The sequence below is a fragment of the Juglans regia genome, chromosome 2 (assembly GCF_001411555.2).
Source record: "Juglans regia cultivar Chandler chromosome 2, Walnut 2.0, whole genome shotgun sequence".
Lineage (NCBI taxonomy): Eukaryota > Viridiplantae > Streptophyta > Magnoliopsida > Fagales > Juglandaceae > Juglans > Juglans regia.
In genome coordinates this window covers 23,836,921-23,909,009 of record NC_049902.1, presented here as the reverse complement: position 1 = coordinate 23,909,009, position 72,089 = coordinate 23,836,921, and the positions used below count along the sequence as shown (strand labels likewise).

The window sequence follows — 72,089 nt, the reverse complement described above, 5'->3', positions numbered from 1 at the left end:
TGGCTACCAATCTGACTATGTGTCTATCAATACTACCACCAGCCTTGAGCTTTAATTTGTATACCCACTTGCAATTGATCACACTTTTATTCAATGGTCATGGACATAGCTCTCATGTTTGATTGGCCTTTAGATTTGCAAACTCGGTAGCCATTGCATGAGTCCAAGCTGTGGACTTGTTGGCCTAAGCAAAGGTTTTAGGTTCAGGTTGAAGGGTGATAGTGTTGAAGGAAACAAAGGGGTGTCGGATATTGTACAAGGCTTGGTGGTCAAAAAGATGTTTTGATTGGGAAATACCTGCTTTTGACATAGCGACCGTAGGATAGGTAAAAGTAAAGGGATGCTGGAAGAGGTAGAGGCAACAAGAAGAGGATTTGAGGCGCTAGCAGGTGGTGAGGATGTAGAAAATGTAAGAGGAATAGCACTAGTCTGAGAGTGCATGTGGAAAGGAAATTAAAGGTGAGGCAGCACTAGATTAGGATCACTGATTGAGTGATGAGCTATATTAATTAGCCATAACCAGATTCCAATAACTTGCCTGCATTTAGCTTCTTGTGTTGGCTTGAGTTAAAGATGATATATATTGGTGATGTGCTATGATCACCACTCCTAGCTTCTTCCTTAACACTTTCTCTATATCTTTATGTTATTTTGGAGTGACAAAAAGGTTTTTGTCGCCCCAAACTAATCTTGTGATCGAATCAAATAATATTGAAATAAATTTGATTTTTAACCGATTCAAATTGAATCAACTAAGGAGTTATTTGCATTCAAAACTCACCTCAACTCATCTCATTTCATCATTATAATTTTTTCAATTTCTACACAAAATATAATAAACAATTTAACTTTTTCAAATTTCAAAACAACTTTTCTAAATTTCCACACAAAATATAATAAATAATTCAATTTTTATTATATTATTCACAAACTATCTCAACCCATTTCAGTTCATCTCTGAATCTAAACCACTATATAATGATATTACTTTTTCGAGATGCAAATGTTTTTTTTAGCATAAATACATGAACCTCTAATTAAACAAAAATTATACTTTCATGTCGATATGTAGATCAGTACGTACATCCAGTAAAATTATATAACATAAATTTGTTTGAATATTAATTTTAAAATTTAAATCTTACGTATTAATTTTATTATTTAAATAATGTAAATAATGAATTCTACATCCCCACTTGATAATAAAAAAATTTATTATTAAATATAAAAAAATAAAAAATAAAAACATTACTTTTCAAATACTTTACATAATAATATTTTAAAATAAAAAATATTTTTATAAAATACTTTATAAAAATAACATGATTTTATTAAGTCTTCTCTTTTATAAGATATATTATAAAATTTGTTATCGGAGAAAGGTGCCGGCTTTCCACGAGATTTCACTCGAGCGTGTTTGGTGGGGAATGACTGTGTTTTGCCAATATTTCTACAACTATCTCCAAAGATTCCAATTAAAGTTGGTCGTGGACCTTGACTCTGTCCCGGACATGTTTTTTTTTTGAGTTTTATTACTTTTTTTAATCGATTTATATATTCATACCCAGTTTTTTTTTTTTTTCGATTTAGCTTAAGGTGAATTTGGAAGGCATTGTACCTGAAATAGTCAATAAATGGAGTCTAATCATTCTAATCTCATATTTCTTGATAAAAATAATAAAAATATTTAAATAATAAATTGAGATAATTTATGAATAATAATAAGATATTTAAATTAAGATGAAATGAATTAAAAATAATTTTGAGTTAAAATATTTTACGAAAGTTTAAAAAATAAGAAATAAATAAATAAATTATAAAATTTAAATAAAGATAAAGAATTTAAATAAAGAATTTATGTTGTCTTTATTTTTAATTTTTTTATGTAATAATTAAAGAAGTGATTATTTAAATAAATTTTTTTTTTTAAATATTTACAAATCTATAAAAAATAATTAAAAATAAAAAAATATATTTACACTTATCAGGTCACCATTCTCAGTCCCCTACATTGTCATTGTCACATTGACGAAAATGCGAGTGGCATGTTCGTAAATAATTGGCCCTTATCAAGTCGATGGAAAGACTTTTTGACCCGGAAACTTCCTGCTCACTTGGAAGAAGTGAGAGGTAATCATCGTAGAAAAACCGGGCCTATAAATCTAGGACTCTCTAAGATAAGAGTGTTCATGAGGCTGAGAAACCTTCAGACTACAGAGATGTCTATTGTTTCCTCAAAAATGGCAATCTCCTTCTTCTTCTTGGTTGTGGTATCCGTGGCTGGCCTTGCAGAAGGCCCATTCAATCATGAGTGTCATGTGGAACACTGTGGAAGCTCTGACCTTCCCATCAAGTTTCCTTTCCGATTGAATACCCAGTCAGAGCACTGTGGTTATCCCGGCTTTAATCTTTCCTGCACGAGCAGAAACGAAATCCAGCTCCAGCTGCCAAACCTAGAGTTTCTTGTGGAAAAAATTGACTACCAGTCTCAGACGATTCTAGTATCTGACCCAGATAAATGCTTTCCAAAGCAACTTCAGCAAGTCAAATCTTACTACCCTTTCAATTTCACAAACGAAAGCCCTGATGACTTTGCCTTGTACAGTTGTTATCCCCCAGAAAGAGATTCGGCTTATGGAACGTTGATCCCTTGCCTGACAAAACCTGGCCAGAATGTTTATGCCTTTAGATCCTCCCAGGACATCACCAATTTGCCATTAGCATCTTGTACAAAGATGTATAATCTTCGGTCATTTCCTGTAACTCCCGGAGATCATGATAATATGCTTGAATTGAAGTGGGTCACTCCCGATTGCAGACGCTGTGCAAAGAACCAGAACTGTAGATTGAAGAGCAATGGTGGAATAGAGACTGAGTGTTATCCCAAAACCAACAAAGGTATCTTCTTCTGTCAAATTTCCATCTTTGTGCTCAAGTTATTCACAATTTTCCAGCAAACATTTATTGATTTGGTCAAGTTTGGCTTGTAACTGCTCTCTGCGACCGCAAGTTTCCTGTATTCATGATGTCCCTGCTGATTCGGTTCATCAGATGTAACTTTGCTTATAAAGATTAGGATACATATGGTAACTAAAGAAAAATTCATTTGCATAGCTCGTTCAGAGCTCTTACAGGCCTTAGAATTTGGACTGAAAGTCTGAATAAAATAATTAACTATTACAAAGAAAAATTCAATGCAAACAAGGTGTTTTTTTGGTTTTCTATTCAGCTTAATGAGATGCTAATTATATTGTTAAATCTTTTACAGATATAAAATCAAAGTTAGTGACTGCCGGTAAGTTATCCGTTGGCCATTTGAAATTTTTCTCATTGGGGAGATGGGAGTTTCTTAATAATCACAAGTGTTTAACATGCAGGTTCCATCGTAGGTTCTTTTTTTTTAGCACTAGCGGTTGGTGCACTCTACCGTCTCTACAGGTATGATAAACTTGAAAAAGAAAATCAAATCAGGATCCAAAGATTTTTGGAGGATTACAGGAATTTGAAGCCCACGAGATACTCATATGCCGACATAAAAAGGATTACGAATCAATTTGCTGAGAAGTTAGGTCAAGGAGCCTATGGAACAGTGTTCAAGGGAAAGCTTTCCAATGAAATCTTTGTTGCTGTGAAGATCCTGAATAGCTCGAAGGGAAATGGGGAAGAATTCATAAACGAAGTGGGGACAATGGGTAGAATCCACCATGTTAATGTGGTTCGTATGGTTGGCTTTTGTGCTGATGGATTCAGACGAGCTCTAGTTTACGAGTACTTACCAAATGATTCTCTAGAAAAGTTTATATCTTCAGCAGATGCCAAGAACAGTTTCCTTGGTTGGGAGAAACTACAAGATATTGCTCTGGGCATTGCGAGAGGAATTGAGTATCTTCACCAAGGGTGTGATCAACGGATCCTCCATTTTGACATCAAACCTCATAATGTTTTGCTAGACCAGAACTTCAATCCAAAAATTTCTGATTTTGGTCTTGCAAAGTTGTGTTCTAAGGATCAAAGTGCAGTATCTATGACCACGGCTAGGGGAACAGTGGGTTACATAGCACCCGAAGTGTTCTCTAGGAATTTCGGGAACGTTTCCTATAAAGCAGATGTTTATAGTTTTGGAATGCTGTTGCTTGAAGCAGTTGGAGGGAGAAAAAATGTTGATGTCACGCCGGAAAACGTCGGCCAAATCTACTTTCCGGAATGGATCTATAATCTTTTGGAGGAAAAAGAAGATCTACGACTCTTCATTGAAAGTGATGAAGATGCTAAAATTGCAAAGAAACTCGGAATTGTGGGATTATGGTGTATTCAATGGCATCCAGCGGATCGCCCTTCTATGAAAACCGTTGTTCAAATGCTGGTGGAAGGGGAAGGAAGTAACTTCACCATGCCTCCTAATCCCTTTGCCTCTGCAGGTTCTACAAGAATGATGAATCCAACTATCCCTCCAAGACGTCTAAACCAAGAGTTAGAAGCCATCCCAGAGTCGGAGGAGTAAAAAAATATGTTTACTGCCATCATGATAAAAGTTTTTTTTTTTTTTTTTTTTTTTAGGAGAGCGGTTTCCAACTTCATAGCTCCATTTTGAAAGTTAGGATTCTGTGAATCAGGTCACATAACACTGTCATAGAAGTCATGTCATTATGGAAATTATTAGAACCATTACTCTAGCAATCAATGTAAAGACTTGCATGTGTGGACTTTTTCTTTGTGAATTTTATAAAAACATTTAGTATTTTGTTTTCCGAAGGAGAATGATATGATTGGTGAACATGAATGGTCTACGTAATAAATGGTTTCACATAGAAACCGTGTGGACCCTGTGTTACTGTGGAATAGATTAATACACTTGTCTTCTTGTAGTCCGATCCTCAAGTTTTTTGAATGCTCCAAATTTTACTTGACCATCTAAATCTGGGTCAATACGGATAAAAACATCTTTTTTTTTTGAAACCAAAGAAACCTCATGTATTCATTCTGTAAACTGTAAACCTGAACAATCTATATCCTTACATACTTGTAAAAAAATAAAATCAGGACATTCATCTATCCATCTCTTATCAAAATCTATATTTAAAGCATACTTTGCAAGTAAGTGAGCTACTTCATTTCCTTTTCTTCCTATAAATTGCACTGTCCAATCTCTCCGACCTAGCATGATTGCTTTTATATCCTCTATAATGTGGCCTCTGCATGACAAATCTTCTTCCATGCTATTCACATCTTTAACCACTGCTTGAGCGTCTCCTTCAAAAGTGACTCTGTTAAAACCCAGCTCACAACATAACTCCACTGCAAACCATAGAGCAACAGATTCTGCAACATCCGAATTTGGAGCAGGCAATCTCCTACTGCAAGCACAAGCCACTACCTCCCCATTCTCGTTTCTTATAACCACTCCAAGCCCCATAAATTTGCTATTGAGAGCAGCATCCCAATTTGCTTTAAAGCCTCCTTGCTCAGGTTTTTTCCATAGCACCTGTCTTCCTCTATTGCTCCCACTGGTTTCAAGCTGTCTCGGTTCCTCTATTGGATTTATTATCTGTAGTTGAGCTTCTTTGAAATCTTCCAGCACTGTCTTTGCCTTTCTCAATAAAGATTCAGGTCCATTGAAGATGTTCTCAAAAATGAACAAATTTCTTCTTTGCCACAATGATCTCATTACCACAGCTACTATCTCTAAATCTTCAGCCTCAAGCTTTTGCATTGCTTTATCCCAGAAAGCTAAGAAACAGTCTTCCTCAGCTGTCCATTTTTGAATTGCTCGAACAGATCCAGCCCATACATCTCTGGCTGCAGGGCACTACCACAAGATATGCATGGCTGTCTCCCCTTCCCTCTTGCATATTGGGCAGGATGCACTCTCTATTACTTTCCTCCTCCATAAATTCTTCCTTGTTGCTAGCACATCATTCCCCACCTTCCATAAGAAAGTCTTGACCACCCCTGGAACTCTTAAGCTCCAAATGTTTTTCCATATCGAATCAGCTTTCTTTTCTGTGGAGCATTCCCCCTTCAGCCTACTTTTCCTCTCTTGTTCCAAATAATATGCACTCTTAACAGTGAATAGACCTCTTTTAGAAGGCCCCCATATCAACTTATCTTCTGATCCTAGCTTACTCACTGGCAAGCTACATATTTGTTCAGCTTCTTCTTTGAGGAAAATCTCTCTGACTAGATTCTCATTCCAGCTTGAACCACTCTGATCTAAAAGTTCACATACCCGAGCCTCTTGCTCCAAAACTCTAACAGGAGATTGGACTTTGAAAGTGGAAGGGGAATTGAGCCACTTATGACCCCATATTTCAATGCTTTTTCCATTCCCTACTCTCCATCTCAAACCTTCCTTAAGCAATTTTAAAGAACCCCATATGCTCCTCCAAATTAGTGAAGGGTTAGAACCCAGCTTTGCTGCCAACAAGTGCTTAGTATTAAAATATTTTTCTCTAAATATTGTAGCTGCCAAAGAAAAAGGGTTCTGTAAAAGCCTCCATGCTTGCTTGGCTAGAAGGGCTGAATTAAAACTATCCAAATCCCGAAATCCCATACCACCTTTTGACTTTTGTTTCCCCATCCTTTCCCAACTCTGCCACTGGATTCTCTTCTCACCATCTGCACTGCCCCACCAGTATCTTGCAAACATCCTATTAATCTCAATGCACAAAGACTTGAGAATCTTAAAAACACTCATGGTATAGGTGGGAACAGCTTGTAGGACTGCTTTCAACAGAACCTCTTTCCCAGCTGTGGAAAGGAATCTGTTTTTCCAACAACTTATCTTCTGCCATATCCTGTCCTTAATGCTCTTGAAGGTATTATGCTTAGATCGTCCCACCACAGATGGGAGTCCAAGGTATTTCTCATAGCTGCCACAAACAATAGAACCCCCATCTCTCAAGATCAAATCCTTGCAGACTGACTTAGTGTTTGAGCTAAAGAAAATCGAGGTTTTTTCTTTATTCAAAAACTGACCCGATGCTCTTTCATACACCTTCAACACCTCCATAAGATTCTCCCATTCCTCACCATGTTAAATATGTCCGAATTCATGCTCTGAACGGGTCACACATACACCCTAGTACATGTTCTTTGTCGCTAAGGGCATACCCAAGGGTGGGGGATTTTGTGACATTTTTTATTGGCTATCGTGTCTTTTTAATAAGTAGTTTAATAGTTAGCATGTTGATTTATTTTTTTTATTTATACGAATAAAATATTTCGATTATTAAAAACTTAAAAATCTTAACAAGAGCTACCCCTCTTTATTTGTTTGATTCGAGGGGCATCCCGTTGAGTTCTTACGCTTTTATGTCTACAAGTCAATTCATCCAATTACTACAAGGATGAACCCAATTTGGAATATGAACTATAAAAGAAAATACCAATTAAACCAATCACAAGAATACTAGTTACAGTACCTAATACCCAAAAAGGAATCATTCCAGTAATATCGGTCATTTGGCATGCTGAAAGAAATAACTGATTAGTCATTCTACTCTAGGCATTATTTTTTTTAAAAAAAATAATAATAATAATTAAGAAATACTCATAGTAACCAATCGAGTAGATAAAATTAGTAATATTATTCGTGAATATATTGAACAATATAATAGAAAAGTAAAGTTTGTAAATAATGGTACATTTTTACTATATTTCCGTACCATGTCTTCGTATATAAGACAAAGAAATAAACATATCCATAATATACGTACCAAGTCAGACGAAAATTATCTACTCATACCATTATACGAAGGGAAAAAAGGTTCAAGTAATAAAATATGAAATTTTTATTTTAAGTGCTTTCAATTTCGACCCAATCAATCATTTCCATAAACTTTGTTAAATTTGCTAAAAGATCTGAAAATATTACAAATAGTTTAAAAATAATTAAAAATCATTTAAGAAACCAAATAAAAGTTAATATACAAAAATATAAAACTTGAATAGATACTTAAGTATGAACCTAAGAATTAAAAAAATAATGGGGACTATTTTATCAATTAGTTTCAAATTTGATCAAATCAATTAGTTGGTTAACCTTACTTTAATTGTGCTAATGTCATGAGCCACTCTTATTTGTCTTTTGAATATATTGATCTTAATGACAAAGTTTTAATTTTGATATAATCATTATAAATGGTTACCTATAAACTAAGCGAAAATGAGAAGCTGAGAAGGTTAAAAATAAATATTTTAATAAAAAATAATTCTATAAAAGTAAATTTATAAATTGACGTGACTTAACGTAACATGTTAAATTTTAAAATTATTTTTATTATAAAATAAATTTAACATATTTTATAAAATTATATTAATTTATAAATTTAATTTTTATCAGATGTCTTTATAACTATTGTACTTTTCGTCCATAAAATCTCTCAAAGTGGATTAGGAAAAGTTTGTGCATTAGTGTTTGATGCATAGTTGTGAATTTCTATTTCGTACCAGCTAAAATACCGGTCGTACCGGTTGGTACCGGACGTATCGGCCTTAATTTCGGCCTGTACCGACCAATATTTCTGCCAGTGTTTTTTTTTTCGTTTTTTCAAACTACAAACTTATTTTTTAACCCCCAACTCAGACTAGACTATTTATAATTTATATATATATATTTATATATAATTTATTTATATATAGACTATTATTTTGGAATATAATTTTTATATATAATTTATTTATATATCGACTATTTCAAAATATTATCTCGAAATGCTATTTTGAAATGATACCGGTATCGAAATATTTCATTCCAGTATCTTGACCGATACAGTATCCGGTACGATATTCAAAACATTGGTTTGATGCGCACCTTGATAAAGTTGCTCAATGAGTATCCACTTGTCTTGGAATTTTTCTTTCGTCAGGTGAAACTCTAATTTGATGGCTTTTCAATCGTTAGAAAACGAAAAGGATAACTTAACGAGAAAAAAAAAAAAAAAGGGATAGACCCTATGAGGATATTCGAATACCTGATAAGGATCCGCAAATCCCGGCCCACACCTCCCTTTCTTTGTCGTAAAATCAACCATGATTTCTTCTCAAAGACTATTGTTGCATACAAGAAAAATTAGGCTCCAATCTATTGTCAAAATAAAAAGATTGTATAAGATAAGGAATAGGTAAAATTAAAAAAAGTTAATTGACATATAAAAATGTAAAAATGACATCAACCAAACAAGACTCAGCTGCCGCAAAAAAGGAATGAAACCTCTATAAAAGAAGGAAGTCTCTACAGATATGCAAGGATCTAACAACTCTACAAAAAAATACTCTCTACTTCTCTACAACTCGTGGGACTCTCTTTCTAAAAGGAGAACATATTCTTCAATCTCTATTTAATCTTATTTTCTCTATTGTATTGACAGCTATTAGAGGTATGAGAGACTGTTTAATCATTAAACATAATGGATTTTTTCTCCAAATAATCAATGAACGTAAGCTTTTATGTCGAACTATATTGTTAGGCTCAATTCCTACCCCAAAGAAAGGGCCTAGCCCCATTGGGACGACTAACTCGCACAAGGCTCGATTAGATTAGATACCATATAAGCAAAAAGGGAGAGCGGGGGGTAGGACCCAAAGGGCCCTTTCATCATGGGTGAAAATCAGCACATCAAGGAAGAAATAGCATACAGAGAAGGTCATTCAATCATGCCCTGGTTTGGCACCACAGGAGGAGGGGACACCTTCAAAACTAGTTAACATATTCTGGCTGGCTGGTTCAATGATAGTCATGTCAAAATGGCCCACCATACCTCAGACTCAGAGGGATTATTGCATTAAATGTGGTAAATTGCCCTCTCAGGGAAAGTGCTTGTGTCAGGCCATGCTAATCCAGAAATCCAAAAGGGTTATCACATTGAATGTTGCGACATGCCTCCTCAAAGGTGGGAGCTGTCAGACCACCTAGAGGAAAAGAAACTACATCAACCTTTGAACGAGATACATATAGAAAAAATGAGTACGGAAGGTACACACACTCTCTCTAGTTCTCTTTTACAATTTACAACACAAAAAAAAGCTAACTTAGGCATCAGAGTGGCGATCCCTACCACCACCTAGGGCCATTACTCTTTTGAACAGCTTGTAGGTGGAATTTCCAAGGTGACCGTGCAAAACACGTCATCCACAGTTGGCGTTGTTTGTGATATCTTTTTCTGATCGACTTGTTGCAACGTGCCTCTTGCATGCCTGCAACAATGTGCTCTTAGGCGACTTGAGACCAGGAGACCCTTACAATAGGATAACGAACAAACTAAATGATGGAGACAAGGTTCGCAGAAATGAACTAAAAGCTTAAAAAGGTGACATAAAATATGGAAACCCTACAAAGGGAAAACGAGGCCCTGAGATGCAGAGACACAGAACTCGGCAAAGGTGTAGTGTTGACTGCCCCTAGGAAATCCGAGGTAGAACAAGTGAACAGAATGTCCGAAAATAGGAAAATGACAAGGGTCGCAAAAAGAAGGAAAATGCAAGAATGAGGGGAAGGAACGCCCCATCGGGAGGCCAAATGTCGAGGGCGACACATTCAAGTTTAAGCGTGGAGGTAGAGAGTGAGAGACGACCACAAGGTACATTGACCAAGACACAAACGAGCGAGGCGCCCACCACTATTGTGCCTACCATCGAAGAGAAGGACACAGAACGGAGGACTACCACAACTTCAAGAAGAGAATAGAAGACATGTAGGGATTGGGGAGCTAGAGAGGTTGGTCACGGAACACGAGGCCCCGCTAAGGCAGTTGACAGATAGGTGGTGAGAGTGCATCAAGGAACATCAGAGAAGCAAGAGCCCAAGGTAGAGGAGGATCGTGCAAGATGATGCTAGGGAGAGCGCTTGCCGTAGCCTGGCCAGGAGAAACACACCCCTAGGTGATAGGAAAGTCACCCAAGCGGTGGATGAGAACTCAAGAGGCCGCCATTATCTCTTTTGGCGATGAAGATTGTGAAGGCTTGCAATACCCGCATGATGATGCTTTGGTAGTAGCACTGTTGATCACCAACTACATCACCCAAAGGATTTTGATAGACAATGGGAGCTCGGTTGACGTCCTGTTTTGGGATGCTTTCATAAGGATGGGAATCAGCCATAGCAAGCTACACCCATCGCTGACGCCCTTAAAGGGTTTTTCTGATGAGACAACACAACCTATCGATGCTATCGCAATGCCTATATATGTCTGGGTGATGTCTTGCATTGCTACGACCATGATAGATTTCCTAGTATTTAAAGCCCATTTGTCTTACAACACGATCGTCATGCACCCGACCTTGAACAGCTTGCAAGCTATCACCTCTACCTATCATCTGAAGATGAAATTCCCAACGAAAATGGGCAACGAGGAGGTCCATGGTGAGCATGTGCTGTAAGGGAACGCTAAGTGCAAGAGCTCAAGAATGGGGAAAGGATGTACGCGCAATGGAGAAACTCCGACTGGATGGATTTCTTTCTCCCCAACCGCTCCAACTCAATGAGCAAGAGGTCCAAGCACTGGACGAGCAACATCTAAAGCGGGGGGAAGCTAAAGAGCCTTTAAAGTTGATAGTCTTGGACCAAGATTGCCCGAGAACGATGGTACGAATTGGACTCAAAGGACGCCTAGATCAGACAGCAATTGGAACAACTCTTGATCAAGCATAAGGATGTATTCGCCTGAAGCCACAAGAATATGCCTGGAACCGACTTTGAAGTAATGGAACATCCTTTGCATAGATGCCAAGGCCAAGCATATATGGGAAAAATGGAGGAGTTTTAACATGGACAAGTACACTGTGATCGCGGAGGAACTTGAACGCCTCTTGGCCACGGTTTTCGTCCAAGAAGCCTATTATCTGGAGTGGCTCTCTAATGTCATGCTAGTGAAGAAGCCCAACAACAAATAGAGGATGTGTGTGGACTTCACTGACCTAAACAAGACATGCCTGAAAGACAACTTCCCCCTACTCCACATCGATTTGATAGTCGATTACAAGGGGGACCACAGGATCCCAAGCTTCATGGATGTGTACTCTAGTTATAATCATATTCCAATGGATCAGAACGATCAAGAGAAAACTATTTTCATCATTGATCGTGGTTGATACTGTTACCAAGTGATTCCTTTTAGGCTAAAGAACTATAGGGCAAGGTACCATAGGCTAGTCAACCGTATGTTCAGGGAACAAATTGGGCGGAGTATGGAGGTTTATATAAATAATTTGATAGTCAAAAGAAAGAAGCCTGATAGCCATATGGAAGGTCTTCGAGAGACCTTTGTCGTCGCCTGACAATACAAGATAAAACTAAATCCGAGCAAATGTCTTTGGCATAGAAATGGACAAGTTCTTAGGCTTTATGGTCTCAGAAAGAGGGATTGACGCTAATCCTAAGTAGACTGGGGTAATAATGTACATGAAGCCCCCCCAAGAATCTAAACAAAGTGTAGAAGTTAACGGGCAAGATAGCAGCACTTAACAAGTTCACATCTAAGTCTATAGATAAGTGTCTCTCATTCTTTCGAGTATTGAGAAAGATCCACACCTGGAATGAAAAATGCGATAAGGCGTTCAGGCAACTCAATGTGTACTTGTCCAACCCCCTCTCCCAAGCCAAACAACACTGGGGGAAATCTTATACCTATACTTGTTGGTCACACCGAATGTGGTACCCACCGCCTTGATAAGAGAATGTAAGGGTGCAAAAGCCTATTTGTTATACAAGTCATGCCTTGAGAGGACTCGAAACCCGCTACCCATGTATGGAGTTACTGGCCTTCACCCTGGTAATAGCGGTCTGTTGCCTACAACTTTACTTCCAGGTGCACCTAATAATAGTCTTGACTGAAGCACCCTTAAGAAATATCTAGTACCTCCGTCTAAGCACCATGAAAGGGCAAGTGCTGGTGGATTTCATCGTCGAATCCACTAACTTCCCAGATGAAATCCTAGCGGGACCCACAGGGAACCCTTGGTGAGTGTCGACGGCTTCTCGTGCATGTTGGAGGTGGGGTAAGAGTACACCTAATAACCGAGACTAACGACAAACTTTACAACATGATAAAGCTCACATTCAAGACCACGAACAATGAAGTCAAATAGAAAGCACTAATAAGGGGACTTGTAGTAGCCAAGGGATTGGGAGCGAAAGAAGTCAATGTGTAAGCTGATTCCCAAGTAGTGGTGAAACAGGTAAGGGGAGAATATCTTGCAAATGGAGAAAAGCTTAAAAAATACTTGCAACAAGTATGGAAGCAAAGTGACCATTTGTGGGGCCCCCAATCACCGTTTGGGATGAAACGGAGACTTAAAGCGTCGGGACATGCAACACAAGATTATATACCCTCGTTCATGACAGTTAATATGCAATGCATCCTAGTATGCAACTAGCAGTATGCAGTAATCGCAGCAGAAATAAAAGGTTATGGTAAAAAATATGCCAGAATAACTAAAACATCACAACTTCATTAAATAATCATCATGTTTAAAATATTAAAGTAGCATAGACTTATATAAATCAATTATGAAAAATGATAAATATGCAATGCATGAGATGCAAAAAATCAGTATGCATGTTTCTCATCTAGATTCTTGAACATCTTTTAAAAATATGGGGACACAGATTTTATTCAGTAAATAATTTCGTCAACATTTTTGAAAAGACATAACTTCTTCATAAAAATTTCATCATAAACTTTCATCATTATAGACTTACATCATTATCTTAATTAATAACATAACGTGTGGTAATGTCATAGTTCCTCATATGCACTGTGAGTATCTGCCGGTGACCGTAGTATAACTTACGTTGAAACTACGTTATCTATAGATTCATTCTCAATGCATTGGTAAATAACATAACATCATAAAAATCATAGTGTGTATACCCACCAACATTAGGTGTTATAACATGTAGACTTCGCCCCGACGTTCTTTAAAAAAAAATCATTTGAAGCTTGTTGACTGTTTTTCATCAACTCGGGGGTTACCACTCCATTATTAAACACTCTAGAGTGACCAGAGAAGTTCCACTAGGATAATTCCCCATCCTAGCCTTTGGGGTCGTGATAAAATGATTTTCCTGCAATGTTTTGGAAAATATTTTTCATAACATGTGCATATGTAGCAAGTTTCATAAAAAATAACATTTATATGCAATATACTAAAAATTGTGAAAATATCACATGTTATGTAGATATGCACTCAATGTATCATATAACATGATATTTTATGCCTAAAATGATAATTGAAATATGAATGAACATTTATCAATAATTCATAAATAATTTATCAAAGTGTAAGTTAGTAGCCAACTTACAAACTTTCGAAAAATTCGAAATTAGCATCGTAGCTGCTTAAATCATGTGTATACTAAGTTAGGGTTAATACTCTTATGGATAGATTCAAAATCAAAGGTTTCAAAAATTGATTATTTACAAAAATACGCTTATACTTTCAAAAATTGTCATTTAGGCCCTAAATTTGTACTAATAGCAAAAAAACTCTAAATTTAACCAAATTTTATGGACTTCATATTTTTGGCATTCTAAAACCATCTATGCCCTTGGATTTTCAAAATTCAAAGTAGAACTTGTGCAATTAGTCTCAACCCGTGGCATGCATCCTAGTTGATGCTTATGTGTATTTTCAACTATTGATCCCTAGGAATGCATTCATATGAGATTTTCTTTAATAACTAATGATCACTAACATGTTTAGGGACATTATTAAGTCTAATACTTGAGTAATTAAGTTCATCCCAACACTTAATCAAAACTAAGAAATCCTTAATCACTAATATGCTTAAAACCGATTCATGCTTGATAATCAAAACAAGATAGATTTAAAACCTATCATGACATGCTTCTAACCACAAATTTAACCTTCCATAATCATGTTAGGATAATGATAGATCATATCAAATCATGTTTAGGACATGCCATAGCTAAATTTCCAATTAAAAAACATTCAATCATTCAAGCTTTCCTTTAATTGACCCGGTTTTACATTAAGCATTATAACCTTCTCAAAACTCAATCAAATTTCGTACCAACACTTGGAAACAAAGCTTGACATGATAGCTAAGATTAAAACGAAGAAAACTTACAAATTTCATGGCCTTCCAAGCACTCTAGACTGCCTTACACAAGAACACTCAAGAACTTACCAAAACTCACTCAGTTTGCACTATTTTGACCTCTAAGAGGGGGGAAATGCTCTCAAGATTCAAGAGGATGCTTGGAGCTGTGGTGTGGGTGAAATGAGAATGGGAGGGATTTATTTATAGGTGGCCAAGGGGTGAGGGACGTTGGCCTTGGTGCTTGGTGATTGGGTGAAATGGGAGGTACTCAAATATGGAAATTTTCCAAATTTGCTTGCATGAACTTAGGTCACTTGTGCAGAATGAATTAGTCCCCTAAATTGCCATCATTTCCTCCCCACAGTAGCTGCATGGGTCATGTAGATGAGTCTAGGTCGTGGGGCATCATTTGGGTGGCAGAAGATCCCTCAAACCACTCTTGAAAACCTGTGGATGGAGGTAGTTTTGTGGTGGCAGAAAATCAGTTCGGTTTTGGATTTTTTTTTTGCAGCAAAAATGAGTCAAAATCATTCATGATGGTCATGGGACTTCTTGGTGATTGGGTGGAGAAGGAGGTGGAGTGGGGTGGTGGTAGAAACCATGGCAGGAGGCTAGTTCAAATTCAATCCAAATTGTTCCTACACAAACTAGACCAAGGTGCACCCAGTTTGGTTCTTTGAGTTGGTTGATGCAATCAATTTCATCCAAGGCTCAAACTAAGTTTGGGAGGGTCTCATGAAATGTTTAAGGATCATATTACCCTTGAGGAAAAACTACAAAAATGTTGGATCCAAGGGCAAAACAATCCAAGCATTACAAAGGGCAATGCACAAAACCGATTGAAGCATGGTTTGGGCTTGTTATGTCATTTTTCTTAATGACATGTGGGATGGTTTAGTTAGGGTGTTAACATGGTCTAATCATGGTTTAAAAGAGTATTAATTCAAGAAATTTTAAATTAAAAAGTTTAAGAAAATGCTAAGCATGATTAAGCTTCAAAACATGGCTTAAAGTGCACTAACCTCAAATGTGATGGTTAATAGCCTTAGCCAATTTTTAAAACTTAATTTGGCTACTTTGAGTGTGATTTGGGCCGAAGGAAACCAATGGTATGGTGTATTGGGCATTTGGTATTTGAATGGTGAAATAAGTCCAAACATGGCTTTGGGCCATATGGGCTTGTTAAGGGCCAAGGGTCCAATCTACACCAAAGGCCTTATGCCTTCCTATACTTGGGCCAAAACTAGTTTTTATTTTTTAATAGCTTGGTTTAAGGTTTTATTGGGCTAGGCCCATGAATGCACTAGGGTACTAAAAAGTTTCACCAAAAATTACTAATGGGCTTGTCTCTCTAGTCCTTAACTCATTAACACTAAGTACCAACATTAATGTTAATTCCACTATTAACCTTAATGTAAGTAATTAATCCATAATTAAGAGCCTAATTTAGAGTACTTAAGGATTAATCAAGGGTTAATTAGACGGGGTGTTACACCATTTATAAAACTTTTCCATTAGGCAAATATTGCAAGAAGAAAAATGGAAGGTACATAGGTTAGCGCAGGCCATGTCGGGAATGGATGACGCGCTTCCACCGAGGGATGTAACGACAAAAGTGCTAGGAACTTCCTCGGTCGGGCACGAGGTATTGTAGATAAAGTAAAATAGAAATAATGACATATCATATTTTTAAATTCTTAAGAAGTTATAATTTATTTTCTTATGAAAATTTATAATTATACTAACCGACCTATTATTATTACTCTTAACAGCTATAGTCGAATGCTGCTTATTTCCAAAATAAACATATAATGTGTCAATTTTAAAATTCAAAACTACAGAAGTAAATGTTAAATAATTTGACCATATAATTTAAATATAAAGTTACATCCTTTACAGTAAAAAAAAAATTAACAAACTATAGTATATTTGAAACTGTAAATCTACTTCAAATAGAATTATTAATTTGAGGTTAATAAATAAACTATTCAATTTATGCAGAAATGAAAAAAATATTTAACTATCAAAATTATGTATCTTAATAAATCAATAAGTAGAAACTGTAGTATATTTGAAACTGTAAATCTACTTCAAATAGCATTATTAATTTGAGGTTAATAAATAAACTATTCAATTTATCCAGAAATGAAAAAAAATATTTAACTATCAAAATTATATATCTTAATAAATCATTAAGTAGAAATCATTAAGAAATGGGGAAAAATTATATAAGCAACAACAGATTCGTACTAAAATGTAACAATTCAATTCAATATTGACAGAATTCAAATTCAAAGGAAATAAAATGCTGCCCAACGTTTAATTTTTCAAGACTTTGTTTTTTTTTATTATTCATTTTATGAAGAGTTGGTATCAATTTGAAAGAAAAAAAAAAAAAAAAGACTACAGGCCAATTGTGATAATTTCTTTTAGATGGGTTGATTTCTAACGTTGTCTATTGTTAACATGTAAAGCCCAAAAAGTCAAAAGGCAGGCCCAACCATCCGCCCCAATTTCACATGACACCATTTCATCCAACCCACAAAAACCTAAAGGCTTTTTCCTTCTTCTTATTCCTCTCTCTCTCTCCCTTCTATGCTGACAACCTCACCATTTTTTTAAAAGGGTGGCTCTACAACTACCACTTTCAGCTCTCGCTGGGAGCTACTGTTAGTATTGTATTTTTTTTATATGTATTTTTTTAACAATTTTAAATATTTTTTAAAATATAAAAAAAAATTACAACATTAGTAAAAAATACTTACTTAATCACTAAGTAAAAAAAATATTAAGAAAAATAATAAAAAAAATGCAGCGTGAGTGGGAGCTTGGAGTGGTAAGAGTAGCTTTACTCTTCTAAAAAATGTCTCTCTCTCCTAACACCATCTCTTCCATGTCTCTCTCTTTCTGTCTATTACTGGGTTACGCTTTCTCTTCTCCCCTCACCCACGTTCCACCAACAACAGCCGCCAACCTCTTCCTCTCTCTACCTATCTCCATCTCTAAGTAAGTCTTCTATTCCGTCTCCCTCTCACTCTTTCTATCTCCTTCACTCAGTCCCAATCTCTCCTTCCTTCTCTCTAGGGGTGTAATTTTAAACCAGAAATCGGACCGGATCGGATTAGACCGGTTTTACCGGTTTTGAACCGGTTCGGTCCGGGACCGGTTCCAAAAATCCTAAAATCGGCCGGTTCCTGTCTGGTTCCGGTTTTAGGATTTTTGGGATCGGACCGGACCGGTTCATAAAAAAATATACAAAAAAAAATATTTTTATATATAAGTTATTAAGTTTTATACAATATATTTTTTATATATATTAATATATAAAATTATAAATTTATATGTGAAATTTTTATATATAATATATATAATTATATATATTCATATATGAAATAATTTCATATTATAATTTATAAATTATTACATTAAATGTTAATACTAATATATAAGTTTATAAATAATACTAATAGTCTAATATAGATTATAGACTATAGTTATACTTATAATTAATACTAAAATATTTTACTCAAAGTTTATAACTAATACTAATATATAACTTATAACTATACTAATAGTCTTATATTAATACTATTATATAGTCTGATATATTATTTAGCTATACTAATATTAATATTATAATATATAAGTCTATAACTATTTAACTAATACTAATAGTCTAATATAGACTATAGACTATAGTTATAATTAATACTAAAAGTTTATAACTAATACTAATATTAAATATATAGTTTATAACTAATACTAATATATAACTTATAACTATACTAATAGTCTAATATTAATACTATTATATAGTCTAATATATTATTTAGCTTTTCTAATATATAAGTCTATAACTATTTAACTAACAGTCTAATACTAATAGTTTAATATAGACTATAGTTATACTTATACTAATATAGTTATACTAAATCACTATAGACTATAGTTATACTTATACTAATATAGCTATACTAAATCACTAAAAGTTTATAACTAATACTAATATATAGTTTATAACTAATACTAATATATAACTATACTAATAGGCTAATATTAATATTATTATATAGTCTAATATATTATATAACTATACTAATATACAAGTCTATAACTATTTAACTAATAGTCTAATACTAATAGTTTAATATAGACTATAATTATAGTTATACTAATATAGTTATACTAAATCACTATAACTAATACTAATATATATAATATAACTATATTAATAGACTAATATTAATACTATTAATCTATTATATAGTCTAATATATTATATAGCTATACTAATATATAAGTCTATAACTATTTAACTAATATTAATAGTTTAATATAGACTATAATTATAGTTATACTAATATAGTTGTACTAAATCACTATAACTAATACTAATATATAACTATACAAGTAGGCTAAATGTATATTTCAAATATTTATATATAGTTACAAATATTTATATATATATAACTATACTAATATTAAATTTATTACAAATATTTATATATAGTTATATTAAATTACTATAGTCTATTAAATGTATTACATTGAAAATATATTAAATGTATCAGTATTACAAATATTTATATATAGTTATATTAAATTACTATAGTCTATTAAATATATTACATTGAAAATATATTAAATGTATCAGTATTACAAATATTTATATATAGTTATATTAAATTCATAATATCATTTAAGAATAAAACACATAGTTATTACACAGGTCCCGCAAGCTTCAGCCTTAATCATTAGTCATTGACTCATTACACTGCAAGTCTTCAACCCTAAAAAGTTAAAAACTAAAAGTAAAATCGCCTGCTCCAGCCTCCAGCCTCTTTCTCTCACGCAGCGCCGTTTCAGCTCAAATCTCATTCTCTCCCGCTCTCAGTCTCAGACTCTCAAGTACTCTCTCGTCTCTCCCGAGTCCAATGTCTCACTCTCTCTAGTCTCTAGTCTTCTCTCAACTCTCTTGAAGTCTTGCCGTCTCACTGCCAAATCTGCCCCTGGGTAAGTTTTTTTTTTTTTTTTGAAATTACATATTAAGATTTATGTGATTGGATTTTGTGATATTAAGATTTTTGTGATTAGGTTTTATGATATTGAGATTTTTGTGAATATGTTATTGGGTTTTCAGTTTTGTGATATTAGGGTTTTTGTGATTGAATTTTGTGATATTAGGATTCAGTTGAGGACAATTTATTTTAATCGTATCTCACAGAATGGATGTAAAAGTTGAGGATAATTTATTTTAAGATGCTAAAGTTTTGTAGATAAGGCAGTTTATTGCAGATTTTTTTTTTCAGTTTTTGTAGTAGTTATACTTATAAGTTTGTAAAACAGGTTTTTCCAGTTTTTTTCAGATTTTTTTCCAATTTTTTAGTAAAGCAATTTTTTGGAGTGAATCAGATTTTTTGTAGTAAAACAGATTTTTTGTAGTAAAACAGATTTTTTATTGAAGTAATTTTTAGTAAAGCAGATTTTTTTATTTAAAGTTAAAATAGATTTTTTGTAATAACAGTTTGTAAAATAGATTTTTTTTAAATCAGTTTTTTTATTTTATAAACAAATTTTTAATGACAAATTATGAAATTTACATTTAAAAAAAAACCGAAAAATCGGACCGGACCGGATCGAAAATTGGTAAAACCGGAAGTACCGGTTTAGGAGGGTAACTGGTGCGTAATCGGTTTTGAAAAATACAAAACCGGTACATACCGATTCGGTCTTAGATTTTGTCCAAAACCGGTACATACCGATTCGGTCTTAGATTTTGTCCAAAACCGGACCGGACCGGTTACACCCCTACTTCTCTTTATTTTGTCCAGCTTCCACCAACAACAATCGCTGCCCTCCACAAAATCACACAAAGTAATTTGTGGTCTGTAGAGAAATAACAAAATGGCAGTCTTGGCCCGTGGGGTCTAGGTCTAAAGATCTCTCAGATCTCCCCATATAACAACCCGTCCCAATAATTTTAAGGTTGAAATATTGATAATTTTTATTGGGTCTAAATTATATTTAATAGGTCATATGAGATAAGCCAAAGAGCGATAAATTATTGAGTTTGATTAGAATTTTTAATTAGGCCCAATAACTAGGTTAAATCTCATTTATTACTTATTAAATGAATTAGACTACTTTTAGAATTTAAAGATTGGTCATTAAAAATTTATTTCAATTTTAATCAATATTGATTGAAGTCCTATACGCAGTCTCAGTCACTGCTAATCCTATATTGAATGAACTACTAGATCATATTTTTAAATTCAAACTCTAATTCTTGAATGATTATGATCAATTCGAACTCGAACTCGAACTCGTTGGCACCCTCTCCCAAATCTTTTTATAAATATATTTCCTTCCGTGTATTATTTGAAAAAACCATGAACCTCCGTAAATGCAGTGGCTGAATCCAAGATACCCAATCCAGCACCGTGCGTATCCCACGATCACCACGCCAATAGCCGACTGTCTCATTCCTCTCACAACATCCCTCGCATTTTCTCTCTCCTTCTAATTCATGTGATTGATTTCATGTCAGAAATATTGGATTAACACTACAAAGTAAGTAGCTTGATCATAAATTAGGATTAGCATACGTTAGCTAGTTATAAATATATATATATATATCATTAAAGTTAGTTCTTTGAAAGCTAGTGTTTACATACCACACATGTCATAATATTTGCAAGCACGTCATTAATCATGTTTCATTCTGCATATTATAGTTATGTTTGTATTATACTTCTCATGAATCTCACAGTGTATAAGACACGTAAGTTTTCATAAGATCAAGTGTAAAATAAATTTAAAACAGTTAATCAGATGGTCATTCAAATGCATGGTACTAATGCGATTTATGGGTGGATGTGCAAGCCACAAAACTAAGTGTGATCCACCATAGTATGCTAGAATACTACTAGCGGCTCCCCTTGTGGTGGTGGGATGTTGGGCTAGTACACAATCTTACATACATGGTTAAGTGTGTGGGGTCAGTATGATAAGTAAGATAAGTCAGATAAGTCAATGTAAATCATGCATGTCATAGCATACGTATGAACAATCATGATTTTAAATTCTCAATATGAAATATTCTATAAAAAACCTTATGTTAAGTATGTTTACGTTATGATGAATTTCTTACTAAGTCATTAACTCATTTTAGTTTATTTTTATGTTTTTAAATCACCCCAGGTTAAAATATTTATGAAGATAGAGCTACATGACATAACTTAGTCCAGGGAGATGTGAGAGTGACCTAGATCATATACAGAGATTTTAAGTTATGATTTTTATGGCACATACTTTGAAAAATTTTAATAAATGCTTTCGCACACTCTCATTTATGATTTAAATATTTTAATACAAAATGACTCTATTTATTATAAAGAATCTTTATACTTGGCACTTCTTTTAGGAAAGAAAATATATATTTAAGTCAAAATCAGTATTAGCACTCCGGCTCCTAAGAATTTTTAAAAGTAACTTTATTTCTTAATCATGGGGGGCAGGGTATTACACCCCACCCTATGCTTCCGGAATCCTCTGAGCATTTTTTTCTTTTTAGATCTAGACATATATTACAAAATGTTTTTTAGTTTGGTTTGATTTCATTTGTATGTTTATGACTTATTTACTCAACTTGTAGAAATTCAAACATCTTATAGATTGTTTCTGGGTTTGGTTTGATTTCATGCATATGCATATGATTTATTTAGTCAATCTATAAAGACTCAAACATCTTCCTTCGAGTGACAAGAGAAACCAAGATGAATCATACCCACATGATGTCGAGAGTCACAAGGAAGAAGAATTCCAATGCCACCGAGAAGTATCTGTGAGAAAGTGGGGAATATAAGACATGAAAAAATGACAAATAGGAAAGAAAATGTTTGTAGGAAGCTGAGATGAAATAAATAAATAAATAACTTGTGAAAGAGATAAGTTCAAACAAAAGTAATGTAAAATTAAAGATACCAAACACAATCTGCAGAAGTAAGAAAGAAGACATTAAACCTATGAAAGAGATCATAAGATCAAGCAAAAATAATGTAAAAAAACATTAAACACAGTCGGCAGAAGAAAGAAGACAAAACATAAGGGAAATTCGTGATAAAACTAGGGTCAAAATTGGAAAAAATTAGTTGACGAAAAAACACTCTTCATCCTCAATTTGCACTTATTTAACCAACAATATGATAAGTATCTTGGGCTGCCTAACTTGGTTGGGAGGTCTAAATCTTTTGCTTTTGCTGACATAAAAAGGAGAGTATGAAATAAACTACAAATCTAGAATGAGAAATTGTTATCACAGGGAGGAAGAGAAGTCCTTGTTAAGGCAGTAGCTTTATCGATCCCTACATATGCTATGTCATGCTTCAAGCTACCTTTGGGTTTATGTAGGGAATTGGAAGGAATGATGTCTAGGTTCTAGTGGAGACACAAGGGAAATGAACAAAAAATGCATTGGTTAAGCGAGAGGCATTTATGTGCTTCAAAATTCAAAGGGGGGATGGGGTTTAAATGTTTACACTCTTTTAATATGGCTCTCCTGGCTAAGCAAGGATGAGAAATTTTACAAAATGAGGGGTCTTTGCTGCAAAGAATTTATAAAGCTAAATATTTCCCCAATAGTGCATTCTTTCAAGCAAAGTTGGGGGTGCATCCTTCTTACGCATGGAGGGAGATCTTTGTAGCAAAGAAATGGTTACTAGAGGGATGTCGATGGCGGGTAGGGTCTAGAGTCTCTATTTCTATTTGGAAGGATTATTGGGTTCTAGGTCATAAAAGCTTAAGAAGGAGTGCTGAGAATGGGTTTCTTGCTTCTCAAGAGGATGCAATTGTGGATAGCCTTATCTGTAGGACACAAGAAATTGGAGGTTTGATATTATTAGAGCTCTCTTTGATCCAATGGTAGCTAAGGAAATCTTGAAGATTAGATTGCCTTTTATGTCTTGTAGTGATAAATGGATTTGGACAGAGGAAGTGGATGTTTTACTATGAAAAGTGCTTATAGGCTATTTCAAGCTTTGAGTTTGAGGGAGATAGTTGAACCATCCAGCTGGGTGCAAGATAGGCATATGTGGAAGAAGCTATGGAAGATGAATGTGCCAAGGAAGATTAAAACTTTTGCATGGCAAGCCAATAGGAATATTTTTCCTACACTCAAGAATCTGAGGCACCGAAAAATTGAAGTGGAAGGAGGCTGCTGTTTCTGTGGAGAAATGGATGAAGATGTTACTCATGCATTATTGTTCTATCCTCAGTTAAGTGAGATGTGGCAATGGTTTGGTCCAATAGGTTTAAGGCTCTAACATGATAAAAGCTTTATGGATAATGTGAAAGGTGTGTTAACTACTGGCAGTGAAGCAGATTTTACCCTCCTGTTTATATTGTGTTAGGGCATGTGGCATTGAAGGAATAAGTTGAAGATGGAAAGTGAAAACATCACACCCTATGCAGCAGCAAATATGGCTATTTCTTTGTACAAATCGTTCTCAGTTGTAAAGGTTTCTAATGCTATAGATGGGAAGAACCTGTGCAGGTGGATATCACCTCCTTCTGATTTTCTGAAGCTCAATGTTGATGGGGCGGTCTTCACAGAGTATAAAAAGGTTGGAATTGGAATGGTTTTACGTGATATCAATGGCAAGGTGGTGATGGCAGCAACTGTCTTTGAACCTGCAGTGAATGAACCATCTACCATTGAGTTACTTATTGTATTTCGGGGATTGCAAATGTGCCTTCCATTGGGCATCCCTAAATTAATTGTTGAGTCTGATTGTTTGCTGATTGTTCAAGAATTGAAAGCTGCCCAGGAGTCTTCATCTTTTAACAGTAATTTAATTATGGAGGTAAAGAGTCTAATGTGTCTTTTTCCAGGAAGTGATCATCGAGCATGTACATCGAGAAGGTAATGGTGTGGCTCATTGTTTAGCTAGGTACGCATGGAATGTATTGGATGTTCAGATGTGGTGGGGTGCTATCCCTGAGTTTGTTGGTCATGCCATGTGGCTTTATCATGCTGTCATGTAAGGATGTTTTATGAAATTGGAATGAAATTGTTCTGTTTATCAAGAAAAAAGATATAGACGATACTATGGCGGAACTTCCAGAAAGTCACTGTAGCGGTGAAGGAGAGCTGAGGGACAAAGCTGTAAAATGAGAAACATAGAAGGATAAAATTGGAAAGCAAAATGTTAGAACAAAAAACACTATTACTTTTGGAAAATACTTTAGCCACACAAGAATTACACAAAAATAAATATACAAACTGAAGTGGCTTGATATGGTACATTAGATTGTAAAATTATTTTTACTGTAAAGTAGATCTAACGGATCTCGTAAAGCCATGTCAGTTTATGAGTTTAATTTTGTATAATCTCTTTGTATCTTTAGCAATTCTCTTATTTTTAGGATTAAGGCATACACACATATATATACCTCCATAAGAATTTAAACATGCATGTGTCATGCATGTGTGATAAATTAAAATATGGTCAAATAATTTTTAGCGGCTGGTTTAATATTTTGTTATTTAGTTATTTACAATACGAAGTAAACAAATCTAAAACTAAATTATATGACGTTCATGAATCAAGGTATAGCAATTCCAGATGTGCGTGCGTGCGTGCATGCATGCATGTTGTGTTAGCTACAGACACATCACAACCCCAACCAAAGGACAAGTGTGTGTTGTTCACTTCAACATGGCTTCGCACTATGAACAAGTAAATTAAAGATCAATCAAAAAAATGTGGTGCAATTTATTATTGCAACAGCCAGCCATCGCTTTAAGTTTGTGCATGCATTATTGTAATATATATTAGTTTCAAAAATAATTTTAGAGCACAAACACAAGAATATATACATGCAGATCGAGTAGTAGATCGAGGGAATTAATGAAATTAAGGGAGATAAGAAAGAGATCAAGCAAGCCATGCCGATGGAAGCTGTCGTGGATCCACACGAGAAGATGAGAGCCAGAGACGTGAACAAGGTGGCATGGGGAGAAGTAGTAGAATATGTTAACCAGAAGATTAAATCCACTTCTGTAAAGATCTATGAACTTGATTCTTCATCACCAAATTCAAATTCTGCAATAATCATCTCAACTGGCTCTTGATCTTATCTATTATATTCTGTTTCATTCTTCTTATCTTCCTTCCGCACTTCTTGTATTTTTGTATTTCAAAACTCATGTAATCTTATCAATTCAAGATGTATATATAAATATAGCAGTAGAGGAATAGTTTTGGCATTGAGGCCAGAACATTTTTATTATTTCTTTCAGAATAAGCTCCTACGCCTGCCTATGAATATGGCAGTATGGTCTCTAGAGCCCATTCCCACCCCGCCAGCAACAACAGAGGAAACTAAGATAGCAAAGACGATGAGTACGAGGTTGCTTCTTTACTCATCATGTGGTACACTCTTAGGATTAATTAAGAGTATAATCTTCCGACTTTTAACACATTTTATAATTCGAAAAAATATATATAACAATATGCGAACCTCATCCTATTTAATATTAGAGTTTATATTATCCACACACGCACAATTTAATATTGCATAATTTACTTTCTATGCCACTCTTTTTGAATTGTAGAAATTGTTTGGATAAAAATTTATAAGAAATTTCAATCATGTTATGGTTTTATATTCTTTTCCATTTAACCTTGAAATTATTTCAAAGGTTACATGTGTAATGTTATATACAGTCATAAAATGTGCAAGCGTCGTACAGTCGTTTTGAAAAAGAGTGAGGTCCACTAGTGAAAAATTAATTTTCTTTTTATGTGGGTCCCACGTTTATTCATTTTTTTTAAATGATTGCACACTCACGACTGCAACTATCATTTCTCATTAAGTATATAGATCCTAGACATAATATCATGACATGTGAGCAGCAAAACAAATATGAACCTCAAAATACTCGAATATTGTTGTGTTTATGGAGATAATCATGTGAATAAGGTGGTGGAGTTGAAGACAGCACCAAATGACAAGAGGTTTCCCTTCACGAACCAAACACGCCACAGCTACGTACGCTACCTTGAGTATCACAAGTTAGTATATACCTCTTTCTGATCCCAACATTCTCTATGAATGTAGTTATACTAATAAATCTGTGCAATCAATCCATGGACAATTTGAACATTAATATATAAGACTGCTTATTTAGGTACATTCAAGTGAAGGGTGACAACATACCCGAGTGTGAGAAGTTCGCAGAGTATTATCAGTTGTTGTGTCTTGTTAAATGGGTAAGAAATCTTCAAAACTACTTATGACGTCATATATAATATACTTTTTTGTTCTTATATGGAATTAATGATGTATGTTGAAAATGGTTTGTTTGAGTACCTTATCGAGGGTATGCATGGTTCAATGAATTTTTCATGCATGCGTGCAGATTGAGAGGTGGAATGAACAGAGGACAAATGGAACATTTCCCGGTCCATTCTAGGAAGACACAAAATGGCTTTTGGACTCTCGGTACTCCATACGTTATGTGCAATTATGAAGGAAATAAATGCCCCTTATAATATGACAAGTATTATTAATAGAGAAATACTTTAACCACAAAAGTAAATCCACAAACTAGAATAAGTTTGTTACAAGTAATTAAAATATGGATGTGGATCGAGGTTGTTGAAGATTTGATTTTTTTTTTATGGCAAAGCATTATCTTCAGGTATTTGTTATGATGACTTAGAGATCTTCAATTGATCATGTAATACCTTAACATCCCCTCAAGTTAATGGGGAGTTCACAAATCACTAACCGAACACACGAAGGAATATATTGCAGCATCTCAGTAGAGTCTTTCAGTGGCATGTTTTGGTCATCTTTTCCATTACTTAGAAAAAGAGGGTCACGGTTAAGGTACAAGATACTATCATTATCACCTGGACAATCAGACATCCAACTCATAATCACAAGGACTCAATTGCAAGAGCGGAGCTCTACCAACTGAACTATATCCCCCGAGCCTAGCAGTAGTGGAGATATGTTGAAGATAAATGTCCTTACTTTTTTCCCAACAAAGTGATAGTCCACCTCTATGTGCTTAGTCCGAGTATGAAAAATTGGGTTAGAGGCTAATGACAATGCACTAAGGTTATTATACCATAAAGCTAGAGCAATAGACAATGGAACACGAAGATCATTAGGTACTATTCGAAGCCAATAGAGTTAGGCCGTGGCAAAAGCCATGACCATATACTAGACCATGATGAAGTGAGCCTTTAAGATGACATAACATCCTGTTGGCAGCAAATCAATGTGTTGTAGTTAGCTAGTACATAAACTGACAATTGATTCACAAGAAAGGAAATATTAGGTCGAGTTAGCATATAATACTGCAAAGCACCCACCAATTGTCTATACTCCGTGGCAACTTGCAAAGGATCTCCTTCAAGCTCAAATAACTTAGCTCCTGTTGGTAAGGGTGTAGCACATGGTTTGGCATCAACCATGTGAGTTTGATGAAGCAAATCCACAATGTACTTGGACTGTGACAAGTGAAGATCAGAAGAAGTACGAACAACTTTGATGTCCAAAAGATAGTGAAGAGGTCCTAGTTCTTTTAGAGCAAAATCAACCTATAAATATGTGATCAAATGCATAATAACAGACAGCTTGGAACCTGTTATGATAATATCATCCACATAAATCAAGAGAAAAATGTGAATATCATGATAATGAAATGTAAAATGTGAATAATCAACTTGAGAAACCACAAATCCAAGATTAAGCAAAGCTTAGGAGAGTTTATGGAACCATGCACGAGGGGTCTGCTTAAGGCCATAAAGTGCCTTTCAGAGCTTGCAAACTGAGTAAGGTTGAAAAAAATCCCTGAAACCAGTAGGTTGTTCTATAAACACCTCCTCTTCCAAGTCTCCATGTGAAAAGGAATTGGATACATCCAATTGCCTTAATGGCCAATCAAAATGCATTGCCAAAGCAAGAATAAGTTGGACAATAGATGCTTTGACAATAGGACTGTTTCAACATAATCTAAACCTTCTTTTTGTTGAAATCCTTTAGCCACATGGAGTGCTTTAAACCTCTCAATGGTTCCATCAGCTCATTTTTTAACCTTAAATATCCACTTGTTTTTAATAACATTTTTATGAGCTGGTCATGGACACAAAAGCCAAGTATTATTATTGAAGAGAGCCTGGAATTCAACATTCATAGCTTGTCTCTATTCTGCAAACTTAGATGCTTGAGTGTATGATGAAGGCTTTGTTGGAAAGGCAGAGAAATGTAATGCATACAAGAGATATTTTGTAGAGTAGAAGGTATAAAAGTCAAGATGAGTTTAAGGCTTGGAATGACCAGTCTTACTTCGGGTCAGCACTAGATAACTTGGGGGAGCTGCAGATGTTGGCATAGAACTAGTTACATCAGAACTAGAAGATGTCAAAGGAGAAACAATAGGTGAGGTCAATGGAGGATCAGCAGGTGAGACTAAAGGAGAATTAGATGGTATAGAGGCAATAGATGAAGGAGAATGATTCACATGAACAGCATGAATAGAAGACTAAGGCATATAAGATAAAATGAGAGAATTAGAAATAGGTACCTGAATTGTAGATGGGAAAGGGGAACTTGCAGAAGAAACATCCTTGGCAACAGACTCAGATACACGAGGCTTCAATAGAGATGAAGTGCAGACCTTGGCAAGGAACAATGTTTCATCGAAAACCACATGACGACTTAGATACACACGCTTTGAGATAGGATCATAACATCTATATCCCTAAGAATTAGAACTATAGCCGAGAAAATGCACTGTTTGGACCTAAACATAAGTTTATGATTGTTATAGGGTCTTAACAGTGGATAACATGCACATCCAAAAGATCTAAGGAATGTATAATCTAGATTCTTTTGTAATAGAACTTGATAAAGTGACTTAAATCCCAAAGCAGATGAAGGCATGCGATTTATAAGAAACATAGTCGTGCAAAATGCATCAACCCAAAAAGGAAATGGCAGATGAGAGTGAGCCAAAAGACTTAAACCAATCTCCACAATGTGTATGTGCCTCCTTTTAGCAATACCATTTTGATGAGAGGTGTAGGGACACAACACAAGATGAAAAATACCATGTTGTTCTAGGAATTCTTCAAACTGATTAGATAGGAATTTACCACCTCCATTAGTTTGAAGAGCTTTAATTTTAGTAGACGAGATTTTCAGCATAGCATTTAAACTTAACAAAAAAAGAAAATACTTCAGATTTGCATGTAAGAGGGAAAATTTAAGAAAATCGAGAGTCGTCATCAAGAAAACTTACGTACAACAACTCAAAGAAACAATTGGAGAACACCATACAACAGAATGAACTAGTTCCAAGGGACTAGAAGGTTGCCTAACAGAAGTAGAAAAAGGTGGGCACTTGCTTTTTAGCAAGCTAACAAGGTTCACAAACTAAAGACTTAAGAGAAGAGCCTCTGACGGAGAGCTGAAATTGAGATTTGAGGAATTGGAAAATCTATGAAGCTAGATGGCCAAAATGTGCATGCCAAATGGAGTAGTCACCAAACACACCATGGAAAGTCATATTTATTTGCCTTATTTATTGGAAGAAGGAAATTGGATGGGATACAATGCATCCCTACTTGGCCCATGTAAAAGAGTCTACCCTGAGTGATTGTCCTTCACAAGATAAAAGTTAGAAGTTAACATAAACCAACAATTATTATCAGAACAAAATTTTTGTATAGATAATAAATTATTAATGGCATGAGGACAATGTATAACATTGGTGATTTTAAGATTAGAGTGAGGTGTGGAAAAGGAAGAGTGGCCAGTGTGTGTAATGAGCAAACCAGAGCTATTGCCAACAGCTACTTCATCATCACCCTGATAAGGAAAGTTGAGTTGAAGTTGACTGACATCACTAGTGATATGGTGATTAGCACCACTATCAACAATCCAAGTGTTATCAAAGAACTTAGTAGCCATAGTAGGCAGTTGGGAGGGAGGGTGACGACCTTGATAAGAGAAGTCCATCTTATGATAACAGTCGAGGGTTGAGTACTCATTTTTTCCACAAATTTGACATGGGGCACGATGACCAAGTTTGAGAGAAGTGTCTAAAGACTTCTTAAATACATAAGAAGTAGAGGAAGAAGCATTGGGCTTCTTAGAATTATTATACTTTAGCTTAGCACCATTCTTCTGAGTATAGATAGCAAAGCCACCTGTTGTAGAGTCCAATTGTTGAGTATATGCAATCATCATTTCATGCTTGAGTAGTTCGGACTGGAAATCATCAAAGCAGAGAGGAGTGGCACGAGTAGCCATATTATAAGATGTAACAAATGGATGAAAACTAGGATTTAATACACTCGTGATATAAGAAATTATATCATCCTTATCAACTGGTTTGCCAATGGCAACCAACTGATCAGACCATATTTTGGCCAGATTCAAGTACTCAAAATAGGATTTAGATCCCTGTTGAAGTGTTTGCAACTAGTGCTTCAAATGAGCAATTTGAAACCTGGATTGAGAAGCAGACTGTGAGGACAAATAAGTCCATAATTGACGTGAAAAGTCCAAGCCACAAATTGTAGAGAGGGGGTCACCAGACAAGGTGGTCATAAGCCAACTTAATAAACACTGGTCTTTTCTTTGTCCAAATGACAAAGGTTGGATTGAGAGTGGTAGTAGGAAGGCCACGATCATCCAAGCAGTAATTCAGAAAGCAAGGTTCGGATCCATCCACAAGTCCAAGAAGATAGTTCCTTTTAAGAATAGGAAGGAACTGAGACACCCAGTGAACGTAGTTGGTATTGTCAAGCTTGATTGCAAGTAAGTGAGAAAATTTTGAAGCAACAAGCATAGTTACTAGAAGAGTTGGTATTAGTAGAGTGTGAAGGTAGGTCTATAGTAGGATCAAGAAGTGGCGATTGGCCTTGAAGAAACTGATATCATGTAAGATTATTCACAAAATAGTAATTGGCAACCTACTCTGGAGCTGACCATGCACGTATTAATATAGATAAGTTTGTTACAATTTGTTGTTATAGTATGAGATCTATCAAGATCTTTAGAAAGACTGAGGTTGTTGAAGATTTGAATTTTATAATGGTAGAGCATTATCTTTAAGTATTTGTGATGATAACTTGGAGATTTTCAATTGATCATATAATACCATAACACTATTATCTTAACTCAATTCTCATCTCATCTCATCTCAACTCAACTTATTATCCAAACCTCCCCTTAAGATAACTCAAGTTAGCAACTCTGACCTGTCGATTCGCCGATTTAATGTGTAACCTTTGCCAAAGCTCATGGAAGAGATTACCAAAATGGAATGTTTTACTTAATTAGCGTGCAGTTAAATAATTGTGAGAATGTTTTTCGAAAAATCTTGATTTTTCTTCAACAAGTAAAAGTATGGTTCATCGCTAATTGATCTCTCGTACAATGAAAGTTGAGTCAACAAAAAAATAAGTTGTATCAAAGTAAAATTCTATACACTATACTAACATCTCATTTTCATTTCACTTTCATCTCACTATGTAAAATGTGGCACATTTATTATCATTGGATGATCTTTTATTGGATGATTCTTTATCATTCAACAGGGATAAATGTGGTACATTTTACATAGTGGGATGAAACTGAGAAGAGAGTGTGGTATATAACATTACTAAAAAAATAAGTTGTATCAAAACATTCAGTTGTGGATGGGCAAAAGTTTTGGCGAAATGTTGACCACAAATGATTTCAGGATTTCTAGAGTTTTGTTATAAGTCTACTCAAACCAGAAGTAAACTATTATGACTTTAAGAAACATTCGCATGGTGGCCCCAAGTCTCCATGATGTTGGATTTTAGAGAATCTCGCTCCTATGTCGTGGCACTTATAGCTCGGTGGCATTCTATTGGATGAGGTTTGTTTATCTTTCCAATTTTGAGTGTCTTCTTGGTTAGTTATAGTGGCCCTTAGGCCTAAGATCTACATTGTGGGAACGGGGTAGTGGTCCCTTGAACATAATCCTCCTTTCAGGCACTAGTCCATGGTCTATATATAGAGGGTCAGTGCAAGGCGAAAAAATGGAACACATTGATTATGTTGGTTCCCATCTTTTGCTTTAGGGCCTATCCTTTGGTGTTGTCAATACTTCATATTGTTGGACAACGAAACTTACACTTATTCACTAATTATGATGGTTCACTAGGGTCTCTTTTTTCCTTTTTTGCTCATTCATAGAATCTGAGCCCCCACAAATAGGGAAGGAGTTGACTAACATCTCAACCAATTCTCAATTCTTTCTTCACCCTAGATGATCATGTTGACTGAATAAGAGCAACTTTGTCATAGTACGTAGTTATGGGAAGGACATATGCATAAATAAAGTACAAAAAAAAAATGAATATGTTTAATATACCAAATTAAAATTCAGAATAACCCCACAACTTTGATAATAGAGAATCACTTCCTCTAGTACTTATATCAAACCACTTCCTCTAGCACTCATATCAGACTATCAACGCCTTGCCCAATTACTTGAATGACACCAAGTCCTAACCCACATGTGCATATCACCCCTCACACCCACCGTCAAACTAGTCTTCATCGCCATCAGCATCTGTTCCACTGCCATCGCCACTGGTTTAGGTTATCACCCAGCTCGGATTTGCTCTCACTTACATCGCCGCCCAAAACACTTGCCATAGCAGTTTGTTGCTTGTCCAAGTGTAAGGCCAACTGATGGTTGTCCCTTGGTTCTCCGGCTACTACTCAACCCATGTTTTCTACAAGTATTCATAAGTGTTATGATTTTCATCAACCGAAATGAAACACATGTTTAGTTCACACTCCATTTTCATTCACCAAACACAATTTGGTCATGAATTGTGTATATATCTTTGATTAATTGGGTTGTAGTTAACATTAGATTCCGTTTAGTCGTGCTTCTCTGACAAAAACTCAGCACATTTAGTTTAGACTTGTTTCTCATTCACAAAGCCGCTCTTAAGCTAACCCACGCAAGAAAAAATAATCTATTACTCCAAAATGGAATTTTCTTTACTATAAGCCATTGCTGAATTGTGTAGTTGGTGTAGCTAAATTATGTGTTGTTTATTTATTTCCTCTATATATACATCCGATTGCAGGGTCTTTACACAATGGTATCAACAATGATGAAGTTCAAATAACTAACTAAAATGGCAAAACAACAATCTCATATAAGTTTGCCCAGTAGTGTCCCAATTTGGATAATGCAAGATGTTGATGTTGAATGTGAAGTTCATGAGAATGTGTTTGAGGATCTCACTAGCTTGCCTGATTTCCGCATCAGTCCTTTAGACCATGCCTCGGTATCAGATTTGATGAAGTTGAGCATGCACATACGTACTACAAAGCTTATGCTAGGAGAAAGGGTTTTAGTATTCAAATAAATCAAACTCAATTGTCTAAAAATGATATCATTGATTAGGAGGAGTATGTTTGTTTAAGGGAATGATTTTGACATCAAAGTTCTAAGGCAAAAGAAAGAGTGAACCCCAAGCTTGCAAAAACACAAATTGGATGCAAAGTAATGATGAGTATAAGGAAAGAAGGAAAAATATGGATTTTCTCTAAGTTTGCCACTAAACATAATCATGAGCTTTTTAACTCCTAGAAGTACAAGCTTGTTGCGTGGACATAAAGGAGTAACTAAAGCACCAGGGAACCTCCAAGAAAGATTAAGGGTGAATTCAATCTGGACTAGTCGGTCCAAAATGTGTTTTTTGGACTGGGCAAAATCCCTTCGGTCAAGGGTTCTCCCCATCCTGGACCGGACCGAACCGGTACCAGATGGGCCCAATTAGCCCAATTCTATGATGTTAAAATTGTAGTCCATTTTCAACCCAAGTGACATTTTAGTCCATTTTCAGCCAAAAAATTTCAAAAAAGAACTTGAAAAAATCCAATAACATCTAAGCTCAAAATATAAGGAAGATATATAAAATAAAAATAAAAATGATCTATATACATCCAAACAAGGTTATCAATCATGATTCATACTAATAAAATTTAAAAATATAGATAACAAAATTTTTAAAAAAAAAAATCCATAATCAACCAAATTCCAAACTCCAAATAAAATAAAGAAATCAAAAATAATAAAGGCAACTAAAACAAAAATTATTACAATTTAACAATCCATGTATCTAGGCATAGCCCACCTATTTTTAAAGTGATATTTCAAATTACAAATATTGCAAACGACTGAATGGTATTAAGAAAAAAAAGAAATAACTAAATGATTGACAATAATGCCACAAGTTCACAACACAAACTCCTAGTCTCTAAGTCCACAACTCATAACAATGATTTTACTGCAAAAGCATACCAAATAAATAATAAATATCTTAGTTTAAAATTTTTTTCATACTAACCAAAATAATAAATATGTTAGTCATTCTCACCTCAATTATCTGCATTGGGTGTAGACATTGTATTTGACGCCTCCATAAAATTTTCAACATCCCCAACAAGTTCTATGCATAAAGGATATAAAACAAAATAAATTATAAAGAATCAATATTTAAAGCATATAAAAGCTCAAACATCAGTGATAAATTGAGCACATTCTATGCAAGATAATCGAGCAAAGGTAATTAAGGAACCACATACCAATGCAATGAGAAGTCAATCTCTCAAAAGGATCAGTATTTGAAGCATATAAAAGCCGAAAAACTTAATCTTAGACTTGGAGAGGTCAGATGAGATAATAAGTAATAACCAACCTCACCAAACCTAAAGAATAGAAGATATATCCAAAGACATCATAACCAATCTCAGTTCTTTTCATTAATTAGTAAACTACTAAATATATCCATAAATAATAGCTCATGAAAGAAAATCTTCATTCTCGGGTTTTCTACAACAAACCTAAAGAACTATCCGAAATATTTTTAATGCAAAGACATGAGTACTAGAGATGCTATGTACTAATCAAGCCGCGATTATTAGTATCCAAAGAAATCCATGGGGAAAAAAATTCATACAAATTATATGTAAATAGGGATGAATGAATTTAACAATTTATATGCAAATTTATCACTAATTAACTAGAATAATTACACTGTAAATATTCAAGTAGGGCCAATGATTTACTACATTGGGAGAAAATAAACTTGAAGAGTAAAGACCGTACCTTAGGGAACAGGGGCTGCGATGGTTTCAAAAATGGGAGGGGATGCGACATAGGGGCTGGAGAGGGGAGGGATAACATGTGACGGCAGGGGGCTCTAAAAATGATAGGATTTTGCGTGAGAGTGAGTGTAAGAAAATGAGAGGGACTCAGGGGGTCTCAGAAGTGTAACCCTTCTGTTGAAACTGCGCTGTTTGGATTGAAAATAATCCTAAACATTGTCGTTTCAACGGACGGGTTATTTAAAAAAAAAACTGAGTTATGTGGAATGACATCATTCCACACAACTCAGTTTTAATTTTTCTTGCCATTGGACTTGCGCCATTTAGGTCCAATTTTATACTAAACGACGCAGTTTTTTATGATGAGTAAGAGCCCTTTTTTTAATTTCTCTATTTTTTGCACATAAATGATTAAAAATTATTTAAATTAGTAAAATTAAAATTAAATAAACTATTATTTAATGTGAATTATGTAATTAACTAATTATCTCAGTAGAAAAATAATTATTTATATTTATATTTATATTTATGATGTTAATTGTTAATTTTTTGTTAACTTAGAGTATGTAAATGTATTATAATAGTTAATGCATAATGGGATATATTAACATTTTTACATTTTGTATAATATTAAGAAATAATTGTCAATTTTTCATTGACTATACATGTTTTACACTCACTTGCAACTTAGGTATTTTATAAAACATTATCTAATAACTTTAATTAGATCATAGATGTAGATGTTAGTAATTAGTTAATGGTGATAGGTTAGTTAATTGATATAATACATTAATTAATTGATAGCATATTTGTAATTCAATACTTAATGCTCGCTTGCAACTTAGGTACCTTAAAAAAATTACCTAATTACTTTAATTAAATATAAATAATAGAGTATGTATGAATGTATAATGCTTTTACTATTTACATATATGACATAAATTATCATATGATTTATGATATATTATTAATTGATAACATATATTATTAATGCTTACCTGCAACATATGTATCTTAAAAAACTTGAAAGAATTACTTTAATTAAGTGTAAATAATAGATTATATATGAATGTATGATGTATTAACTATTTATATATATGACATAAATTATCACATTATTTATGATATATTATTAATTAATAGCATATATTATTTAATATTTTATATAGTCAATAATAATAGATTAGATGAAAATTACATCATTAACTTATATAATTACTATATAAAAAATAATATATTAAATTATTAAAAATATTCTTAAAATATATATATAGTTCGGTCTGGTCCAGTTCTGAATTTATAGACTCTAGGACTGGACTGAATTTCTTTGGTCCACACAATTTTTGGGACTGAGACCGACATGTACAATATTAAGTTTGGTCCAATCAGTTTTTCCAATCCAGACCGAATTCTATACACCCCTAAAGAAGATCATTTCAGTCTTGTGTAAAGAAGCTAGTGGTGCATACAATGTCGATTGTATTGCAAAAAGATGATCAAAATTATTTGTGTAGTAAAAGAAGAACACTTGTTGGAAAGGGGGATGCACAAAGAATGTACAAGTAGTCAACATTGGGTTAAAGAAACCCTTAGTAGATTATATGATGAGTCACATTTAGGGGTGTTAATATTTTGGTCGCACCTACCACATCTCCTCCTCTCGGAGTTGGGATGGCAAAAATATAGGTGAGCTGAGAGGTATGAGCTTCAGAAGATTTCAGACGGTTAATCAGAATTGGATAGATACTTGCTAGCGGAGATTCACCCATTTACGCTGCAGTTTGATATTTTAGTTTGGTAGAAGGTCAATGTCATTAAGTATCTCATCCTTGGAGAGATAGCTCGTAATCTTTTGGTCATCCATAATACTATAGTAGTTTTAGAGTGCCTTTAGCATTATGGGTGCATATTGGATTCATTCCAGAGTTTATTGTCTCCTAGCACTATAAAGGCTTTGATTTGCACTCTGAATTGGATCAAAGAGAAGCCAGTTCATATTTCGAATGTTGTAGACTTTGAAGAGACTGACGAGGACGAGGGTAGGGATAAACTTGGATCCAGTAATTGCTGTTAATTCATTATTAACTTTTGCTTATAATATATTGTGTTATATTTATTTGACTGCACTTAATTTCAAATTCAATTGTTGTAGAGACAAGTTTGAAAAATGAGGCTACGTCTCAATCTACATCGACCGCAATATGACTTTGATCCACCATTGCCATTGGTTTGTTAACTCTCTCTCTCTCTCTCTCAATTATTTGTATTTTTTTACATATATAATGTTTGTAATTCAATTTTTTTCAGGTTTTATAATCACTTGCCCACCCCTAATCTCAATGATCTCATCTTGATTGAAAAGCCAATAACTACAAGCTTATGATCTCATCTTGTCATTGGTTTGTTAACTTTATCTCTTTATTATTTGTAGTTTTTTACATATGTATATAATATTTGTAATTCTAATTTTCTTTTTCTATTTTTTCAAGTTTTATAATCTCACTTGCCCACTCCTAATCTCAGTGATCTTATCATGCTACAAGCTTACAACTACAAGCTTATGATCTCATTTTTTAAGATGTATTTCAATTTTAGAAACTTAGAATTATTTTTGAAACATTCGTATCCATTCAGTTTATTTGAAAATTTGTAATATTTTTAGATTAAATTGTAATAGTTTTAGATTAATGTGTAAAAGTCTATAGTACTTGTAATAACCTAGAATTATTAGTTACAACATAGAAGTTACAAGTTAGAACTTAGAACTTAGTAACTTTGTTAGATATCATTGACTTTTATGTTTTATTCTTTAACTTTTAAGTTTAATTTTATTAATATGTATTTAATTATTTTTCAATTATTTTTTGTTGAATTAGGCAAAGAAAGAATGGCATCAGGGTCCAAAATAGCCCAAAAACAGGTTCTGGGCCCAATGGGGGGCGGAGAGACCAAGGGACCAATCCGCACCTAGCATGCGAATGGGGGACCCAGCCCACAGGGTGTGAGACTAGAGTCTGGGGGGGCAAAACCTCCGCCAGCCCATGCGAGTAGCACCTCTACTCCAAAATGCTCGAGATTTAGCCTTATGTTTATAGCTACATAAGGTTTGTTAATGTTAGTTTGTTAAGGTTCATTCCAGTCACTCTTTTGTAATGTTGTTTATGGGCTTATCCTTAGAATAGTGACCGAGTTAGGGACTTACATGGGCCATTTTGTGTCATGTCTCTTTAATTTTGGACGCAACTATTTTATGTTGGTTGTAGTTGGTTTGGAGTCTGTATGTAGGCTTTTGAATTATTAGTTTTGCAATATTGGTTTCCCTATCAAAATTTGCAGTGTTATTAGAGGTTATTCGGCTCCTCGAATTACCATAGTCAATGTTCTTGATTTTATTATTTGATTTAAGCATAACAATGGTGTCAAAGCTACGTTCTCTGAAGACCTACTCTACATATTAGGAGAATTTCCCCTACCCAAATGCAAGAGAGAAGAGAAAAAGATATTGTGATGAGAAATTTTATCCGGGTCATAGATGCAAATGACCCAAAATGTTTCTTCCAAGGCATGGGGGTTGATGAGGAGCAAGAGTAAGATGGTGCTTTGGGTTTGATACATAAAGAAGATGACACTAAGGAGGGAAAGGAGGAAGAAGAGCCGCTGGGTATTTCACTCCATGCCATAGCAGGTTCGCCAGCACCCAAGACTATGTGGTTGGAAGATGCCATTCACCATCAATTGGTGGTGGTCCTCATTGACATAAGAAGTACTCATAGTTTTATTGATCCCTACGTTGAAAAAAAGGCAAGACTGACAGTGGGTGGGAGCCATCTGTTAGTCAAAGTAGTTAATGGTGACAGCCTTCCTTGCCTTGATTTCTGTAGAGCAGTCCCTATTCAACTACAAACTCTTCACTTTAAAGAAAATCTCTATTTGTTAACCTTAGAAGGATGAGAGTGGATTGGCTAAGGAGTCTTGGATCTATGTTGTTAAATTTTACTGACCTTACTATGCAATTCTCTTTTAATGTTGCTATAGTGCAATTTCAGGATATGAAGCCATCAATGATGACTCTAGAAAGATCATATAAACTCAAGAAGGAATCGGCTAAGGGTATATGGCTTCAAGTAATAGAAAGGACTAGCATGAGCTCTAAGGCCTCGGTCACACCTGTTGTACAGTAACCCCTATTATCAAAAGGAGGAGATTGAATGCTTGGTGGTAGAAATGTTAAAACAATGGAATAATCAGAAGTAGTCAAAGCTTCTATTCCTCTCTTGCTTTACTAGTACAGAAAATTGATGGTAGCTAGTGAAAGTCGATGGTAGCTAGTGTATGTGTGTTTATTATCGTGCTCTCAACAAAGACATGGTGAAAGATAAGTATTTTCTCCCTAATATTGATGAGCTACTTGATGAACTTTATGGGGCTATTTTCTTTTCTAAATCAGATTTAAGTTCGAGGTACAACCAAATCAGGATGAATTTTGAACATATATACAGACTTCTTTTCGGACCCATGAGGGTCATTATGAGTTCTTGGTGATTTCCTTTGGGCTCACCAATGCTCTATCAACTTTTCAATGGCTGATGAATGAAGTTTTTAGGCCCTATCTTTAAAAGTTTGTTTTGGTCTTCTTCGATAATATTCTAATCTATAGCAAAACTTTAGAAGATCATTTGCAACACTTATGTATTGTTTTGGAAACTCTAAAGTCTCACCAACTTTTTGAAAAGGCTTCAAAACACACTTTTGGCAGTAAGGAGGTCGAGTATCTGTGGCATTTAATCTCTCAAGAGGGAGTCAAAGATGATCCCCATAAAATTATACTTATGTTGAATTCGTCAGTTCCAAAGAATTTAAGGCCCTAAGAGGATTTTTGGGACTTATAGAGTATTATCGAAAGTTTGTACAGGGGTGTGGAGCACTTGTAGCACCACTCATTGCGATACTAAAACAAAGTTAATTCCTTTTGAATGAGAAGGCTCAACGTGCTTTCAATCAACTCAAGGTGGCCATGGTGAACCCGCCAACATTGAGGTTACCAGATTTTTCAAAACTTTTAGTGTAGAGTGTGATGCTACACGGGAAGGTTTGAGACCAATCATGTTGCAAGAAGGGCAAGCTATTGCTTATCTTAGCCAGGGGCTTAAAACAAAAAGCTTAATGTATGAGAAGTAAGATGAGATGATAAATTTTGTAAATGGTAATAAGATGGTTTGAGTTGGTTTTGTAAAAGTGTGGGTCCCATTGTAAGATATGTTTGGATATAGAAGTGAGATGATATAATTTTAACTTTTTATGGAGATTTGAAAAAGTAGTGGATCCCATCAATGATTGAAAAATATTTTTAATAATTGAATAATATTGATAAATATATTTTATATTATCAATTATTAAATAAAAAATCCCCAAACATATTTAAATCGAGCAGTTTCAAGATTATTATTTTTTTTCAAATTTATTCATTCAAAACTGGTATAAAATAATGAAATAATGCCAAAATAACCTCTAAAATTACTATAAAATAATGAAACTGGTATGTAATTAATTTACAATCTATTTTGAAATTAATTAACGTGAAAATATCGTTTTCTCAAATATATTAGATTTTTCATTTGAAATATAAATTTTACACTGTTGTTGTCTTTTTGAAATTAAATTATAAAACAAATCATAAAAAAAAATATTTGTATAATTTTCATATAAAATGATTATATAATTTTAGGTATTAGTTTTGAATAAGAAGTTGGGTCTCCCTTAGGCTCATTATATAAGTTCTCATCCTTTGATGTCAACCACTCCAAACGACATGATCGCACCTGACATCTTTTCATTTTCTGCATTTTTTTCTCCTTTTACGTTCCTTTCAAACAAGGAAGAAGAGCAACACGGATGATTTTTGGGCTTAACTTTGGGAACTAGTTTGCTAGTTTATCAGTAATAGGTCTTATCAATGAATAGAAATGATAAAAAGTAAGAACACAAGGGATGAGATCTTTTTGTGTCTCACATTTCGTTTGGATGCATGAGTATTTGGTCATACGAGATGGTTTTAAAATTTTGTGTTTCCTCGGATGCCCCAAGCAACACCTAACTCTAACTACTTATTAGAAGGAACTCCTAACATTGGCGATGGCAAAAAGGAAGTGGAGACATTATTTACTGGGGCAATTCTTCAATATACGCACTAATCAACAAGCCTTGAAGTATCTAGTGGAGCAACGTGTAGGGACTCCTGCCTAACAAAGTGGGTTTCTAAGTTACCGAGCTATGATTTCATGATGGAGTACAAGAGTGGAAAAGGTAACAAGGTGGCAGACACATTATCTCACATCCTTATTACAAAAGACACACCCCAACCAACCAATCCAACACCAAACCCAAAAACCTATACCAACCACACAAACATGCAACTCCAAGCAGTCAGTATGATGCAAGCATAGTGGATGGAAAAGCTACACAAAGCTTACCTCCAAGATCTCCAGTTGTAGGAGCTAGTTAGCCACTGCAATCAGGGGACCTTGGACCCTTCTCATTACCAAGTCCGCAATGGTTTGCTTTTTTACAAAGGTAGTTCACACCTCAAAATGTTGGTGCCATTCCAGAAACAGATCTTACCATAGTTCCACAACAATACATTAGGGGGCCATACAGAAGTTCACAAAACGTATGGAAGAATTAAAATGAAATTTTTCTGGCCTGGTTTATGCAGTGATGTTCAAGCTTTTGTTTGAGAATGTGATACATGTCAGTGTAATAAGGTTGAAACCCTTCACACTCAGCAGGATTGCTTCAACCACTACCCATTCCCTCACGGTGGGTGGACATTAGCATGAATTTCATTGAAGGGTTACCCCCTCAAGAGGACGCACTGTGATTGTGGTGATGGTTGACAAATTGAGCAAATATGCTCATTTCATATCTCTCATGCACGGGTTTTCATGGACAAGATCTTCAAGCTGCACGGGATGCCCGAAATCATTGTTAGTGGTTGAGACCCAATTTGCATAAGTCAATTTTGAAAGGAGTTATTCCAGATGTGTGATATAGAATTATTGCTTAGTTTCACGTATTACTTACAACGTTTTTTAAGTGACAGGTGAAGAGATTAGGCGAGATGATTGTCACTTGCCAAATATGTATACAACACCTCAGTGCATACTTCCACTCGGATCTCTCCCTTTGAGGTTGTTTATGGCCAACCCCCGCTGAGGATGCTTCCGTATGAACCAGGATTTACCCATGTTCAAGCTGTTGAAGAAGAACTCAAGAGCCGGGACTTCATCGCCACTTTGGTTCTAGAAAATCTGCAAGAAGCCCAAGCCAAGATGAGGTTTTTCACTGACAAGAAATGAAAGGACATAGAGTTTACTGTGGGAGATGACCATGCATCGGAACCTCAAGCTCTCTCCATGGTATTATGGACCTTTCCAAGTTCTTTGAAAAATTTGGAAAGTCACCTACAAACTCGATATACCCAAAGAATCGTTGATCTACCCTATCTTCCATGTTTCTTGCCTGAAAAAGAAACTTAAAGCTCAAGTACATCCCATCCCCAATCCCCCGATAGTCACCACAGATGGAACCCTAGCTCTCGAACCCGAAATGGTGTTGCAACGAAGGCTTAAGAAAAAAAGGGAACCAACAGGAGTGGAGACGTTGATTCAATGGAAAGGAACTACAGCTGAAGATGCTACATGGGAGGATCTGTCAGATTTGAAGAGGAGATTTCCAGACGTTAGAGCAAGGTCTTCTGAAGGAGAGGAATGTGTTAGGTGCTCCATAATACTCGAGATTCAGCCTTACGTCTAGATCTATGTAGGGTTTGTCAATGTTAGTTTGTTAAGGGTCATTTAAGTTTTTTTCTTATGTAATGTTATTTCTAAGCTTATCCTTATAATAGTGACCGAGTCATGGGCTTACATGGGCCATGTTGTGTCATGTCACTTTAATTTAGGAAGCAGTTATTTTATGTTAATTGGTTGCAGTTGGTTTGTAGTCTGTTTTTAACCTATTGAATTATCAGTAATGAAATATCAATTTCCCTATCAAAATTTGCAATGTTATTGGAGGTTATTTGGCTCATCGAATTTCCCAAACCAGTGTTCTTGATTTTATTATTTGAGTTAATCACAACAATTCACCATCACAAATTTCACCACATAATTATTATAATTCTTGTTATTAAGTAACTTCATGAGAAGACAATGCTTTCATCTAACTAACACATCATGCTTAGTAGAGCCGTAGAGATTTGTACTTCATTATGCTCACACTCTAATAAAGAAAGCAGCATTCTCCCTTTTTTTAGAAATATCCTCTTTCATTGGAGAGACAAGAAGGAAGAAGAAACATATTTTACTTTTGAAATTAAGTAAAAGTCAGCAAGCATGTAGAGATTCTAACTGTAAAGGGATTTCCCCCCTCCCCCACTAAACCCAGCGGGCCTGTGAATGAAAGTTAAGGGAATTGAGACCAAAGGTCTAACCCAAAACGAACAAAATCTTCAACCCGGCAGGAGGAAGGGTGTTGTAGGGGATAAGACTCGTTGATCTGAAGGCCCCTCGAGTAGTGTCCAGCTCTCAAGTACTCGTCTGCATAATAGGCGTAATGTGCTGGGAACCCTTGATCTTCTGACAGGAAAGATATCAACGGGCCACTAAAGATATTGTCTAGGAGAAGGAAATTGGAAAGCCATGCCACATTAATGGCACCACTACCCTAGCTAAACACCACATTAATGACACCGTTGCAGAGCCACGTTGCATTAAAAAACTCTGGCGCAGAGAACATTATGAAGGACGCGAACTCCATGGGGACAGACACGATCTATCCCCCCAAGCTTATAGTATAAATAGTAGGTCCCAGGTAAGAGGATACTCTCTTTGATCACTAGTCACTTATTTACAAATTTCCAAGAATACTTACTAACTTTAGCATCAGAGACTTCCCGACCCCAAGGCCGCCTTTTCCTAGTTGCATTCTCTCCCATCTTTTGCAGATTCATTTCGGAAGACCTAAGTTGTCAGAACTTGACCCAAAGGTGTGCGAAGCACGACGTTAACAGTTGCGCCGTCTGTGAGATTCTTGTAAATCTTACGTGTCTTTCTCATGCCTGCGACAACCCATTCCAGACAACTCATGAGAGACTTGGGAGATGTCATGGAAACAAGATTGAAAAACATGGAGGAATGGGTGACAAAATTAACTGATGAAGTGCAAATACTTTGTAATGAAAATGAGGAACTCATAAAACCTCGGCAGGAGCGGGACAGTGGAGTAGAGTCCAGCAATAGTGAACATGCGAGGTCTCGAAACACACAAGCTAGACCAAATAAGGGGGAAGAGCAGAAGAACATGCAGGATGAGCTCTGTAACCTTAAAGGAAAATTTGATGAAATAGCAAGGAAGGTGGGTACATCTACAACTATGGACCAGTTGCTCACAAGCACTAGCCTACCCTACATGGAGGAGGTGATGGGGGTGCTCTTACCACCAAAGTTCAGGGTCCTAGTCATGGAAATATATGACGGAGGAAAGGACCCTCCTGAGCACCTGGAAACTTTCAAGGCTCACATGATGTTGCATGGCTTCCTAAGCGAAGTAGCGTGCAGATCGTTTCCATTAACCCTGAAGAGTGTATGGTTTGGGTCTCTGGCACTCAGATCAGTGGACAATTTTGGTGAGCTAGTCAGATTGTTTCTGACTCAGTTCATGTTGAATCAAAGGAGGTTCAGTTGCGTACCTCCTCACCATCAAACAAGCAGAGGACGAAAGCCTAAAGTCCTACCTAGCCTAGTTCAACAAGGAGTGCATGACCTCCGACGACCAAGACGAGAAGATAACTATGGTGGCACTTCTGTGAGGAGTATGGTTGCAATCCCAATTTATGGCCAATCTGGCAATAAGGACTCCCGTGACATTACGATAGTTCATGGACCAGGCAGACAACTTCATCAATGCAAAAGACACTCTTCAAGCATTGACGGAGCCAAGAAGAAAGAAGTTGGAGCGAGCAGAGAAGAGGGCAAAGGCTCCTACTAAAGCTGAGCCCGACAAGAAGCCAGATAAGAGCTCCCAAGATAAGAGGCGAGAGGAAGTCCTGACAATGGGGCTAAGATCTCTGTTCGACCGGCCCACATTCACCATACATGAGGATGACCGGGGTATAGCTCGCTACTACTGCACATGCTACAGGTCCACCTTACATAATACTGAGGACTGCTTCTCCCAGCAAGGAAGGAAGGAATACACGGAGCAAGAAAGGCAACGCCACCCCCCGACCCAAAGATTGGAGCAAGAAAGAAGGGGAAGGTCGAGAGAAAGGAGCCGGGATCTAGGCAACCGACCTAGAAGGGAAGACAGCCCCCGCAGCGACCATCGACACGGGAACCATAACAAATTCGTTCTCTTTCTCCACCACGGGGGTGCCTCCACTCGGAGAAATCCTAACCATAGCAGGAGGATTTGCTAGTGGGGGTGTTTCCTCCTCGAGCAGAAAAGCACACGCCAAGAGGGGCCCGGTACCACGAGGTGTACTTGGTTGAGTATCATCCCGCCAAGCATCGAATGGGTGATCCTACCCATGTCATCTCTTTCATGGAAGCTGACGAGGAGGGGGTCTTGTACCCTCATGACTACGCATTGGTAGTCACTATGCTCGTCGCCTACTTCAACACTCGCAGAATCCTCATTGTCAACGGGAATTCCGCGAACATCCTGTTTTGGGGGGCCTTCACCAGGATGAGAATAGATGCTGCTCGGCTGCAACCGGCCCCCATGCCATTGAAAGGCTTCTCCAGAAGTATGGTTCAGCCTATGGGAACCATCAAGTTGTCAGTCCTTGTTGGCAACAACCCTTGCATGGCCCCTGTCATGGTCAACTTCCTGGTAATAAGGACCCCCGTCGTCATACAACGCCATAATTGGAAAGCCCACCCTCAACAGCTTGTGGGCTGTCACGTCAACCTACCACCTCAAGATGAAGTTCCCAACTCCCCAAGGAGTGGGAGAAGTTTGAGGTTTTGGCAAAGGAAAACTCTATCCGCAGTCGACTTTGCGGACCCTTTTGCGCATGAATCTACTTGGCCACTGAGAAAATGAAACGGGACGTTTTGGTGAGCAACGTGGGGCATTGGACTTTGGAGACGAGCGGAAGACGAAACAAAATGAAGGGTCTTTTCATTTTCGAAGCTATGTCTACCTCTGTTCATTTGCAGAAAAATGGTGGAAAGTGCAATCAAGTTCTCTGTATCCAATCTGATTGCAAAACTTCGAAACTAAGCAAAATCTGATACTGAGTCAAGGAAATAATGAACAAAACCATCAATTAGCAATGAAACCAACGAAAGTTCTTGAGATTAACAACGAAATCAAAAAAAGTTCTTAAGATTGAAAAGCATATCCCCACCATAATAAATTAGAAAATTCTCCTTACACCTATCTATCTTCATAAAATTGTCTGAGAATTCACATTCTTCCTCTGTTTGATATTTTTATTTTTATTTGTATTTTTCTTTCTTTTTTTCAGCTATACTGTAATAGCTTGTAGAGATTGTTTCAAAAAAAAAAAAAAACTTGTAGAGAGTCCTATGCTGGGCGAGGACTTGGGTACCAGGGTGTTGGGGAGCTCCGACGATATGGCAGCGGCCGTGACAGCTCACGAAGATGCCGAGACTAGCGGTGTTAGATCAAACTCCAGGGAAGAAAATAAGGGCCGGTGACTGAAGTAATTATGGTGGAAACTGGTGGCCACAACAGGAAACTTTGGCACTCTCGAAGATACGGTCGGACATGAATGTGAGCTTCAGAATGCAAGTGGTTCTTCGTGGGAAAAGATTTATGGGTGACGCCGCCTTCATTTTTTTTTATTTTTAAAAATAGATTGGCATCTGCCACATCAGCTTCGTCCATAGTTTCGTACATAAAATTGACTGTACCTAGCATAACTGTTTGGCAAAAGAATGCTACGTACAAGAGCTAAAGCAGAAGGAGGGTGAGCTTACCTCGAACAGCACTAGCGGGAAAGAATAGGCCATGCACCACTTGAAGAGCCTTGGCAGGCCTTTGTCTGTGACTCGCCCTACCAGGTCGAGGGGGAGTAGGGAGTGCATGACCCTAGAAGGAAGAATGAGAGACAACCTCCCCAGTCGAAAACTTTGTTTCCCTTTATCTTGTAATATTTTTTTCTCAAACTTGTAATTTCTTGATATTTAATGAAAAACTTGATTTTTCAGGACAGTGCAAAACGTTTACTTCAAACTTTGCGGCTAACAAAATTGACAAAGCCATCAACGGATTAATGTTTACCTTCCCTGCGATGTTAATGAGTGAGAACGGGTCTAGTCATAAACTGTCCGAACAACATACCTCTCTTGGGGTCAAAGGGAATGGCTGGGTAGAAGGCCGCCTTATCCCTCCCACGAGGGAGAGCAGGACATGCCCCCCAGTAGCCCGAATAGCTTACCCCTCCCCCCATCACAGCGAAAAGTGGATCAGTCACATCATTGTCCGAACAACTTACCTCCCCGCGAAATACGAAAAGGAAAGGTATGCCAAATGGTTGCCTTATTCCTCCCGCAACGGAGTGCGAGTCAGCTTTCGGGCAGCTCGAAGACAAAGGCTTACCTTCTTTGCGAGCATAAACAGGCGGGTGCAGGTCTAGTCACAAACTGCCCAAACTATATACCTCCCTACGGGATACTATAGGGAGATGTAGGCCTATAGGTTGTCTTATCCCTCCCGCAGTGGAGAGCGGGATCAGCCTCATGGCTCTCTGAATGAATTACTCCGTCCTCCGCTGCAACGAAGAGTGAGATTAATGACAGTCTGACTCAACACTTACATTCCTTGCGATATCAATGAGTGGGTACGGATCCAGTCTCAAACTGTCCGAACAATGTACCTCCCACGGGACTGAAAGGGAGAACTAGATTGAAGGCTTCCTATAATGGAGAGCGGGTCATGCCTCCCTGGCGGCCCAAACAGTCTATCTCAACTCCTATCGCAACGAAAAGCGAACCAACTATATCGCTATCCGAACTTACCTCCCCGCAGGATACCACAGGGAAAGGTAGGCTTAAAGGTTGCATTGTCCCTCTCGCAATGGAGTGCAGGTTAGATCTCAGCTACCTGAAATGAAAAATTTTACATTTCTTGTAAGCGCCAAATTATGGGAGAGGGTGCAATCGGCCCCTTCCCCCACTGGACAGAACCTCGTGCATAGCAATCTATCAGAGAGAGAGAGAGAGAGATAGAAGCAATGGAGAGAGAGAGAAGCAGCATGGGTGGGGAAAAGTTTTGTAAGTCATTGAGAGATAGATCTACGAAATAATCACATCTGTTTGGTTTGTCCTTTGCAGAGTTGGGAAGTAGAATGGGACTCAAATCAAGTTTTGCCACATAATAGGGCGTGTGATGTGCTGTAATGAACCGGCTGCTAAGTAGTGTTTCTCAAATTAAAAATACCATAACACGTGACTGAACCTGCTCCCCACGTGCCTACACCGGTGTTCCTCGCCAACAGCCGCACAAGACACACCCAATCAAATACGCACGTGAGCTCGAGGAGCAATGGGCATGACGCAAGCATCCTCACGCGCTGTCGTCCTAATAAAATTTCAAACCCAATTACCCAGAGTCCCAAAACACAAAACACACTCTCGACCCCATCTCTACTCTCTCTCTCTCTCTCTCCCCTCTTCCCTGAACATTTCACGTCTCTGTTATTTTCAGTTCTGTTTCCATACCAAACCCTAATTGTAGACCTAATCCTCTCTCACTTCCAAACCCCAATCTGCCCAACCCCTCGCACCCACATACATAAACCCTAACCCTAGTTTCACGCTCGGAATTCTCGTGAACTTACGCTCCTTTTGGGTTCTGATATGGATTCTCAACCGAACAACCTATTCGAGACGGCTTCGCAGCCCGACACCGCCAACGACGCTTACACCTTCCTCGAATTCAATACGCAGGGCGAGGACTTCGACTATCCCGAGTTCCGCGACCCGATTCGCCCCCCGGTGGTCTCCTGGCCAACGCCCTCCGATTCTCTGTCCGACCCTATTGACCGCGGAGGAGGCGGAGGCCCTGGTTCGGATCAACTCTCCGACACCTCGCCCGTTTCGGCTGCCCCGGGCGGCGCCACAAAGGCCCGGTCAGTTGTCTCGGGCAGCAGCAATAGCGGTGGGCATAACAATAACAGTAATCATAATAATAGCAATAGTCAGGTGGTTGAAGCCCTGGCAGCTGGGATGGGAGGATTGAACTTTGAGGAGACCGGTGATGACGATAGTTACGACTATAGGAAAGGGGATTTTACAGAACACGCGTGCAGGTACTGTGGTGTGTCGAACCCAGCCTGTGTGGTGCGCTGCAACGTCCCGTCCTGTCGCAAGTGGTTCTGTAATTCCAGGGGGAACACGTCTGGATCGCATATCGTCAATCACCTGGTGAGTGGACTTTCTTTTGGTTGTGTTATGGAAAGCATCTACATTTTTTTTTTTTTTTTTTTTTTTTTTTTTTTTGGAATTTGAATGCAATGAATTTTTTTTTTTTGCTGATCAGTAATGAATAGCATAAAAGTTTTGTTTGTTTTTGGGTCGATGTGTTATTTGTTGGTTTTAATATTTGATGGTGGGCTTGCTGGAAATTAGAGAATATAGCTTGGCAGGTTGTATAGAATTTAGAAATTTTAAGAATCTGAGGATATTGTGTAAATAAAATTCAGTTTTGGTTAGTTTGTAATATGATCTTCTTTTTTAATGAAAGATGTTGAGAATCATTTTTATTTTTATTTTGTAAATTTTGAACTATGTGTTGAATTAGAAATTGTGGGTTGGTGAGGAAGCAAGCAAACCACTTATAAAAAACTAAGAAAGGAAGTAAACTAGGTAATAAGCAGAGACTAGTGTCTTTTGGATGTGAATTCACTAATTTAGTGAGATAGGATGATTTTTTAAACAAGGAAGTCTATTAAAGATTACATGAATTCTTCATGTTTTTGTGGGTTCTGGACTTTTGGGAAAAGGATATACGATGCCTTAGTGTGGATTGCATATTTCGTGACCAGCATTTAAATGGATCATTAACAATACAATCAGTAATTCATCTTTGATATTTTCTTTCTATGCCTTTTTGAGGATTTTTAGAGCTCATACCATTTGCTTGTTAGGTCGCTTATATATTTCCTATGTACTAGGGTTTTGCCCTTATTTTTTTCTTAATAAAATTTTATATTACCTATCAGAAAAATATATTCTTATCTCCTATTTTCAGCACTCTTTCAAAATTATCTTGGGCATCATTTCTAATTTTCCATTTACAACACCCCGATTGGTGCATTAAAAAAGTAAAGATTCATTGAATGTGTTCTCGGATGAACCTTGTGATGTAGCTGTAACCTTCTGTGGTTGTTGCATTGTGTGGTTTTGTGATCTTTGCTTATATGGCTGAACTCAACTATGAAGAATTGGCTCACTTATCAATGGATGGGTATATGTTGTTATGCCGTGAGAGTGATAAGCTCTTCTTTGAAGGGCTAAAATGTGATATTGCTCTATGTTTTGTTAAAATTGGAAGTTTGTAATACGTTGTAGTTAGTCTAGAAAATTTTGGTTCATTTGACCTTCGGATTCTTAAGGATTTAATGTCTACTATTTAATTATTTCACTTTCTTGTCCAAAGAAGGGGCATTTTTTTTTCTTTTTTGATAGTGATTTTACATATATTCTTCTTGTGTTGAAAGGAACATTTAGAGACTTATTTTTGTTATGGTGATGTGTTACCACTATATCAAGGCTTTATTTTGAAATGAGAGTGTTTGTGTGTAACACCCCTTCTCGTAGGTCAGGAATGTTACGCATATTCATAACATAACACCCGGTAAAGAGATTCAGTCTCATAAAATACCTCATCTATTGGATCATAAAACTCATATAGTATGACAGTCTTTCATAACATAAAAGCTGAGAAATAAAAGAAATGACATAAGCTAGTTCTATGTGATACCAACACTGCTTAAATGTCTAAATCATACACTAAGGCCCCATTTGGATACATAAATGGTTTGGTTTCATTTCATCTCATCATTACAACTTTTTCAAATTTTCACACAAAATATAATAAACAATTCAAAATTTTCAAATCTCAAAACAATAATAATATTAAAAAATAATATTTTAACAATATTTTATTTAACTTTCCACTTTTATCTAAAACCATCTCATCAGAATATAACATGATAAATCTGGTCATTGGAGAGGATCATGGAATTAGTGGCTAACCTTTTAACTACCAACAATCACGGTACTAAGCTTATGACAGGAAAAGAGAAAGCAAGGAATGAATAATCCACAAAACTTTCATATATTGTCACACATTCACATAACATATATATCATTCATTAGTAACATGAGTGGAATCATACATAATCATGGCAATACATGTAATGTGAATGCATGAATGACTGACTCCATGCATTTCCTAATAATCATACATGACTTGTTCATCTTGTCTTTCACTTATTTAGTGGCCATCATTACATGTGTGCATTAGTCCAATTGTCGTTGACCGTATATAATATGTCATAACATAGGGTAAACCACGTTTGGGTCCGTGGCACCGTATAACTTATCATAAGATGTAGTGAAGCACGCTTGGGTCCATGTTATCACTTAACATATGGTGAACTACGCTCGAGTTCGTGACACCGTCTAACATATTATAATATGTAGTGAAACACTCTTGGGTCCGTGTTATCACATGTCATATGGTGAACCACGCTTAAGTCCGTGACACTGCATAACATAACCTTTGGTGGAGCACGCATGGGTCCGCGTCACCTCAAAACATCATATCTTTCATGTGGTGGATCACGCTTAAATCCGTGACTTACACATCCACCCATAGGCCAATCTTAAAGCTTGCTTGTCATTCGTTTGTTTTCTTATTAACTTTCATAATGCATGTGAACATGTTTGACTTCATGAAATTACATGGCATGACATACTCTTGTGCATGGCATAACATTGAACATAGCATATTAACATGAGTCTTGCTCAACATAACATAACTCTGTAAATTTTTTATAAGTTCTTTACTTAGTTGGTTTTCTGCTATTGTACTCAATGGAGGGGCTGTCAATGAGTTTTTATCGTCGCTTTTTTAGTTTTAGAATGTAACTTGGTGTTTCTTTTGTATATTTCCTGTGTACATGGATTTCGCCTATTACATTTTGATGAATAAAATTTTTACTTGTAAAAAAAAAACATAACATAGGCATGGCATAACATAATCTAAACATTACATGAACGTTACATGGCATACATATGATTTTCATAACATCTCATCCATCTAACAATAATCCATATCAGCATAGCGTACATAGGCTCATTTACAAGCATATAATCATAATTCATAGAGGCTCGTGAAAAGGGGCTAACCTTGAATTGGCTCATAGTGTAGCGTAGGTAAGCATCACATTTTTCATGCAAAAACTGAACAATTATGGCACGCATAAAGGTATGATCATACTACTTACCTCTTAGCGTTGCTTCCACAATCTCACGCCGTAGCTCTTTACCTATACAAGGCACTAATTGTCTATTGTTTCTAGAAAAACATGTCGTGGCATTCTAATTACTTAGAATCTTACCATAGAGATTATTTAATAATATTCAGCTATACTAAGATTAGTACATAATAATATTATTCACACTCATATCACGTTCATTAGTTTTCTATTCAAGGTATAACATAATGATTAAATCCGACTAAGTGGGCAATGGAATATTAAATTCACAAAATAGACTCAATAATACTATAGGCTAACCATAATTTATTATCCAATAATATAAGTTTTAAATCCCTTAAAACTTACTGCTGTAAAATAGTTTGTAAACTTCACCCTGATTAACATAATGTAGGCCCTTAGAGTAATAACTCTTAAAACACAGCTGTGATACCCCATATGATATGGATAAAGGTAGGTAGTGTATGGGATCCCACATTGCTTGAGAATGAGAAATTCTTGCTCTTTATAAGGTTCTAATGGGGCTCCAATTGTATCATTGACTAGTCCTTTTGGAGTATAGGTCATGTGGTTTGGACCTTCCATTGGAGCGTTACAAATGGTATCAGAGACTATCCCAACCAGAAATGTGGGACTTGAGCCATGCCACCTACAATGGACAGGCCCGACGAGGACGTCGGGAATTTAATGGGGGTAGATTGTGATACCCCAAATGATATGGATAAGGGTAGGTGGTGTATGGGATCCCACATTACTTGGGAAGGAGAAATTCTTGCTCTTTATAAGGTTCTAATGGGGCTCCAATTGTATCATTGACTAGTCCTTTTGGAGTATAGGTCATGTGGTTTGGACCTTCCATTGGGACGTTACAACAGCCCACAAATAAGGCAAGTCCAATTTAAAATTACATGTTTAATTGACCTCAAACCCAGCCCACATAGGCAATCAGCCCACGTAATGAACGGGTTTAAAACATGAAATCTTTCATAGACACTGTAGGGCACAAACGTAATTACTCTAAAAAGTTTCTTCAAGAAGATTTATGGAGGCCTACAAAACAAGGGTTTTAAGGGCATTTGTGTAAAACCTATAATAATGCATAGGCTTTTTAGGAAGGCTGAAACAAAAGAAATAAAAGAAGAGAAGCACATAGGCTTATGGGAGAGGAGGATCGTGCGATGCTCACCAAGAGAGAGGAGAACCAACTGTTATGGTGGGTCTGGGTGGCTAGCGGGGAGTCACAGAATACATAGGGAGAGAGTTCAGAGAGAAACTTTCAAACCGAAAGTAACAAAGAAAGAGGAGAGTGGTGGACTGTCATGGGCTTACCAGAATAGTGGGGATCTGACGGAACTTGGCTGGCCAGCAGTTTCTGGGTTACCCCGTGGTGGTCCGATGTCCTCGGAATAGTGGGGACCGACGGAACTTTGCTGGCCGACAGTTTCTGGGTTACCCCGTGGTGGTCCGACATCCTCTGAGGTCGATGGTGGGCGGCGGCAACACACAACTGTTCGTTAATAACGGTGGAGAGAGAAATGGCAGAGAGATGTGGGTCAATGCACGTGGTGGAGGAAGGAGGGCTTACTGTCGGCGTGCTCTGTGGCGGTTTCCGGCGAGGAGAGAACCTCGGTTTGCTAAGAGGAGGGGCTATGGGGCTCTGCTGAGGGCTTGTTTGCTGTAAGGAAGGTGACAGAACTTTTGTTTTCAATGTGGGGGCTTGCTGTGAGAAAGGATTTGGCCGCAAGGGTGCTGCTGGTTTGATGAAGGGAATATTGTGAGGGAAAAGGGAGGATTTATGGGAGGGTTTTTGGAGCCTGAATTGGTTACCAAATAGGAAACTATTCAACTTGGAAAAACAAACAGAGGGATACACGGGTGTAGGTAGACAGTGGAAGAAATCCAATCAGATACAATCACTTTCTCAAAACAGATAATATAAATACTAATAATTATAATAATAATAATAATAATTTATAAAAATAATCATTCTAAGCCCTAATTTAGGACCCGTATGTCACATTGTGGTTTGTATTTAGCTTTGTGCTTTCTGGCACGCGTCCTTTAATTAGGTGCTGCATTTGTTTCATTGAAATAATTCTATGCTATCTTTTATTTACATGAAAATTTTCAGCTATGTTTCCCCTACTCGCACTGGTAATGTACATGCACGATTTCTCTTCTTTATGCATATTGTAAGTAAATATTTAATTTCATTCACTGCTTTTAAATGGATAAATATATCCATTCAAGTTACTTATTAAAAATATATTCATTCAATTTTGGTGAAAAATAATTAAATTTGCTAGAATTGATGTTATTTCTTCATTTGTGTCAGAATCAAGTACATACCATTTTGCAACTGGATCAGCATCTCTTATATTTTTTATTATATTCATTGTAATGCTGGTTGTGTAGGTTCGGGCAAAACATAAGGAAGTCTGTCTTCATAAAGACAGTCCTTTAGGAGAAACAATCCTTGAATGCTACAATTGTGGATGTCGTAATGTGTTCCTGCTTGGATTTATTTCGGCAAAGACAGAGAGTGTGGTGGTTCTTCTTTGTAGGGAACCTTGCTTAAGTGTTAATGCATTGAAGGACATGAATTGGGACCTGAGTCAGTGGTGTCCCCTGATTGATGATCGGTGCTTTTTGCAGTGGCTTGTCAAGGTTGATTGATGGATTGATTTATGTTTCACTATGAGGTGATTGATTTTCTATTTTATTAACTTTGTTAAACTGTTCCACTTCTGCAGATCCCTTCTGAACAGGAGCAGTTGAGGGCACGTCAGATCAGTGCTCAACAGATAAACAAGGTAGAAGAACTTTGGAAGACAAATCCTGATGCTTCCCTTGAGGATCTTGAAAAGCCTGGCGTGGATGATGAACCTCAGCCTGTAGCCTTGAAGTACGAAGATGCATATCAGGTGCTTGAGTTTGCATGATTGTATTGCAACTTGAGAAGGCTGTGGTGAAAATTGTAGTTTACATATGGATGTTTACTATTTTTTGGTAGTGATGGATGTTTACTAATAAGATGGCTCGTTTCATTTGCAGTATCAAAATGTATTTGCACCACTAATTAAGCTTGAGGCTGACTACGATAAAGTATGCTTCATATTTCTCTTTATCTTCTACTTGTTCTTTTCTCTCCTTATAGGGTTATATTATTATAGTGCCAAAGAATATAAAATTGGCTTACTGATGCCATTATTCTCCTCTAATTTTATCCTTATTTTTTTAACAAAGCATTTGCTTGGTGCAAGATTTTGTGCAAAGCATTTTGTGTAATCTTATTATCTCAATTATGTTGTAGATGATGAAAGAGTCTCAAAGTAAGGACAACGTCACAATTCGGTGGGATATTGGTCTTAACAAGAAGCGTATCGCATATTTTGTTTTTCCAAAGGTGCGTCACTCTCAGTTTTGCCACTTCAATTGCAAATGTCTTCACATTACTATCATATTATTGTATGCTTTCTTATCCACAGTTATTTTGTGAGCATGTGTGGCACCTTTATTTCTATTTTCCTTTTTGAAAATTAAATTCCATGTTTTGTTATAGGAAGACAATGAGTTGCGCCTTGTACCTGGAGATGAGTTGCGGCTGCGTTACTCTGGAGATGCAGCTCACCCAGCATGGCAGTCGGTGGGGCATGTGGTAAGGCCCTTTTAAGAGACATCCAAGATAAATGTTTAGTTGTTCCTTTCTTGTATGCAATGGCATGTAGCCCCAATATATGAATGGTATTACAGATTATTTCTTATTTTTTTTAGATCAAGTTAACAGCACAAGAGGAGGTTGCACTTGAACTTCGTGCTAGTCAGGTAGTTAAATTAATAGTTGAATTAGCTTGTTTTAAGTTTTTGTTGAATGTTTCATTACTAGTTTCCCTGCGGTTCATTTTCTATGCAGGGAGTGCCAGTTGATTTGAACCATGGTTTTAGTGTTGATTTTGTGTGGAAAAGTACAAGCTTTGATCGCATGCAGGGAGCAATGAAAACTTTTGCAGTGGATGAGACTAGTGTTAGTGGGTAGGTCTGGTTGTAGCTCTGCTTTGTCTGTATGTAATTAGGTTATTCAAAGAAGTTTTAACCTCGGCTGTTATATCTTTATTTTGTAAGCTTAATTTTTCCAGAATACCCGTGGGTAACCCAAGTGGTAAGGGCGAACTTGTGTGCATGAGCCCCATGCCACAGGTTCGATTCCCCTTGGGATCAAACTACGATTTAAGTGGGAGGCCATGGTGGTGGGTTGCTGTGCTGGTCTCCCCCGGGGTTTAGGTTCCATGGGTGAGTCCTAAGGACTCTGCTGTGGGGTGGTTACCCCGTCATCAAAAAAAAAAAAAATTCCAGAATTTTTTCTGATAACACTCGGGAAAATTAATATGAACTGGCTAATAAAGGACTGCTGCAACTTGAAACCTACAGCAGGGCTGAAATTTAATCCTTGGCTTCAGTTGTGACTCAGTCTACTAGTGTTCTTGGTGCATTAAACTAATATCAGATCAGCCTATTCTAGGCAGTCAGTTAGAAAGAGATACATGTATGTTTTGCTCCTGAATATTTTACCCTCTATTTAAATACCACCTTCCTTGCAGGTATATTTACCACCACTTGTTGGGACATGAAGTTGAAGTTCAAATGGTTCGCAATACGCTGCCCAAACGTTTTGGTGCACCCGGTCTTCCTGAGCTCAATGCCTCTCAAGTATGCTGTGTTGATTCTACCTTTTATAGTTTTATTCTTGAATTTGTGTTGCTGATGTATGTAATTCATGTAATTGGTTGAATGTTTTAGGTATGACAGAAATTTGGGAAGTCTAAAGTTGCAACTTAGAATATATGGGATATTTTTAATTACGTGTGTGCACAACCCTATGAGAATATTTTTTTTTATGAGTAATAACACAACCCTATGAGAATATATATCTTGTTTAGATGGAAAAAGGATACAGTACCCTATAGCAGTAGGCCTTCCTTCTCTGACAGTCCTGATGCGCATGTTCTTGCCTATCTTTCCCAACTTTCTAATAATCAAGATATCAACATTTTTTCGTAAAGGCTGAGACCCTTTGATCAATTATGCTTTCACATATGTGCACCCATGCAAGTGAACATAACTGCAATAAAGTGTTTTCAGCACATATTTTTCTATGCGTGGCGTGTACATCATGTGACTTAGTCTTGTTTACCTCCATTAGTTTTTTTTAATTAATTTCCTTCTCAAAGTTGCAGTGCTCAGTGTGGTTCAGTATTCTTTTGATAGGTGTTTGCTGTAAAGAGCGTCCTTCAGAAACCTATAAGTTTGATCCAAGGTCCACCTGGCACAGGGAAAACTGTCACTTCTGCAGCGATTGTATACCATATGGCCAAACAAGGCCAGGGACAGGTAGGTTTAATTACATGTTTCCCATCATTGATTTGTTTGGTTATTACACCTACAAAAAAAAATTGCTTTGGTTATCACACTTAATAAATTTTTTTGTCAGGTTTTGGTTTGTGCTCCTAGCAATGTTGCTGTAGACCAACTAGCTGAAAAGATCAGTGCCACTGGGTTAAAGGTGAGGAAGCTGACCTTTGCTTGCCATTATGCTGATTTTATAAAACTTATTTTTGTTTGGTTTTCTGTCTTTTTGTGTAACATCTATTGTTGAAAGGATTTATTGGAAACAGAAGTAACATGTATATGATCTTTATCAGCCGTGAGAGGTAGTACATAACTAAGTTTTGGGGATCTATTATCGATTATTTCAAACTGGCAAAGTCAAATGTAAATTACAAAAGTGTTTTTCCACGACATCATTGAGTAACTTCCTTTTCCAACTTTGCATCATATTTTTCATGTCTGTCCTTTTCAGGCAGATGCAATTGCCTTCAATGATAAAACTCTCTTAAGGAACTGGACATTACCTAAGCAAGACTATGAATGATGAAGAATTGTAGATGCACTGTTTTTTTTAGATGCTTTCTTTTGTTTAGATGCTTTTTTACCTATAAAAAAAATGGTAAATAATAGTTTTCTTAGATTATGCTAAAGCACTTATTTGTTTAGGGGATGCTTGGGGAATGATATAAGATGAGAATTTTTTGAATAGTAATAAGATGGCTTGTAAATAGTAATGAGATAGTTTGAGTTAAGTATTTATTGGATTTTGGGAAAGGAGAGAGAAAAAGTTGAATAAAAAATATTATAAAATTAAAATATTGTTATAATATAACTTTTTAATATTATTTTTGTTTTGGATTTAAAAAAAGTTGAAATGTTTTTTTTTTTTATTTGAAAGTTTGGGAAAGTTGTAATGATTAGTTTGAATGTGTTTGTGTTTAAATTATGTTTGGGAAGGAAATGAGATGGGATGAGATAAGATGAGAAACTTTTCCAAACATTCCCTTAATGTCCACTATAGTTTGGATGCTATAAAATGCTTGTATTCTGCTCTCTTATCTCTCAATTTATGGTGCATCGAATAGGGGTCATTTTATATTGTTAGATCTTTCTTATTATTTATTATTGTTATCATTCCATTGTCAATTAATGTTATTTGATTATTTTCATCAATTGTTCAAGAATGGAACTGCCCAAATTAACTTAATGATTTTATGTCTGATTAAGGTTCAAATCCTCTTGGGTGCAAACAATCTCTAGGGGCTATCGGATTGGGGGATTTTCCCCTTGAATTACCCGAGGTGCACTTGCGGAAAACTCCTTTCCGAGGGCCTGTGCACCCCTGGGATTAGTCGGGACACTGTTCCCGAACATCCGGTGCCAATCAAAAAAACGAATTTATGTCTGATTAGATTATCCTGTTTATCTTGGTGGAAAAAACATATCAATATATAATGTGATGTCCCACACAGATCGATATTGAAATAAATAATGTGATATATTCCCATTTCATTAATTATCTTATGCGGGATGGAACTTCTACTTCTGTTGAAGTTACTCAGTAGGTCTGCTTGTTTGAAAAATTGTTGTCTGAATTATTCTTGAAATTTAATGAGCTGGAAAATCATACGCATCTAGGTGCTTGTAAGGCATTTTATTGTCTGATTTAGAAGTGGATATACTTGACTCTAATTCCTTGGCACTGCAGATATTTAGCCATGATATTTTTATCTTGTGTGTCAAGATCAAGTAACTTGCAAGGTTATCATTAGTTCATTTCATTTGATTTTAATGATTTTCATTTAGTTTAATTTTTTTTTTTTGGGGGGGGTTGTGATGTGATTTCAGGTTGTTAGGCTTTGTGCAAAATCAAGGGAAGCTGTGAGTTCTCCAGTTGAGCATTTGACCCTTCACTATCAGGTCTGTTAATTGCAGAAATTTTGAAATATTCTGTCTGATATTACTCTTATGTTCTGTGTTTTCATTGTTATTAGTGCTCTTGCAGGTTCGACATCTTGACACATCTGAAAAGAGTGAACTTCACAAGTTACAACTACTAAAAGATGAACAAGGTTAAGCATATTCTCCTTTTTTTCAGACTTTTGTTGTTAGTGGATAGTATCTTTAGAATGGGTCGTTGAGAGTTCTTCAATTCTTCGGGATCATAAATTAGAGGATGATGTGATGGTTTGCTAGCTTGATTTGACTTCTGATTTCTTGAGCTCAGATGTATTTGTCTCTGGATCTAACTTTTTTGGATCGTTTTTTGACAAGACAAGTTTTATTAATGATTAAAGGCATTATCTAGGTTCAGAGACAGTATAAATAAGATACACCTAATTAAAGAAAGTAGTAAGATAAGAAAAGTTCTTGAATGCTAAAGCTGCAGTAACACTGGTGTTCAGAAATCTAATGGTAAAGTGAATTAAATTAGAAAGCCTTTCTCTCTCTATGCACTCCATCAACCAATCTCTTAAGCTCCCTTTCTATTTTGAGCAAGATCTAGCCAAGAAAGGTTGTCCCACCTCGATGGCGATTGGAAGAGCTTTAAATTACACTTCGAAGCCCTCACAAGAAATCCCTATGCAATCACAGATTTCGTCCACCTTCTGTAACACCCAATCAGAATGAGCACCTGCCCAAGAGTACACTAGAGGCATAGAGCAAATGGGACTAGGCTCATCCCCCACATCTTCCAATCCATTAAGAGAAGCCTCCACCCCAGACCCCCTACATACCAATTGTAAATCAAGCTCTTCAACAAACCCCTCATCTGAAATGCCCAAAACATCATCCTCAGCAGTGCACAAAATCCAAAATCCTAGAAGATTCCTCCTCAACATTCAACTGAGGAGACACCCTCACAAATCTGTTAAATACGGCTTCACCAGAAATTGAGGGGTACAACTGGGAAGAATAGGAATGCTAGGAATGCCTTGAGGACCAGGAAAAACTCATTTCGCACGGCCACAGAAGTATCCACAGCCCCTCCACCATTGTTTTCCCTGTTTGAGACAGAGATTGGTGCTAACTTAGGAATTGGAAGAGAGATGCCCTGAACGACTGCCGGCAGAATCTGAGAGATATTCACGCTCGGGCCCGAGGAAGAGGACCTGGTAGGGTGTTTGACCCACCACATTTTGGAAACGGGCCTCGAGGTCGGTCCTCCAGCTTTTTGGTCAAGCCCAGCCTATTGGCCCGTCCATTTGCTAACTTAAGCCCATTGTCTATAGGTGAGAGTGGGTTTAAATGAAGTGGGCCATTCATCCCACTACTCAAGCCCATGACCAAATGCAAGCCTGTGTCTATTTTGGTCATTAAACCTGTAATCTTCTCCATAACTCCCGATAGCTCTGCTCTAGCAGCCCACAACACCCCTTCAACTTCTACCACCATCGGGATAACCACAGAATGCAAACTGCCCACCCCACATTCCTCGTTGCGATGCCACTTGTCAACATGTGATGAAGACTGCCGACCGTTTAGGACATCACCGCCAATAACCGTCCCCTTCCTCTGACTATCATCCTCCCCGCTATGTGATCTATTTCTTGCCGGAATACATGCCGGTTTCTTCAAGACCGATACATATGAAGCACCCTTTGAGAGGGGAGCCCTCCCCGAAGGCAACGAACCATCAAACCCCTCCCTATACCAAGTCTGAGCTTGTAAGGAGGCCTGATCATTTTGAGCTCTGTTTTCATCTACCGGAACAGAGACTTTAGAGCCAACCACTATGTGAGCATTGAACACGAAATCTTCCGAGCCTCAAACCTTCAAACCTTCAGGGGTAATCAAAGAACCCCTCTTATTCCCATTCCCATTCCCATATTCGTCCAAAAGCAGGAAATGACCCCCCGAATTAGCATGATGCTGGATAATAAGGACACCATGGCCATCCCGCAACTTTCTCACAAAATCATCATACCAAGGGTGAGCCAAGCAATCCTCCATCACCTTAACCACCCATGACACTATCGACACACTAAGAGAAACAAACTTGACCACCCTTTTGCTCCTCTTAGTAATGCGAATGAAACTACCCCCTTCATTCGAGAAAACAAGAGTCTTCGATTCCACCTTCAAACACTTGGAGCTTGACATCGATCCCACCTCTCAAAAGAAAATAGAAAGGCTAACAAAAAGAAATGAATTCCTGATTAGGCATAGAAGAGAAAAGACGGGATTAATTCCGGCGAGAAGTGCCGTAATTAGTCATAGTTGGCCACCTAGTCGCAAAGAAGAGAGAGACCCGTCTATCTTATTCTCTCTCATAAACACCAATTACAAAATCTAAAATGTAAACTTCTTCAGACTAAAAATAACTTACCAGTGTTGTATAATTTGATCTTTCAGATAAGTTAATGTTGGTTTATGCATTTTTGGGACTAATTTGTCTTATCATTTTATCTGCTCTTGGCCATTGGGTTCTCGATATGGTTGGGAAACAACTAACTAAATATTGGGAGTTTTAGAGTTCGAGGGTCAATTTTAAGTTCCCGGACACCCAGTGCCAATCCAAAAAAAAAAAAAAAAGTTCTTCTGTTTGCTTCAATATAATGTGAATGTAACTGAACTCACGTTGCATGGGCATGTAGGCAGCAAGCAAATTTGATGTTCTTAACCATCAGTTTTATTGTTTGTAAGTTGTACCATTCACTAAGCGTTGCATACGATGAAAGTTTTGTGATCTCTTGGAATAACATCTGCAGCTTTGGATTGAAAGTTAAATACTTTTTAATTGAGGTTTTCCCATGTGAGTACAGGAGAACTGTCTAGCAGTGATGAGAAAAAATATAAAGCACTGAAGCGGGCGACTGAGAGAGAGATCTCTCAGAGTGCTGATGTCATTTGCTGCACCTGTGTTGGTGCTGGAGATCCTCGGCTGGCAAATTTTAGGTTTCGCCAGGTTGAAATGCATCTTGCGTGTGGATTTTTGCAAAAGGACTTGCAACCTGAAAGCTCACACTTTCTACCTTTTTTCAGGTACTTATTGATGAGTCTACTCAGGCAACGGAACCTGAATGTCTTATCCCTTTGGTCCTTGGGGCAAAGCAGGTATGAAGAGATCGAGTTTTAGGGAATATTACTATGTACTCCTAGAGTATGAATGTCGTGGTATTCCCATTCATTCAAAAATGTTATATAGTTAAAATTGCTTACATAAGAACTAATTTTTAATGACATGGCATCCTACGATAGGATTAGAGTAGTACCATGTGTCCTTACACTGAGACTGCCAAATAATTTCTCATGTGCCATTATACACCATTTTCGCAATTGGTCATCTGACTGAAAATTCTTGTCAGGTGGTTCTCGTTGGTGATCATTGCCAGCTTGGTCCAGTCATTATGTGCAAGAAAGCAGCTCGTGCTGGTTTAGCCCAGTCTCTTTTTGAACGGCTTGTTCTACTTGGTGTCAAACCTATTAGATTGCAGGTAATTGATATAGTCCTTGAGTGCATTTTCTCTAACTAAAATGTAGCTCTCAAAGTTCACCTTATGGAATCATTTATCTTAGTAAAAGCTAGCAGGTGCACAATGATGCATGTGTGCAGCACTTGAATAGTACCATCTGCCCTTTCTGAAGTGATCTTTTTCAACAGTAGAAAAGCTATTCTTACATTCAACAAGGAAAATAATGATAAAATGAATAGTAATCTCCAAAACCGCAAATTATTATTATTTTTTATTGGCACCGGGTGTTTGAGAACAAGCCCCGACTAATCTCGGGGGTGCATAGGCCCTGGGCAAAAAGTTTTCCGCAAATGCACATTGGATAATTCAAGGAGAAATTCCCCTAGTCCGATGGCCCCTAGAAATTGTTTGCACCCAAGAGGTTTCGAACCTTAGACCTGGAGGGAGCATACCATCAAGACTAAGGCTCTTACCACTTGAGCCAACCCCTAAGGGTTATTTTTAAACTCTGAAACCTAAATATAAGTAATGTGGAACGTAGAGAGAAAACTTGTGTTCCCCGATGATGAGTAGTGAGTGTAGGTGGTGTATGAGATCTTTATTCGAGCCATATGCCAAAAGTGTACTGATATCTGTAACTGTTTTCTTTTAATGTTTTTTTTTTTAAATTTATGTATATTTTGTTTTGCATCTGTTGATGTAATTAGTTTTGTTATTTGTAAGGGATCTTTAAGGTTTGTGACCCCTAGCCGGCCCCTAGGGGTAAGTGGTAAGGGTCGTGGTCTTGGGAGGTATGCTCTCCCTAGCTCTTGGGTTCCCTTGGGTGCAAATAATCTATGGACAACATCCCATCAGTGACAAGCCGGTGATTTACTTGATTTGTATGATTTGGGCCCGTTACACAGGTTTCGGGTTAACCGGAATAAAGACATGTTGCATTTGCATGATCTCCGGGATTCCTCGACATATAAAAAAAAAATTAAATTAAATTCTTAAAGTTGTTCCAAAATATTGAGGTTAACTTTTTTTATGTAATTATTTGATGTCATTGCTTAATATGCATGCTGCAAGATTGATTTGTTACATTCTGTTTCTGAACCTAGGTTCAATACCGTATGCACCCATCTCTTTCGGAGTTTCCTTCTAACAACTTCTATGAAGGCACTCTACAGAATGGAGTAACTGTAAATGAAAGGCAGTCAACGGGCATTGACTTTCCTTGGCCTGTGCCAAATCGTCCTATGTTCTTTTATGTCCAGGTATCAACAGCTCGTCTAGTTTATTGTTAGATTTGGTCACTATGAACATAAATAGTATCAACAAGTGATGGTACAGCTAGTTTGTTATCTGATTTGATATCTCCCTCTGGTTTCAAATCATGGCTTTCATTTTCAGAAGTTGATTTTGATGCAAAATCTGTATCAATTCTTTTTTGGTTTGTATATTGTCAAAATCGTGCTTTTTTATTTTTTCAATTTTCTTGTCGAGATACTGTTTTGATAACACAGTTGTTTTGTAGATGGGACAAGAGGAAATAAGTGCCAGTGGAACATCCTATCTCAATAGGACTGAGGCTGCAAATGTTGAAAAGATTGTAACTACTTTCTTAAGGAGCGGTGTAGTCCCTAGTCAGGTAATTCTATGGATCTCTGCTTCTGAATTTCCATAGGTTCACTTCCTCTTGTTCATTGATAAATTGTGTTACATGTCTCACAGATTGGGGTTATAACACCATATGAGGGACAAAGAGCATATATTGTGAACTATATGTCAAGAAATGGTTCTCTCAGACAGCAACTTTACAAGGAGATAGAGGTCATTTTTAGATTTAACTAACCAGATTAGGGTCCTATTGATTTTTTTTATGTTTTCTAAAAATTCTTGTTTATTACAGGTTGCAAGCGTCGATTCATTTCAGGGAAGGGAAAAAGACTACATCATCCTATCATGTGTGAGGAGTAATGAACATCAGGTTAGTTGATAACTTGATGTAACATCTACACTAATTATTTTTAGTGTGCAACATCTGCATGCACAAGTTAGTATGTTTGGATGTTAGATGGTTTCATGAATAGTATAAGTGTCTGTGAATAGTGTAAAAACTTTTTAAGATGGCGATTTTATAGTTTAAACTTTGGCCACCAGCCAGAGTGGGCGGCCCCGACCACCTCATGATGGCTGCCACCATGTGGTGACCAGAAGACCCCGGCCACCACGGCGGCCCTGTGGTGGCCCTGTAAATTCTTTTTAGTTTTTTTTTTCTTAATTTCTTTGTTAAATTATTTTGAGAGATGACTTTTAAAGTTTTGGGTGTTTGAAAAAATTTTGAGTTTCAACATTGTAGATGTATGTTTTGGAATGAAACTGTGTTTGATTCGAAAAAGATCTTTGACTTTTAGAAACCCCTTTGTATCCAAACAAGACCTAAATTTATGTCATAAAGACTCAAGATTGGTCCTGCTTAGCTTTTGATTGATTAGGAAGTTGAGATGGATATGTTTCTACTTATTGTTGTTGCTGTGGTTGATATCAACATTAACATTGTTGTTAGAGGTGATTTCAATTTTTCAAATGAAGGTTCCCTGCAAACACAAGTTTCAATTTTTTTTTATGTGCTTGTTTACGGTTTAATGATTTTATTTATTTTGATTCTTGTACTGATGTACCTTGATGGCTTAGTTTTTTTATTGTCATATGTTTATTATGTAGTTATAACTAAACTGATAACTAAAGAAGTTCCAATGGATTATTTTCAAATAGCATTCTCCTCTTTTAAGGAGGGTGGATGCAGGGTCATGGGTCCAAACCCGCTGAATGCATGCATAGCTTACCAATAAAAAAAGAGAAGACAATAACGTAGGAAGTGAATATAAAAATCTCCATTTGCTTCTCAATAATGTTTACCTAATTCAATCTATGTTTTTAGGTGATTGGTAGATTCTGAATGTAGGCAAAGCATATGTTAGTAGTTCTGCTTTTATTTTCTCTCAAGATATGTTCTTTAACTTACTATTTATGAATTGACGCTTGACTGCTGGATTCTCCTTTTCAGGGAATTGGATTCCTCAATGATCCTCGTAGGCTCAATGTTGCTCTAACGCGTGCTCGATATGGTATTGTCATTCTGGGGAATCCTAAAGTCCTGAGCAAACAGCCACTGTGGAATAGCTTATTGACACACTACAAGGTATTCCTCTCTTGTTTTTACATTGTTTAGGTTATCTGAGGCTGGATCCTATCATTCTTGCCATGTGCTTTGAATCAGTGTTGGGATATTGAAGCTAGCCAACTAATATATCTCAGGATGTTGTGTGATTGATTACCCTAATATTGTCTAATTATTTTGGAATTACACATTATTCCTTTTGGTGAACCTTCTCTCAAATATTTGATGATGTTACAGTGAAGCGATTTAGTGGTTTCTGGGTGGTTCTATAATCATTCAGATTTGACCTGCTATTTACCAATGCCCTATTTATTACTAAACAAATGTCTGGTGTTTTTTTCTTTTGGCATAATTTTTCATCAGGAACATGAATGCCTGGTTGAAGGGCCTTTGAATAACTTGAAGCAGAGCATGGTTCAATTTCAGAAGCCCAAAAAGGTATGGTATTGAATGGGAAAAAATGAAAAGTTGATCTTCAGGTTGTTTCATTTCTTTTTTTCCCATGTGAAGGGATGTGGGTGGTTACGGTTTGGAAAGCTTGTATTTGGATAAGAGAGATTCTATGGTTGTTTTGAGGAGTTGGTTATCAATTATGATACTTCTATTCGGATGAGAGCTGATGTTATGGTTGCTTTTCTTTGGACACAGATCTATAATGATAGGAGACTTTTCTTTAGTGGACCTGGAGTTGTGCCTAACGATACATTTGGTTCTGTTGCATCACCTGGCCAAAATGCCGATAGAAGAAGCGGTCGTGGTAGGGGTATGTTATTGCTATCATATTGCATCTTTAAATTGTTAGTCACATAATTTTTGGAGTTTTCTCAAGTGCTTAGGATATGTATGTGTTCAGGAGTCCTACACACACACTTCAAATCTGGAAGAGGATGTGGCTCCATTCTCCTCATTTTCACTGTAAATATATAATGACTTAAATAGTACATGATTGAGATGCAATTTTATCCAACTGCAGGTACTTTTGTATCCCCTGGACCTCCTAATGGTACCCATAAGTCTGGGGTGCATCCTACTGGGTATCCAATGCCCCGGGTTCCCCTTCCACAATTTCATGGCGGTCCCCCTTCTCAGCCATATGCTATTCCAACTCGTGGAGCTGCCCATGGGCCAGTTGGAGCTGTTTCTCATGCCCCCCCACTAGGAAGTCGAGGTTTTGGGGCTGGTCGTGGCAATGCTGGTGCTCCTATTGGCAGTCATCTTCCACACCACCAAGGCACTCAGCAAGCTATTGGAAATATTGGCTCTACTTTTAACTTTCCGGCTCTGGAGAATCCAAACAGCCAGCCATCTGTGGGTGGTCCATTATCGCAGCCTGGGTTTGTTAATAATGTCCGTCCTTGTTCTTTTGATTTATGTTTTAAGATAAATTCCTGTGATTTTCCCAATATCGGCATCGTTGTCCCTGACAGCATCTTGTCTTATGTGGCAGATGCCAGTTCAAGGGCCAAGCCAAACATTTCGTGATGGATTTTCCATGGCGGGCATGTCTCAGGTGTTTATTGTACTTGTATAGACGACTTTATGTATGTTTGTTTGTTTTATTCTTGATTCCTGATTGTCTTTCTAATCATCAGGATTTCTTGGGTGATGACTTCAAAAGCCAGGGATCACACGTTCCATATAATGTTGCTGACTTCTCCACTCAGGTACATATAAAGGAAATTCTAGTTATTGTATTCTTGAAAATATATTCTATGCATCGGTGATGTGTGTGTGTGTGGATGTATTTAATGTTGGAAAACTCCAGGTAGGTTTTCTTCTTTGCTATCAGCTTACATCAAGCTATCAAATCTTTTGGATTTTTCCACGTTGCATTAAACTAGCATCTATAATAGGTTTAGATGTAGTTTCTAAAAGGCAGTGGATGTATAATGTTCTGCTATCTATTACAAAGATGTCTTGGTGATTTTAATCTTTACAATATTAATAAATGTTTTGTATTTTCTTTTCGATTCAACATCAAGTTATACTTAAAAGAAAATACAACATTGAATTTTATTTGTTGGGAGAGTTTGTAATAAATTATGCCACCTTATTAGGATGCATGATCTCCTAGGAAGTCCTTGTGTTGCACCCCTCGTTTATCGAGAAAAGAAAAAATAAATTATGCCACCTTATTTTTTATTATGTGGACGTGTTGCTGGCATGATCTGCAGGCTTCTCAAAGTGGATATGCTGTTGATTATGTTACCCAAGGAGCGCAGGGTGGGTTTCCTGGGAACTTTCTGAACCAAAATTCTCAAGCTGGATATTCTCGCTTTGGCACAGGGAATGATTTTATGTCCCAGGTTGCTCAAACTACCATCCTGGGAATTTTTTTCCCCTCTATTTTCCTCTTTTCCATTACCCTCATGTTTTGTTTTCTTCTCTGAACTTTTGCCTTAATATCTGCTCTGTTGCAGGACTACATGACTCATGGATCGCAGGGTCTATTTACTCAGGTTGGCTTCAACGATCCCTCACAAGATGATGCATCACAGAGCCATTTCGGTGTGGCAAATGCCAACCCACTTCAGTCTCAGGTTTCTTCTAATCTTCTAATACCAATGTTGTAATAGGTATATTTCATAGGTGCAATCATCAAAATATTAAGATGTGAGAGGCATTTGGCCACAAGAGACCTTGCTACCTGCTCTGCAAAGAGTTTGATGGTCTCTGCTTTTGGCTGAATATTTTCTGCACCATTCCTTGTCTTGGTGACTGGTTGTTCTCTTACGTTAAAAAAATTCATAAGCTGTCTGACTTATTTGCAGGGCTTGATGAATTCTCTCTACTCTCAGCCCTTTGGCCACTACAACACACAACCACCGCTGAACTTGCAGGCTCCACAACAGCAGCCCCAGCAGGGTCAGAGTCAGAACTCTCAAACTCAGAAAATCCATTATAATGGTTGAGAGAGTGGGATTTATGGCAGTGATGGGTTATAGTCTTTGCACTCAGCAACTTGGTTTGTGCTCTCTTGTGTGCCCAAGTTTATATGTACTGCCCTAGGAAGCGGAAGCGGTTTGGCTTTTGGTTCAGTACGATTACCTCCACAACGCATAGTTGATTACTTCAGGGGTTGGGAATAAGATGAGTTGATCAAGATGAACGGGCTTCGAGAAAAAACACCGGACAGCAAATCTGTGGCTGAGAGAGAAAAGGATAACCCCCTAATTACCTGCATGGAGTTTTGTATTGTTGTTTGAGAGAAGGTATAAAGTGTTCCAAGGGAGAGCATTACATGACATGGTTTGGTTGAAAGGGTTTGGATATTGAAGAAGCGTATAGAAAGCAAAGCCATTTACCACATACTGGGAAAACCAGCGTTTATACAAAAGCATTAACTGCTGAAGATTCTTATACGGCCAGCCGGGGAAAGTCGAGCCTAACCCTTTCACTCGTCCTGACATGTAATTATACTCCACATTGATATTGAATAGACGATGTTGTCGCACGAATGTTTCGGTTGCAAAACCATGCCACCCAGAGATTAAACTGCGGTTGTATATGATATAGAATGTGTGATCGTGGTTTCCTCGTGTAATTTGGCTTGTCTTGATATATATGTTGGTTGATATAATATGGTGAGCAACTTCAAGTATTTGTGCTTTTAGGCATCTGATACCTGCTTCTGAGTTGAGAAAAATAATTAGGACAACCCGTTGAATTGCATATTCGTCACTGTTATTGCTTGATATTTAGTGCTTGCTTGGGATTGAAATAAGAAAGAATTTTTCGTAGTAGCACTTTTAATTGCAGAGCTTTACTAAAAGGTTTTACTATTAAAGAGTTATTTATTTTTTTGTAAACATACACTTAAAAATGCTTTTAAAGTTAGTTACGGAGGTTTTTTGAAAGGAAAATGCTTCTTGAACCGCAAAAATGGCATGACAATCTTGACGGATTGTATTTTTTATTTTTTTATTTTACGAAGTAGTTATTAATAAATTGGTATTTTTTTTTTAAATATTTAAAGATGAATAAAAAATAGTTGAAAATAAAACAAAAAAAAAACATAAAAAAATTGATTCACCATTCGGTCTACTCTCTCAATCCATTTTTTCGGTCATAGTAGTATTGTCTTCTTAAAAATATAACATTATCTGCAAGATTTTTTCAATAATAATTTGGTGCTTTTAAAAAAGTGGATTTTCATGTGCACTTTTAACATTCTACTTTTTCTTTAAAAAAGTTTTAAGATGTTAAAAGTACTATTTAAGATCTCATTTGGTTATACAAATGAGATGAAATGAGATGATATAATAAATATATAAATGATAATAAGATAGTTTATGAATAGTAGTGAAATAGTTTGAGTTAAGATATTTTATGAGCTTTTAA

The 72,089-nt window shown here is 36.6% G+C and overlaps 3 protein-coding genes across 3 annotated transcripts; 2 read left to right on the top strand and 1 right to left on the bottom strand.

The window, feature by feature from the left end:
* Positions 1 to 2,163: 2,163 nt before the first annotated feature.
* Positions 2,164 to 4,774, top strand: LOC109022329 (rust resistance kinase Lr10-like). Its single transcript, XM_019005204.2, has 3 exons — positions 2,164 to 2,898; positions 3,269 to 3,295; positions 3,378 to 4,774. Exons 1-3 carry the CDS (start codon positions 2,190 to 2,192, stop codon positions 4,499 to 4,501), a joined length of 1,860 nt encoding a protein of 619 aa, XP_018860749.2. The 5' UTR covers positions 2,164 to 2,189; the 3' UTR covers positions 4,502 to 4,774.
* A 201-nt stretch (positions 4,775 to 4,975) lies between these two features.
* On the bottom strand, positions 4,976 to 5,710 carry LOC118347683. The gene has a single exon (XM_035687705.1). The coding sequence runs from the start codon at positions 5,708 to 5,710 to the stop codon at positions 4,976 to 4,978; it is 735 nt and encodes a 244-aa protein (XP_035543598.1).
* A 44,195-nt stretch (positions 5,711 to 49,905) lies between these two features.
* Positions 49,906 to 71,372, top strand: LOC109011455 (regulator of nonsense transcripts 1 homolog). Its single transcript, XM_018992672.2, has 29 exons — positions 49,906 to 50,700; positions 56,196 to 56,447; positions 56,534 to 56,704; positions 56,835 to 56,885; positions 57,094 to 57,186; positions 57,343 to 57,438; positions 57,555 to 57,605; positions 57,694 to 57,812; positions 58,379 to 58,487; positions 59,046 to 59,168; positions 59,269 to 59,340; positions 61,014 to 61,085; positions 61,171 to 61,237; positions 63,932 to 64,074; positions 64,152 to 64,223; positions 64,475 to 64,603; positions 65,686 to 65,841; positions 66,102 to 66,215; positions 66,299 to 66,397; positions 66,477 to 66,554; positions 67,635 to 67,769; positions 68,112 to 68,186; positions 68,397 to 68,511; positions 68,722 to 69,095; positions 69,196 to 69,258; positions 69,341 to 69,412; positions 69,923 to 70,054; positions 70,169 to 70,288; positions 70,520 to 71,372. The coding sequence occupies exons 1-29, from the start codon at positions 50,134 to 50,136 to the stop codon at positions 70,658 to 70,660; spliced, it is 3,861 nt and encodes a 1,286-aa protein (XP_018848217.1). The 5' UTR covers positions 49,906 to 50,133; the 3' UTR covers positions 70,661 to 71,372.
* Positions 71,373 to 72,089: the final 717 nt, after the last annotated feature.

Excerpts from the sequence above, each read along its gene's own strand:
- LOC109022329 (XM_019005204.2), top strand. The coding sequence starts at position 2,190 with ATGAGGCTGAGAAACCTTCAGACTACAGAGATGTCTATTGTTTCCTCA. Across the intron at positions 2,899-3,268 it reads TTATCCCAAAACCAACAAAG|ATATAAAATCAAAGTTAGTG; the intron begins GTATCTTCTTCT and ends AATCTTTTACAG. Across the intron at positions 3,296-3,377 it reads ATCAAAGTTAGTGACTGCCG|GTTCCATCGTAGGTTCTTTT; the intron begins GTAAGTTATCCG and ends TTTAACATGCAG.
- LOC109011455 (XM_018992672.2), top strand. The coding sequence starts at position 50,134 with ATGGATTCTCAACCGAACAACCTATTCGAGACGGCTTCGCAGCCCGAC. Across the intron at positions 56,705-56,834 it reads AGTACGAAGATGCATATCAG|TATCAAAATGTATTTGCACC; the intron begins GTGCTTGAGTTT and ends TTTCATTTGCAG. Across the intron at positions 61,086-61,170 it reads ATTTGACCCTTCACTATCAG|GTTCGACATCTTGACACATC; the intron begins GTCTGTTAATTG and ends GTGCTCTTGCAG.
- LOC118347683 (XM_035687705.1), bottom strand. The coding sequence starts at position 5,710 with ATGCAAAAGCTTGAGGCTGAAGATTTAGAGATAGTAGCTGTGGTAATG.